We start from the raw sequence: 72,089 nt of genomic DNA, 5'->3' as shown, positions 1-72,089 counted from the left end.
GAGGTTTCAAGGGAGGGTTTCGTTGAGCTCCGACTCGGCTCGATCTTCCTCTTCCTTCTGTGCCAATTGTCCGGCGGCTGCGTCGATCGCGGCGCCCACAATCTCCGCAGCCGTCCGGTAGATCAGTTGCTTGTCTTGTGCATCTCCAATCCCTGCGGCATTATGCCATGTTGCAAATCCAGTGGTCTCCTTGTTGGACGCCAACAACTTCCTCACAACTCCGATTTGCCGTGGTTGAGCTTCTCTTTCTTCGGAGTCACAGGCTTTTGGTGGAAGAAGACCCTTCTCTGAAGGCCTGGTTGGAAAGGAAGGTGGAGACAACTCCAGAAAAGTTAAAGGTTTCCATTCCTTTGGGGACAAAGTCCCTTCGTCCTCTGAGATGTGGGTTCTAGATGTCTCAAGGTGGGATGTCGCGATGTTGCTTCCTAATGGGAGAAGGAGATGGTCAATATGGGTCATGTCGGTATCTTGGCCATGTATGGTCTTGTTATGTTCTCCTTCTTCACCGTCCTCCACCGCAGTGGCTTTTCTGTCACTCTCCTCTTTTGTGGGTCTTCCTCTCTCCGTCTTCTCCTCGTTCTTCTTCCAGGATGCTGAGTGTCCTAATAACTCGTTGCTCAACCAACCCAAGTCGCGCGTCGCCATCAGCATGCCCTGCCCGCCCGGGTTCTCCGCCAGGTCGCCCAAGCCTTGCTCCTCGTCCTCGTCGTCCATCCAGTAACCGCATCCTCCTCCTTCCAAGTCTTCGTCTTCCGGGGCCGTTTCTTGCACCTCGTCTCCGTTCCCGCCGAGGAGGTTGTAGACCTGCTTCTGGAGGCTCTCCCACTCCGAAATGTTCTTCAGGACCGGGTTCTCCTCCCAGAGGCTTCCTTCTAAAGAGAGGCTCTTCCTCTCCTCAGCGATGGGTTCCACCGCATCTTCGTCAGCCATTCTGTGGATCTCCAGACCATGCCAGGAGACCCGTTGGCTCCCTTTGCTCTCCAAGAGAGCACGATCTGGAACTGCTTTCGGTGGCTTCAGCTCCATGTCACTCAACAGTTCTGTGTCCTTCTTGCTATCAGAAGAGGCTTCTGGTTTGACAGGGAGGGGAGGCTCTCCATCTTCTGTCACCTTCTCAATCCTTGGCAGATCAGATCTTTGGACTCGGGAAGTAATCGCAGCCCTGAACGTCCTCCATGGCTTGGTTATCCACGAAGCTTCTGCCTTATTCGTTGTGTCAGTCATCTCCATATTGTTGTAGATAACTTCCACTGGATTTTGAGTTTCGTTTCTGGGTTTCCACCTCAAAGGAGACTCTCCTTGTGGGTCCGCGGTTCTGCTAAGTGCAGCGACGGGCCCACATCGTATATTTCCTCCGTAGATTGGAGATGCTCCCAAACCTTGGGTTGGCTTCTTGGATGTGTCCTTCAAGCACAAGAGTTTCCGGAGTAAAGAGGAGGCTGGTTTCGCTCCTGGAGATCCTTCGATTGGGTCCCGTCCCAGAACGCCTTCTTGTTGGGTTGGCTTCCGGACGGCTGGGATGGGACTCTCATGGGCAGCTTCCATGCACAGACGGCTCTTGGAAGCCACCTCTTCCTGGGCGGTCTTGGTGGTCCTGTTCTTCCTCCACCAAAACGGGCACTTCCCTTTGAAGAACCGGCTTTCTCTGGCCGGTTCTAGCTTATACGCCGAGACCTCGATCCCTGAGGAAGACCTCAAACTTTGATCTTTATCACAGTGGATGGTGGAGTCGCCTTTCATTCGCTGCTCTCGCATGTTCTCACTGTTTCCTTCCACGGAGATCTGGTCACTTTGAATCTCGTATCCACATCTTTTCAGAGACAGCTTCTTTTCAAATACTTGGGCTTCTAGTCCTCAAGTTTCCATGCAACGTCACTCATCCACGATTCCGTCTTTCAAGAGTTACGTGGTTTCTTTGACCACCCAGAAGAAGTCACCTTGCTTTTCCTTCACCAAAAAGTTCATCTGGTTTTCAGTGAACGGAAGAAGCAAAACGTTCCCCAAGTTTACGTGAATGGACGAACTCTTCCTCTATAGTTTCCCAAATAGTAACCGACCGTCTCTGTGATTACTTATTTACAACAATGAGAGTGTTGTTTTGTTTTTCTCAGTTGGGTCTAGAAATTTGAAGTAGATCCATAACGGTTCTTTGCAACGTATCCTGCAAATACACACAAAAAGAAAACGCAGGTCAAATTGGTCAACAAATGCAAATCCCACCTAGCAAACCCCAAAAGATAAAGTCATATTTATATATTGTTTGCATATTGGTATATTTTAAATTGTATGCTAATGCTTTTATGTTAAGTCGCTTTGAGTCTTCTGTGGGTGAGATTATTATTATTATTATTATTATTATTATTATCTTTATTTATACCCCGCTAACATCTCCCGAAGGACTCGATGCAGCTTACAAAGGCCAAGGCCACCAACAAAACAACAGCATACAAATACAACAGTAAAACTCATAAAGCAAATAATAAACATCAAGCAAAACAACAATAAAGCGGGGTAATATTAATAATAATAATAATAATAATAATAATAATAATAATCTATATAAATAAAAATGTAATGTTCGTTTGTGGGATTAACAGAACTCAAAAACCACTGGACAAATTGACACCAAATTTGGACACAAGACACCTAACAACCCAATGTATGTCCTTCACTCAAAAAACTGATTCTGTCATTTGGGAGTTGTAGTTGCTAGGATTCAGCTACAAAGAGCATCCTGAACCCCACCAACGATGGAACTGAACCAAACTTGGCACACAGTTCTCCCATGACCAACAGAAAATACTGGTAGGGTTTGGTGGGCAGTGTCCTTTGGTTTTGGAGTTGTAGTTCATCTACATCCAGAGATCACTGTGGACTCAAACAATGATGAATCTGAACCAAACTCTACACAAATACTCAATATGCCCAAATATGAACACTGGTGGAGTTTGGGGAAAATAAAACCTTGACATTTGGGAGTTGTAGTTGCTGGGATTTATAGTTCACCTACAATCACAGAGCATTCTGAACCCCACCAACGAAAGAATTGGGCCAAACCTCCCACACAGAACCCCCATCTGGGCCACAGCAACACATGACAGGGGACGGCTAGTAGTAGTAGTAGTAATAATAATAATAATAATAATAATAATAATAATAATAGAAAATGAACACGTCAAGCTACTCTGGGACCTCCGAATTCAGACTGACAGACTTTTGGAACACAATACTCCTGACCTCACAATTCTGTTAAAAAACAAAGTATGGATTGTCGATGTCGCAATCCCAGGTGACAGCAGGATGGAAGAGAAACAACTGGAAAAGCTGACATGATATGAGGATTTAAAGATCGAACTGCAAAGTCTCTAGCACAAGCCAGTCAAAGGGGTCCCACTGGTGATCGGCACACTGGGTGCAGACCTTGGTTTGCACTTAAAAACAATCAGCGCTAACAAAATTACCATCTATCAGCTGCAAAAGGCAACCCTACTAGGATCCGCACACATTATTCACTGATACATCACACAGTCCTAGACACTTGGGAAGTGTCCGATGTGTGATCCAATACAACAACCAGCAGAGTGATCTTATCTGCTGTGGACTCATCTTGTTATGTTTGAAATAATAATAATAATAATAATAATAATAATAATAATAATAATAAATCATTGCTAAGTAACTTGGTTCTGAAAACTCACAAATCCCATTTGGACATGCAAGCTTCCACTTTGTAAGGTCAATAAGCTCAGCAACTTGTTGGTCCCCTCAAAAAAAAAAAAAAACCCAGACGGTTTAGTTAGTCCTGGGCGTTCTGTTTGCCAAGTTTGGTCCAGGTCCACCATTGGTGGAGGGGCGGTATTTCAATATGGTAAATAAATAAATAAATAAATAAATAAAGTGCCAAGTTTGGCCCGGATCCATCAATGTTTGGATTCACAGTGCTCTCTGGATGTAGGTGAACTACAAGAGTTCCTCAAAAGCGCCCCCCGGGGAAGTGCGCCCTAAGCAAAAGCATAATTGGTGTAACGCTTGAGCCGCCCTTGACTACAACTCCCCAAAATCAAGAATTTTCCCCAAAAACCTCCAGTATGTTTTTTGCTGATCATGGGGGCTCTGTGTGCCATGTTGGTCCAATTATATATTTGGTGGAGTTTCAAGTGCTCATTGACTGAAGGTGAACTATAAATCCCAGTACTTACAACTCCAAAATGTCCAGGCCAACTATCCCTCAAAATCCACCAGGATTCAAATTTGGGCACATCAGGTATGCATGCCGAGTTTGGTCCAGATCCATCATTGTTTGGGTCCATAGTGCTCTCTGGATGTAGGTGAACTACGACTCCCAAACTGAAGGTCAATGCCCAGCAAAACCTTTCAGTATTTTCTGTTGGTCATGGGAGCTCTGTGTGCCAAGTGTGATCCAATTCCATCTTTGGTGGAGCTCAGAGTGCTCATTGATTGCAGGTGAACTATAAATCCCAGTACCTATAACTCCAAAATGTCCAGGGAATTCTCTTCAAAACCCACCAGTATTGAAATTGGGTCATATCAGGTATGCATGCCAAGTTTGGTCCAGATCCATCATTGTTTGGGTTCATGGATGTAGGTGAACTATTCAGATTTCAAAGCCCGAATATTGTGTGGCCACAGGATGGATCTACCAGAAAGAAATGAATATTGAAAAAGCTTGAATATTTCCATTCTACAATTGTTATATATCTGTACTTAACAGGGCATTCTTAAAGAAGAGAACCACCTGCACAGCTGGCTGGGAGTCAGCTGCATTAAGATCACCACTGACCAAAAGATCATGAGTTCAAAGCCAGCCTGGGTCGGAGTGAGCTTCTGACCAATTTGTGTAGCTTGCTGTCGACCTTTGTAACCCAAAAGACAGTTGCATCTGTAAAGTAGGAAATTTAGGTACCACTTGTGGTGAAGTGTGAATTTTAACCTGCAGTTATGTATAGTTGGTAGTGCAGCCATTTTAAAACAGTCAGTCTGTAGTCTGTGAACTACAGGAATGGCTGGTTCTGTAGTAGTGAGAACCAGGAAGGTAGTCTGTAGTTCAAAAACTACAGGGAAAGGCTGATTCTACTGTAGTGATAATCAGGAAAGTTTTGGCTTTTAGCCTAGGTAGTTGACTTATTTATATTAGTAGTTAGTGTATGAGTAGAAAGGGTGAGAGAAACCCAGTGAGAATCTTTATTGCAACAGAAATATCACAAAGAAAGAATAAGCTTGTATCTGACGTAATCTATTAAGGAAAGAAACACAGTTTGAAGAAAAATAACTTTGAAACCTGTTTAGTAGAAGGAAGAGTCCTTTCCAGAGTTGTTTTAAAGAATGTTATAAATCTAACCTCTGAAGATATGTGCCTCTAAGAGTCAAGAACCATTGAAACTATCAAGCTTCAGCTACATTTCAATAAACTTGTTACAGTTTCGGTAGGTAGTCTGTAATTTAAAAACTACAAGGAAAGGCTGATTCTAATGTAGTGAGAATCAGGAAGGTTTTGGCTTCCAGCCTAGGTAGTTTAGATAAGTCAAGCTGACTTATTTATATTAGTAGTTAGTGTATGAGTAGAAAGGGTGAGAGAAAGCCAGTGAGAATCTTTATTGCAACAGAAATATCACAAAGAAAGAATAAGCTTGTATCTGAAGTAATCTATTAAGGAAAGAAACACGGTTTGAAGAAAAGTAAGATTGCCAATATCCGCTGGATAATGGAGAAAGGCAGGGAGTTTCAGAAAAACATCTACTTCTGCTTCATTGACTATTCTAAAGCCTTTGACTGTGTGGATCATAATAAATTGTGGCAAGTTCTTAGTGGGATGGGCATCCCAAGCCACCTTGTCTCTCTCCTGAGGAATCTGTACAAGGACCAAGTAGCAACAGTCAGAACTGACCACGGAACAACAGACTGGTTCAAGATTGGGAAAGGCGTACGGCAAGGCTGCATCCTCTCACCCAACCTTTTTAACTTGTATGCAGAACACATCATGCGATGTGCGGGGCTTGATGAATGCAAAGCTGGGGTGAAAATTGCTGGAAGAAACATTAACAACCTCAGATATGCAGATGACACCACCCTGATGGCCGAAAGCGAGGAGGAGCTGAGGAGCCTTCTAATCAAGGTGAAAGAAGAAAGCGCAAAAGCCGGGTTGCAGCTAAACGTCAAAAAAACCAAGATTATGGCAACAAGAATGATTGACAACTGGAAAATAGAGGGAGAAACCGTGGAGGCCGTGACAGACTTTGTATTTCTAGGGGCAAAGATTACTGCAGATGCAGACTGTAGCCAGGAAATCAGAAGACGCTTACTTCTTGGGAGAAGAGCAATGTCCAGTCTCGATAAAATAGTAAAGAGTAGAGACATCAGACTGACAACAAAGATCCGCCTAGTCAAAGCCATGGTCTTCCCTGTAGTCACCTACGGATGTGAGAGCTGGACCTTAGGGAAGGCTGAGCGAAGGAAGATCAATGCTTTTGAGCTGTGGTGTTGGAGGAAAGTGCTGAGAGTGCCTTGGACTGCAAGAAGATCCAACCAGTCCATCCTCCAGGAAATAAAGCCCGACTGCTCACTGGAGGGAAAGATACTAGAGACAAAGTTGAAGTACTTTGGCCACATCATGAGGAGACAGGAAAGCCTAGAGAAGACAATTATGCTGGGGAAAGTGGAAGGCAAAAGGAAGAGGGGCTGACCAAGGGCAAGATGGATGGATGGCATCCTTGAAGTGACTGGACTGACCTTGAGGGAGCTGGGGGTGGTAACGGCTGACAGGGAGCTCTGGCGTGGGCTGGTCCATGAGGTCACGAAGAGTCGGAGACGACTGAACGAATGAACAACAACAACAAGTTTGAAACCTGTTTAGTAGAAGGAAGAGTCCTTTCCAGAGTTGTTTTAAAGAATGTTATAAATCTAACCTCTGAAGATACGTGCCTCTAAGAGTCAAGAAACATTGAAACTATCAAGCTTCAGCTACATTTCAATAAACTTGTTACAGTTTCTGTTATAAATCCTTTCCAAGTTAAGTCACACTACACCTTGAAGGAAGACCAACGCAATATTAATAGCTATCAATTTAATAACCCCTTACAAAGTCGTGGTCCTTTACAAAACCATTACAAACTGGTGGCTTCTTCACAAATTGGTGAAATCTTTACAAATTGGTAGAATCTTGGTTACACTGCTTATGCGGGGAAGCAACTTTAACTAATTTACGAGGCCATAAAAATCTCCAGCAAGCATGCAAAGAATGAGGAAGCACTTAATCAGTGCCACAAATGGTCGGTGAAGGAACAGCTCCCCCGGTGGCCAAAATAGCCTCAAGAAAAGCTGGAATGTTAAATAGCCTCTGTGTGTCTGTCTATATATGTTGTGTGTCTATGGCATTGAATGTTTGCCATGTATGTGTACATTGTAATCTGCTCTGAGTCCATTGAGGGGTGAGAAGGGCGGAATATAAATACTGTAAACAAACAAACAAACAAACAAATAAACAAATAAACAAACTATAACTCCTATACTGTACATCCCTCCAAAGACCCTCCAGCATTTTTTGCTGGTCATGGGGCTTTTGCATGCCAAGTGAATTCCAGGTCCATTGTTGGAGTTCATAGTACTCTTAGATTGCAGGTGAACTATACATCCCAGTACCTATAACTCCTATAAATCATGGTGGATTCTCCCCAAGCATCTCTAGTATGCCATAGACAAGAATAGGAAAAGGTTATGGGAGAGGCAGTGAGCGGGGGTCATGCAAATTCCACACCAATGGAGAGAGTCAGGAACACTGGGATGTCTGTGGTGGAGGATACACATACATTCTAGGATGAAATGGTTTGCTGTGTGCCATAGAAAAGAATAGGAAAGGTTTATGGGAGAGTCAGTGGGCGGGGGTCATGCAAATTCCGCACCAATGGAGAGAGTCAGGAACACTGAGGTGTCTGTGGTGGAGGAAACACATACATTCTAGGATGAAATGGCTTGCTGTGTGCCATAGATAAGAATAGGAAAGGGTTATGGGAGAGGCAGTGGGCGGGGGGTCATGCAAATTCCACACCAATGGAGAGAGTTAGGAACACTGGGATGTCTGTGGTGGAGGAAACACATACAATCTAGGTTGAAATGGCTTGCTGTGTGCCATAGAAAAGAATAGGAAAGGTTTATGGGAGAGTCAGTGAGCGGGGGTCATGCAAATTCCACACCAATGGAGAGAGTCGGGAACATAAGGCTAGTATTGGATCTAATAGAACATTATGAACAGAATCATCAAAAAGAATTTGCCATACTAGCCTTGGACACAGAGAAGGCTTTTGATAACCTAAATTGGGATTTCTTTAAGATATTAATACAAGAATTGGACATGGGACATGGGAACACTGGGAAGTCTGTGGTGGAGGAAACACATACACACATACATATTTTCATTTTTATTATGTGTCTAGATAGATGGAAAAGGGGAGCGAGCACGCATTTTCTGTTTCCGACTTCATTCCAAAGCTCTTCTTATCGACTCTTTGTGGGTCAATTAAAGCTTACGATTAAATCTGCCTTTTTCTTGGCGGATGGGTCTCTGCGCTCAGGAATGTGATTCATTCGTTTTGTAATAATCTTCCCCCTTGGAATCGCTCTTTTTCCTGCGGGAGGAAGTTAAATATAACTCTGCCAGCCGTCGGCGGTTTTGCCGGGCATGTCCGTCCTCCGCCTTCTTGTCACTCACTCCGAAATTGGCCACGATTCCTGCCTTTGATTCAAGCTAAACCGATTAAAAGGTCGCAGCCCTCACGCCAACAGGCGCTTTAAAGGGGTTTATTATAATCTGGATTATCTGAACGGAGAATAATTGGCTCCCAAAATGATAAATTAATCTCACGGCCAAAAAATGTGGAGTTGGAAGCAAGAGGCACACATTTAGGAAATGGTTTATTTTATATGACCTTTCATGTGGACAAAGAGGAAGAAGACGGAAGGAGAAAAAGGATAAAGAAGGAAGGAGGAGAACAAAGAAGAAGAGCAAGAGAAACTGAAAGAAAGGAGTAGGAGAAAGAGAAGAAGAAGAAGGAAGAAGAGCAAGAGAAAATGAAGAAAAGAAGGAGAAGGAGAAGAGCAAGATAAATGAAGCAAAGAAGAAAGAGGAGGAAAAGGAATGAAGGAAGAAGGAAAAGAAAAAAAGGCAAAGGAGGAAGAAGAAGAAAGAAAGAAAGAAAGAAAGAAAGAGGAAGAGATGGAAGAAAAAGAATGAAGAAGAAAGAAGAGGAAGAGAAGAAGGGGAAGAAGAAAGGAGAAGAATAATAAAAAGGAAGAAGGGCAAGAGAAAATGAAGGAAAGGAGTAGAAAGGAGGAGGACGAGGAAAAGGAATGAAGGAAGAAGGAAAAGAAAAAGAGGCAGAGGAGGAGGAAAAAGAAAGGAAGGAAGGAAGAAGAGAAGAAGGAAAAGAAGGAAGGAGGAGAATGAGGAGGAAGAGAAAGAAGAGCAAGAGAAAATGAAGACAGATGGAGAAGCAGAAGAAGAAGGGTGAAGGGCAAGAGAAAATGAAGGAAAGAAGAAAGGAGGAGGAGGGGGGAAAGAATGAAGAGGAAAAAGGAGATGGAGGAGGAAAAAGAAAAAAAGAAAGAGGAAGAGATGGAATAAAAAGAATAAGAAGAAATAAGAGGAAGAGAATGAGGAAAGGGAATAATGAACAAAGGAAAAGAAAGTGGAAGGAAGAAGAAGAAAGAACAAAAGAAAAAGAGCGAAGGAGAAAGAGAAGAAGAAAAAGAAAGAAGAGAAGAAAGAAAAGGAGGAGGAGGAACAGGCAGAAGATGAGGCAAAGGAGGAAGAAGAAAGTAAGAGTGGAAGAAGAGGAAGAGGAAAAGGAATGAAGGAAGAAGAATAAGAAAGATGGGGCGGAGGAGGAAGAAAGTAAGAGAGGAAGAAGAGGAGGAAGTAAAGGAATGAAGGAAGAACAAGAAAGATGAGGCGGAGGCGGAAGATGAAAGAAGCAGAGGAAGAAAATGAGGAAAAATGAAGAACAAAGGAAAAGAAAGAGGAGAAGAAAAGATGGAAGAGAAACAATGAAGGAGAAAAAAGAAGGTAGAGAAAATGAAGGAAAGAAGGAAGGAAGAAGTAGAAATAAATGAAAGAAGGCGAAGAAAAATGAAGTGGAGAAGAAAGGAGAAGAAAGGAGAAGAGGAAGAAAAGGAAGGAAACATGAAGGAAAGAAGAGCAGGAAGAGAATGACAAAGAAGAATTAGGAAGGAAGTGGAAAAAGGAAAAGAAAGTGGAGGAGGAAGAAAAGAGTAAAAAAGGATGATAATAATAATAATAATAATAACAACAATAGTAGTAGTAGTAGTAGAAGAGGAATAGTAGTAGAAATGCCTCTCCTATCATGATTTTCTATAGCAAAGAGCAGGCTGTCTCCTTCCTCAATGGCACATCCCTTGCAGATCTCTAAACATGGCTCTCTTGTCTCTTTCTCTCTTCCAAGCTCAGCATCCCCGCCTCCCGCAGCCATTCCTTCCAGGCCATCCTGCCTTCCTTCTTACCTAATGTCCCCGGAGGGAGCTCCATCCCTGGTCCTCCTCCTCCTCCTTCTCCTCTTTCATCCACTGGAGAGCCTGGGAGACTTTCCCTGGAGAAGGAGATGATGAAGAAGAAGAAGATGCTGATGATGATGATGGAGCCGCCCCTCCCATCCCTGCCTGGGAGTTGCCATGGCAACCCTGCTGCTGGAGGGGCAGGGATGCAGTTGTGCAGAAAGGAAGGAGGAGTGCGGACAGGAAAGGGCGAGGATGCTGGAGGAAAGAGGGGAAGGAGGGAAGGAAGGGAAGGAAGGGAATCGTAGCATCATAGAGTTGGGAGAGAACCCCAAGGGCCATCTAGTCCAACTCCTATTCTACCATTCAGGAAAAGCACAAAAGGAAGGGAAGGAAGGAAAGAAAGAAGAGGAGAAGGAGGAAGATGGAGGCAGGAAGGAAGAGGAAGAAGGAGGGAAGGAAGGAAAGAAGAAGAAAGGAAAAAAGGATGAAAGGAAAGAAGAAAGGATGGATGGATGGATGGATGGATGGATGGATGGATGGATGGAAGGGAGGGAGGGAGGGAGAGAGGAAGATGGAGGCAGGAAAGAAGGAAGGAAAAAGGAAGGAAGGAAGGAAAGAAGGAAGAATGAAAGGGAAGATGGAAGAAAGGAAGGGAGGGAGGGAGGAAGCAAGAGGAGAGGGGAGGGAGGGAGGAAGGAAGACAGAGGCAGGAAAGAAGGAAGAGAAATATGGAAGAAAGGAAGGAAAGAAGGAAGAATGAAAGGGAAGATGGAAGAAAGGAAGGGAGGGAGGGAGGAAACAAGAGGAGAGGAGAGGGAGGGAGGAAGACAGAGGCAGGAAAGAAGGTAGAGAAATATGGAAGAAAGGAAGGAAAGAAGGAAGAATGAAAGGGAAGATGGAAGGAAGGAATGAACGAAGGAAGGAAGGGTGAAAGGAAGACAAAAAGAAGGTAGGATGAAAGGATGGATGAAAGAAAGGATGAAAGGAAAGAAAGAGAGGGAGGGAAGGAAGAGAAGGAAAAAAGGAGAAAGAGGGAGGGAAGAAAGAAGGAAAGAGGAAGGAAGAATGAAAGGAGGGAAGACAAGAATGAAGGGAAGGAAAAAGAAAGAAAAAAGGATGGATGGATGGAAGGATGAAAGGAAGAAGGAAGAAAGGAAGGTAAAAGTAGGATGGAAGAAAGATGGCAGGAAGATGAAAGAAAGGAGGGAAGGAGAAAAAGAAGGAGGGAAAGAAGGAAAAAGAATGAAGGAAAAAGGAAGAAAGAAAAAGAAGAAAGGAAGGATGAAAGAAAGGAAGAAGGGAAGGAAAGGAAAGATGAAAGGAAGCGAGAAAGAAGGTAGGATGAAAGGATGGATGGATGAAAGGAAGATGAAAGGAAAGAACGGTGAAAGAAAAGAAGAAGGGAAAAAGAAAGGAGGAAGGAAGGAGGAAAGGATGAAAGGAAGGGAAGAAGGAAGGAAGAAAAGAAAAAGAAAGAGAAATGAGGGAGGGAGGAAAGGAAGGAAAAAAGAAAGACAAAGAAGGAAGGAAGAAAAAGAAAGAAATGAGGGAGGGAGGAAAGGATGAAAGAGGGATGAAAGGAAGAAAAAAAGGAAGGAAGGAAGGAAGGAAGGAAGGAAGGAAGGAAGGAAGGAAGGAAGGAAGGAGAAATGAGGGAGGGGGAAAAGATGAAAGAGAGGGATGAAAGGAAGGAACAAAGAAAGAAGGAGGGAAAAAAGAAGGAAGGAAAGAAAAGAAAGAGAAATGAGGGAGGGAGGAAAGGGAGAAATGAAGAAAGAAAGAAAGAAAGAAAAAAAGAAAGAAAGAAAGGGATGAAAGGAAGGAGAGAAGAAAGAAGGAAGGAAGAAAACAAAGAAGGTAGGAAGGAAAAAAGAAAAAGAAATGAGGGAGGGAAGGAAGGAAGAAAGAGAAGGATGAAAGGAAGGAGAAAAGTAAGAAGGAAGGAAGAAAACAAAGAAGAAAGGAAACAAAGAAAAAGAAAGAGAAATGAGGGAGGGGAAAAGGAAGAAAGAGAGGGATGAAAGGAAGGAACAAAGAAAGAAGAAAGGAAAAAAGGAAGGAAGGAAAGAAAAAGAAAGAGAAATGAGGGAGGGAGGGAAGACAGAAAGAGAAGGATGGAAGAAAGGAAAAAAGAAAGAAGGAAAGAAGGAAACAAAGAAGGAAGGAAGGAAAAAAGAAAAAGAAATGAGGGAGGGAAGGAAGAAAGAGAAGGATGGAAGAAAGGAAAAAAGAAAGAAGGAAGAAAGGAAACAAAGAAGAAAGGAAACAAAGAAAAAGAAAGAGAAATGAGGGAGGGGAAAAGGAAGAAAGAGAGGGATGAAAGGAAGGAACAAAGAAAGAAGAAAGGAAAAAAGGAAGGAAGGAAAGAAAGAGAAATGAGGGAGGGAGGGAAGACAGAAAGAGAAGGATGGAAGAAAGGAAAAAAGAAAGAAGGAAAGAAGGAAACAAAGAAGGAAGGAAGGAAAAAAGAAAAAGAAATGAGGGAGGGAAGGAAGACAGAAAGAGAAGGATGGAAGAAAGGAAAAAAGAAAGAAGGAAAGAAGGAAACAAAGAAGGAAGGAAGGAAAAAAGAAAAAGAAATGAGGGAGGGAAGGAAGGAAGAAAGAAAGAGAAGGATGGAAGAAAGGAAAAAAGAAAGAAGGAAGAAAGGAAACAAAGAAGAAAGGAAAGAAAGAAAAAGAAAGAGAAATGAGGGAGGGGGAAAGGAAGAAAGAGAGGGATGAAAGGAAGGAACAAAGAAAGAAGAAAGGAAAAAAGGAAGGAAGGAAAGAAAAAGAAAGAGAAATGAGGGAGGAAAGAAAGAAAGAAAGAAAGAAAGAAAGAAAGGGATGAAAGGAAGGAGAGAAGAAAGAAGGAGAGAAGAAAGGAAGGAACAAAGAAGGAAGGAAAGAAAAAAAGAGAAATGAGGGAGGGAGAAAAGGAAGAAAGAAAGAGAGGGATGAAAGGAAGGAAAAGGAAAGAAGGAAGGAAAGAAAAAGAAAGAGAAAAGAGGGAGGGGGAAAGGAAGATAGCGAGGGATGAAAGGAAGGATAAAAGAAGGAAGAAAACAAAGAAGGAAGGAAGGAAAAGAGAAAGAGAAACGAGGGAGGGAAGGAGGGAAGAAAGAGATGGATGAAAGGAAGGAAGGAAGGAAGGAAGGAGGAAAGCAAAGAGGAAGGAAACGCAAGCCCCTCTTTACCGCTTTTTGGAAACTGCACGCATCTTTCCGGATTTCCTTCCTTCCTTCCTCAAGAAGCACGTCATCGAGCGACGGAGGGATTGAATTAAGCCTGGATTTGGGGTCACAAAGGAGCACCCCTTTGCTCCCATATTGGAACATACAGTGGCCCAATGAGTAGGAAGCAATTTGGGATGGAGATTGTAGTTTCCAAGGGTCTCGTAGGTGTGAAATGGGGATAATATTGCGTCAATGGCCAAAGGAAGGAACCAACATCATGTTCTCATCTTCTGTTTATTAGAAATCTTAGATGCCAAATATATACATAACAGTGATGATAATGCAAGCACGGGCCAACTTGGGCCCTCCAGGTGTTTTGGACTACAACTCCCACAATTCCTAACAGCCTACCGGCTGTTAGGAATTGTAGGAGTTGTAGTCCAAAACACCTGGAGGGCCCAAGTTGGCCCGTGCTTAAATGGGTGGCGGTCCGGTGTATTTCAGCATGAGGTGGAACGACTTCGCAAAGCTGTTCTCTTGCAGACAGGTGGTTTTGGAGAAAGGGAACGAAGAAGGGCCGGCAAAGAAGAAGAGAAGCAACACGAACGACAACAAGAAGAAGAACAACAACAACATCTTTGCTTTGTTCCAAATGGGAATGGTTTTTGGAGACTGGATGATGGAGAAGTCCACACAAGGACCTGGGTTGTACCTGGAACGAGAGCATAGAAACAAATGAAAGATAGACCTTGGCATTTGGGAGTTGTAGTTGCTGGGATTTATAGTTCGCCTACAATCAAAGAGCATTCTGAACCCCACCAATGATGAAATTGAACCAAACTTGGCACAAAGAACTCCAATGACGAACGGAAAATACTGGAAGGGTTTGGTGGGCATTGACCTTGAGTTTGGGAGTTGTAGTTCACCTACATCCAGACAGCACTGTGGACTCAAACAATGATAGATCTGGACCAAACTTGGCACGAATACCCCATATGCCCCAAAGTGAATATTAGTGGAGTTTGGGGAAAATAGACCTTGACATTTGGGAGTTGTAGTTGCTGGGATTTATAGTGGACCTACTATCAAAGAGCATTGTGAACCCCACCAAGGATGAAATTGAACCAAACTTGGTACACAGAACTCCAATGACGAACGGAAAATACTGGAAGGGTTTGGTGGGCATTGATCTTGAATTTGGGAGTTGTAGTTCACCTACATCCAGAGAGCACTGTGGACTCAAACAAGGATGGATCTGGACCAAACTTGGCACAAATACTCAGTATGCCCAAACGTGAACACTGGTGGAGTTTGGGGGAAATAGAATCTTGACATTTGGGAGTTGTAGTTGCTGGGATTTATAGTTCACCTACAATCAAAGAGAATTGTGAACCCCACCAATGATGAAATTGAACCAGACTTGGCACACAGAACTCCCATGACCAACGGAAAATGCTGGAAGGGTTTGGTGGGCATTGACCTTGAGTTTAGGAGTTGTAGTTCACCTCCATCCAGAGATCACTGTGGACTCAAACAAGGATGGATCTGGACCAAACTTGGCACGAATACTCAATATGACCAAATGTGAACACCAGTAGAGTTTGGGGAAAGTAGACCTTGACATTTGGGAGTTGTAGTTGCTGGGATTTATAGTTCACCTACAATCAAAGAGCATTCTGAACTCCACCAGTGATGGAATTGGGCCAAACTTCCCACACAATGGCAAGGGAAAAAACTACGAAAACTACATGACAAATTCGAATTCGGTTCTTCATAAATCAGAAATGACTTGAAAGCACCGAACAAGAATAGCTGCGAGTCAGAACATGGTAATAATGGGCTTTTTCGGAGGACTAAAACTCCCCAAACCTTCTTAACTTGTTATAAAGAGAATGCAAGCGGCACAAATACATTAACAGCTCTGACAAGATGCAATAAAAGGCAATTTAGCCGGTTTATTTTTAGCCTGGTCTCTTTTGTATATCTATCCATTCATTCTCAATCCCTTTCTTAAATCTCGGATTTCTTGAAAATCCATCAGAAAATTAGCATTTAATCCCAGTGTAGCATTGCATTTTTCCTCTGGGATGAGTCGTATTTAGTACAGATGGAGAAGTTACCTCGCATGTTGCCTTGGCCAGCAAAAGGTGCATCTACACTATAGAATTAATCCACATTGTTACCACTTGTTCTATGGCTCAGTGCGGTGGGATTCTGCACTCTTTGGCGGAGGTAGCTCAAGACCTTGCAAAACTGCAACTCCCAGTATTCTGTAGCATGAATGTGGAGCCAAACTGCATTAATTCTATAGTGTAGATGCACCCATAAACCTTGCAAAACTAGAATTCCCAGGATTCTGTAGCATTAAAGGGGTGCCAATGATGCATTCACAGGCCTTGTAAAACTACAACTCCCAGGATTCCATAGTATTAAAGTGGTGCCAATGATGCATTCACAGATTTTGCAAAACCACAACTCCTGGGATTCCATAGTATTAAAGTGGTGCCAACGATGCATTCACAGATCTTGTAAAACTACAACTCCTGGGATTCCATAGTATTAAAGTGGTGCCAACATTGCATTCACAGATCTTGCAGAACTATAATTCCAAGGATTCCATAGCAATAATGTGGTGCCTACGATGCATCCACTGACCTTGCAAAACTACAACTCATAGGATTCCATAACATTAAAGTGGTACCAACAATGCAGCCACAGACCTTGCAAAACTACAACTCACAGGATTCCATAGCATTAAAGCATTGCCAATGATGCATTCAGAGATATTTCAAAGCTGCAACTCCTGGGATTCCATAGCATTAAAGTGGTGCCAAACTGCATCAATTCTACAGTGTAGATGCATTCACAGACCTTGCAAAACTACAATTCCCAAGATCCCATGGCGCTAAAGTGGTGACAAAGCTTCATTCCCAGACCTTGCAAAGCTACAACTCCTAGGATTCCATAGCATTAAAATGGTGCCAATGATGCATCCACAGACCCTGCAAAACTACAATTCCCGAGATTCCATAGCATTAAAGTGGTGCCTACGATGCAGCCACAGACCTTACAAAACTGCAGCTCCCAGGATTCAATAGTATTAAAGTGGTGCTAACGATGCACAGACCTTGCAAAACTACAACTCCCGGGATTCCATAGTATTAAAATGGTGCCAACGATGCATCCACAGGCCTTGCAAAACTATAATTCCAAGGATTTCATAGCATTAAAGTGGTGCCAATAATGCATTCACAGATCTTGTAAAACTACAATTCCAAGGATTCCATAGCATTAAAGTGGCGCCAATGATGCATTCACAGACCTTGCAAAACTACAACTCCCGCGATTCCATAGCATTAAAGTGATGCCAACGATGCATCCACTGTCCTTGCAAAACTACAACTCCCAGGATTCCATAGCATTTTATTTGAACCAACGATGCAGCCACAGACCTTGCAAAACTACAAATCCCAGGATTCAATAGTATTAAAGTGGTGCCAACGATGCACAGACCTTGCAAAACTACAACTCCCAGGATTCCATAGCATTTCAGTGGTGCCAACGATGCAGCTACAGACCTTGCAAAACTACAACTCCTGGATTCCATAGCATTAAAATGGTGCCAACGATGCATTCACAGACCTTGCAAAACTACAACTCCTAGGATTCCATAGCATTTCAGTGGTACCAATGATGCAGCTACAGACCTTGCAAAACTCCAACTCCCAGGATCCCATAGCATTAAAATGGTGTCAACGATGCATTCACAGACCTTGCAAAACTATAACTACCTGGAAAGTATGAAAGTGATGCCAAACTGCATTAAATGTACAGTGTGCAAACTTGGGCCCTCCAGGTGTTTTGGACTACAACTCCCACCATTCCCACCAATGGTGGGAGTTGCAGTCCAAAAAACCTGGAGGGCCAAAGTGGTCTAGAAGCACCTGGAAATATCAGCGTTTTTGCAACACAAAAGATATGGATCAGAGGCCCATGTTTGCACCAAACGTCTGAACCAATTGTAGTTCTCTTCCTTCCTTCCTTCCTTCCTTCCTGCTCGCTCTGGGCATCTCCTGACCCTCGGCCGCCCTCTCCTTCTGTCTCCTCCATCATCCTCTGGCCTTTTACGCTTCGCCGGTTTGCTGAGCAGGAGATGCCGCCCTGGAAACGAAAACCCTTCCTCCAAACAAACAGCCTGATCCGTCAATGCAAACCTTGCATTTGCATCCTTTCCCATGTTCGTGCCTTTCGACCAGTCTTTGCAAACGCTTGACTAGTCTAGCATTGCAAAAGACGGAAGAGAAAATGATCTACAAAAGGTTTTGGTGCACAATTTTGGATGGCCATCTGCTGGGAAGGGATTGATGGTGTCTTGCATGGTGGAAAAGGGTTGGAGCCCCCTTTATGAAGGTTTTGATGCAGAGGTTTGGATGGCCATCTGCCAGGAAGGGTTTGGTGGTGTTTCGCATGGTGGAAAAGGGTTGGACTCCCCTTTATGAAGGTTTTGATGCACAATTTTGGATGGCCATCTGTCGGGAAGGGTTTGGTGGTGTCTCGCATGGTGGAAAAGGGTTGGACTCCCATTTATGAAGGTTTTGGGGCACAATTTTGGATGGCCATCTTCCAGGAAGGGTTTGGTGGTGTCTCGCATGGCGAAAAAGGGTTGGACTCCCATTTATGAAGGTTTTGATGCACAATTTTGGAAGGCCATCTGCCGGGAATGTTTTTATGGTGTTTCGCATGGCGGAAAAGGGTTGGAGCCCCCTTTATGAAGGTTTTGATGCACAATTTTGGATGGCCATCTGTCAGGAAGGGTTTGGTGGTGTCTCGCATGGTGGAAAAGGGTTGGACTCCCATTTATGAAGGTTTTTATGCACAATTTTGGATGGCCATCTGCCGGGAATGTTTTTATGGTGTCTCGCATGGCGGAAAAGGGTTGGAGCCCCCTTTATGAAGGTTTTGGTGCACAATTTTGGATGGCCATCTGTCGGGAAGGGTTTGGTGGTGTCTCGCATGGTGGAAAAGGGTTGGACTCCCCTTTATGAAGGTTTTGATGCAGAGGTTTGGATGGCCATATGTCAGGAAGGGTTTGGTGGTGTCTCACATGGCGGAAAAGGGTTGGACTCCCCTTTATGAAGGTTTTGGGGCACAAATTTGGATGGCCATCTGTCGTGAAGGCTTTGGTGGTGTCTGGACTGGATAGCCTTTGGGGGTCCCTTCCAACCTCAGGATTCTATGCTTCAACAAAGCACAAATTTGGATGGCCATCTGTCAGGAAAGATTGGAATGTGCCTGGCAGAAGGGGTTAGACTAGATGTCCTTTGGAGATCCTAATCCTAACGGAATATAGATTTCCTGAAATTATTATTATTATGAATATGATTGAGTCTCTTTCTCAGGAGGCTTTCAAGAAGAGGTTGGATGGCCATCCGTCAGGAAGGGTTTGAATGGCAGAAAATATACCTGGGAAAGTGGAGTCTCTTTCTCAGAGGGTTTTTTAAAGCAGAGCCTGGATGGCCATCTGTGAGGTGGGATTGTATTGTATCTTCCTACACTGAAAGAAAGGGGTTGGACTAGAAAGCCTTTGGGGATCTCTTCCAACTCTAGTGAAATATAGACTACTTGGAGAGGTGTTTCCTTCTCCAGAAGTTTTTAAGCAGAGCCTGGATGGCCATCTGTGAGGTGGGATTGTATTGTATCTTCCTACACGGAATGAAAGGGGTTGGACTAGATAGCCTTTGGGGATCCCTTCCAACTCTCACTAGACTACTTAGAGATGTTTTTCCTTCTCCAGAAGTTTTTAAGCAGAGGCTGGATGGCCATCTGTCGGGAGGGCTTTGATTGTGTCTTCCTGCATAGAATAATGGGGTTGGACTAGATGACCTTTGCTGAAAAAAGACCACCTTACTGGGATCTGTACGCATTATTCGCCGACACATCACACAGCCCTAGACACTTGGGAAGTGTGTGACGTGTGATCCAATAGAACAGCCAGCAGAGTCTCACTTCCACATTGTTGGATCATCAAGTGTCTAGATGTCATCGGGGTTTGTGAAACTATTAGAACAAGCCAGCAGAGTGACCTTGTTTGTTGTGTACTCATCTTGTTGTGTATCAGTGGTGCCTTATCCATTTCAAGGGCGAAATATTGAAGGCAAAGGCTCTTACCCCTTTCCTACGGCGATGGCGATTTCCGCAGGCCAGGCACCGGGCGATTTCTCCCTGGAGATCTGGGAACAGATGCACAAAAGGAGCGGAAATTAGACATTAGTCTCTTCCCATCTCCATCCGAAATGCTGCTTCACGGCACAGCGAGGGAGACAGCCAGGCACTGAGGACACCACGGCCTGAGTCCCCGCTTTGCATGTTGTGAAATGGATGGGTGGGGAAAAGAGGATCCAAATCATCATCATCATCATCATCATCCCCTCCACAAATGCTGACATCAAAAGCATTTCAATCCACTTTAAAATCTGCAACGATGCAAACATCAAAACAAAAATTAAATATCAATTATATTTTTAAATCACATTTAAAATCCATAAAATTATTATTATTATTATTATTATTACATATTATTATTATTATAGATATACATTATTATTATTATTACAAATAAAAACTTTTATTGATACATATTATTATTGTTGTTACTACTACTATGGATACAAATTATTATTATTGATACAAATTACTACTACTAATGGATACATATTATTATTATTATTATTATGGATACATATTATCATTACTACTATTACTATGGATACACATTATTATTATTATTGATACACATTACTACTACTAATGGAGACATATTATTATTATTAATGCATATTATCATTACTACTACTACTACTATGGATACACATTATTATTATTATTGTTACAGATGCAAATTATTATTATTATTACTACTACTACTACTATGGATACACGTTACTATTATTATTATTGAAACAAATAACTGCTACTACTAATGGATACATATTATTATTATGGATACATATTATCATTACTACTATTACTACTATGGATACACATTATTATTATTATTATTATTATTGTTACAGATACTTATTATTATTATTATTATTATTATTATTACTACTACTACTACTATGGATACACATTATTATTATTATTGATACAATTACTACTACTAATGGATACATATTATTATTATTATTATGGATGCATATTATCATTACTACTATTACTACTATGGATACACATTATTATTATTATTGTTACAGATACTTATTATTATTATTATTATTATTACTATGGACACACATTGTTATTATTATTGATACAAATTACTACTACTAATGGATACATATTATTATTATTATGGATACATATTATCATTACTACTAGTAGTATGGATACACATTATTACTGTTGTTGTTACAGAAACAAATTATTATTATTACTACTACTACAATGGATAAACATTATTATTATTATTATTATTATTATTATTACTGATACAAATTACTACTATTGCTAATGGATACACATTATTATTATTATTATTAATGCATATTATCATTACTACTACTATGGATACACATTATTATTATTATTGTTAAAGATACAAATTATTATTATTATTTCTACTATTATGGATACACATTATTATTATTATTATTATTATTATTATTATTGATACAAATTACTACTACTACTACTATGGATACATATTATTATGTATGACAACGAGATCCAACAGCTAATTAACAAGAAAAGGAAAGCCTTCCAAACATGGCAGAGAGACATCAACTGTGCTGTTAAGAAAAAGATCTACGCCAGCACAAAAGTTGAGATCCAAAGAAGGACAAGAGAACTCAAGAACATCTGGTGGACAAAGAAGGCTGAAGAAATCCAACACCTGGCAGATACCCATGATGCTCAGGGATTTTTCAAAGCCACAAAGGTCATCTATGAACCAAGAAACCATGGCATACAGCCTCTCTGCTCATCGGATGTAACCAAACTTCTGAAGGACAAAAAATCAATTGCACTACGTTGGAAAGAACACTACCAAAGCCTCCTGAATTGCAGCTCCAATGTGGCCGAAGAGGTCCTCTCACAAATCCCACAACAACAAACCAGGGATGAGCTTGCAGCACTGCCTAGTTTGAAAGAAGTCAGCAATGCCATCAGCCAACAAAAAAATAACGAAGCCAGCGGACCTGATGGGATCCCTGCTGAAATTTTTAAAGAGGGAGGACCTGAGCTGACACAACAACTCCACCAGCTCATAGAAAAAGTGTGGGTGACCGAGAAAATCCCAGCAGACTTCAAGGATGCCACCATCATCACCCTCTTCAAAAAAAGGGGAAAGAACAGACTGCGGAAACTATCGAGGTATCCCCCTCCTAACCTCCGCTGGGAAAATCCTCGCAAGAATCCTTGCAAACTGCCTTCTACATAGGTAATTTTCAACGGTAAGCAAACAGTATTTTGGCGCCCCCCCCCCCCCAAACAATCATTGATATATATTTTCTGTTTGTCGTGTGAGTTCTGTGTGCCATGTTTGGTTCAATTCCATCATTGGTGGAGTTCAGAATGCTTTTTGATTGTAGGTGAACTATACATCCCAGTAACTACACTTGCCGCACTTGCTCCCTTGCTTGGCCCGCTTTGGGAGGCGTGCCTGAAGACCCCGGCGTGTGCACCAAAAGTCACCTCTTCTCCTGACTTTCTCCTCAGCCATTGGGACCAAGAGAGAGAGAGAGAGAGGTGGAGATGCCCACCTTTCCTGAAGGTAGGCGCAAAAACAAAGGAGGGAGCGGAGGTGGGAGATACCTCCAGCCGGAGGGGCTCTCTCTCTCTCTCTCTCTTGGTACCAATGGCTGAAGAGAAAGTCAGGAGAAGAGGCGACTTTTGGTGCGCACGCTGGGGTCTTCAGACACGCCTCTGGACCTGAAGCGGACCAGGTGCAGCGGCTCCGCCACTTGGCCCACCCGCGGATTAGGGAGAGGAGAGGAGGCGGGGGGAGCGCCGGGGGATCGGGAAAGGGAGCCAGTCATGGGGAAGGGATTGAACGTGGAGAACGATTGAGTGCCGGCTCTGCTCGCGCACCCGGTGGCCGGGTGGAGTAGGAACGAGAGGAGCTAGGCGAGGCTCAAGGGCCCGGCCCCTTTGGGAAGAGGATCGCCCGGCAGTGAGGCAAGAGAGCGGAGGCTCCCCCCGGACTGGTAGAGCTGTTGTGAGCTGAGGGGGCGCTCCTCAAGTGGTGGTCGAGGGGCATTTACAGAGGTGCCTCTGCGCCCCTGGCAAAAAAAGTGTTCTGCGACCGCTTACTTTGCGTAATGGACGAGCCGTCCCTGGGCGCTCCTCAAGGGGTGGTCGAGGTGCATTTACAGAGGCGCCTCTGTGCCCCTGGCAAAAAAAAGTGTTCTGCGACCGCTTACTTTGCATAATGGACGAGCCACCCCTGCTTCTGCCCCTCTCAGAAGACACCCTCCCAGAATCCCAGAACGGCTTCCGCCCCTCCAGAGGAACCGTGGACATGATCTTCACTGCACGACAGCTCCAAGAAAAAGGCAGGGAACCAAATCAACCTCTGTACATAGCATTCATTGACCTTGCAAAGGCATTCGACACAGTGAATCGCAGTGCTCTCTGGACCATCCTCCAAAAACTGGACACAGGATTATTATTCCAGGTGAGATTTGGCCAAAAGAGAAGCGAGTGGGACTATGACTTCCCTCAATCCAGACACTATACTCTTACTGATGCAGTCTAGAATCACATTGGCCTTTTTAGTTGCTGCATCACACTCTTAACTCACGTTCAGCTTGGGCTCTACTAAAACCCTTGGGTCTCTTTCATGCGTGCTGCTTTCAAGCCAGGTGTCAGCCATCCTATAGTCAGGTTGCATCCTGGGGTCTTACCTGGCCGTTGCTCGCCAAACCAGGTGAGGAGGTGATGACGGATTTGGCTTTCTTTTTTGCCTGCTGTTGCTTTTCTTGGTGTTCAGTTGCTGAGGATTGCATTGGAAGATTCCCTTTGGCAGATAGAGGAGCGGACGGGCACGTTGCAGCATCCTACAGAAGGATCCAAAAGGTTATTACTGCAAAGGTGAGGCTACTATAATTATATTTTTTTATACTTCTAGTAGCCCTTCTGGAGTGGATCTGCATCAACAGTCTTAGGCAGAGCGTGCAAAACTACAACTCCCAGGGCTCCATAGCACTGAGCCGTGGTAGTTCAAGTAGTGTCAAACTGCATTAAGTCTATTAAGTCTGTGTAGATGCATCCAAAGTCTATGGAAACATACTCATTACTTTCTCTAAGGTGCAACAAGATCCCTTTGCATCCTTGGTGTATTCATTTGTATTATCCCAGAACTAGTTAAGATAACAATATAGTATTCACAAGATGATGATGATTATTATTATTATTGGTATTGGTATTGTTCTTCTTATTCTTATCATTGTTATGTTAGCGTTAGCAGCTTTAAGTCTCATTTGGCAGAGAAAAAGTGGGGTATACATACAAATAATAATAATAATAATAATAATAATAATAATAATAATATAACAATATAATAACAATATATTGTGTTAATCTATTATAATAATCCAATATAATAATAGTCATATAACAATATAGTAATAATATATTATTTTAATCTAATATAATAATCTAATATAACAATCTATATTAATAGTCATGTAACAATATAATAAGAATATATTATGTTAATTATGTTAATATTATGTTAATCTATTATAATAATCTAATAAAATAATCTATAATAATAGTCATATAACAATATAGTAATAATATATGATGGCAGTCTATTATAATAATCTAATCTAATAATATATAATAATAATAACAGTAATATAATAATATAGTAATAATATATTATGGTAATCTATTATAATAATCTAATAATCTCTAATGGTAGTAATATAACAATATAGTAATAATATATTGTGATAATATATTCTAATAATCTAATCTAATGATCAATAATAATAATAATAATATAATATAATAATAATATATTATTCTAATCTATTATAATAATCCGATATAATAATCTCTAATAATAGTAATATAACAATATGGTAATAATATATTGTGATAATCTAATATAATAATCTATAATAGTCAATTATAATAACTGAATACAATAATATATAATAATAGACATATAACAATATAGTAATAATATATTATGTTAATCTATTATAATAATCTAATAAAATAATCTATAATAATAGTCATATAACAATATAGTAATAATATATGATGGTAGTCTTTTATAATAATCTATAATAATAATAATAACTGTAATATAATAATATAGTGATAATATATTATGGTAATCTATTATAATAATCTAATAATCTCTATTAATAGTAATATAACAATTTAATAATAATATATTGTGATAATATATTATAATAATCTAATCTAATGATCAATAATAATAATAGTAATATAATAATAATCTAATATATTATGGTAATCTATTATAATAATCCGATATAATAATCTATAATAATAGTAATATAACAATATGGTAATATTGTGATAATCTAATATAATAATCTGATATACTAATCTATAATAATAGTCACATAACAATATAATAAGAATATATGATGGTAGTCTATTATAGTAATCTAATATAACAATCTATATTAATAGTCATGTAACAATATAATAATAATATATTATGTTAATCTAATAATCTAATCTAATAAATAATAATAATTGTAATATAATAATATAGTAATAATATATTATGGTAATCCATTATAATAATCTAATCTAATAATCTATAATAATAGTAATATAACAATATAGTAATAATATATTGTGATAATCTAATCTAATAATCTGATATACTAATCTATAATAATAGTAATATAGCAATATAGTAATAATATATGATAGTAGTCTATTATAATAATCTAATATAACTATATTAATAGCCATATAACAATATAATAATATATTATGTTAATCTATTGTAATAATCTAACAAAATAATCTATAATAGTAGTTATATAACAATATAGTAATAATATATGATGGTAGTCTATTATAATAATCTAATCTAATAATCTATAATAATAGTAATATAACAATATAATATATATTGTGATAATATATTCTAATAATCTCATCTAATAATCAATAATAATAATATAATATAATAATATAATAATTATATATTGTGATAATATATTTTAATAATCTAATCTAATAATCAATAATAATAATAATTGTAATATAATAATATAATAATAATATATTATGATAATCTATAATAATAATAATAATAATAATGAAATCCAGCATATAGATCTTGTTTGCTGTGACATACTGTGCTTTTGTATCAATAATAATAATAATAATTATTATTATTATTATTATTATTATTATTATTATTATTTCCCCCTGGACACTGATTCAACAGAGAGCAATTGAAGGAAAGGGAAATGTTTGCACCAAAAACAAAACAGACTTAATCATTAACTAGTGCGATACTGCTAAAGCACGTCAACATTACTCTTGAATAATAATAAAAATAATGGAAGCTCAGTCGAAACTCCTAAAATATCAATTTCTGAATCCTTGGAAGGAGGGAACAAAATCCAAGATAGTGCAGAAAGAATTTGCATGCAAACCCATGAATATTCAGATAAAATAGGAAATAGTAGGGACTTCTTCCCTTTGGGAGAAGCCCCTAAAAAGCTCACTTGTTGCTGCATCTCCGCCTGCAATTCTTGGCAATTCTGTCCCAGCCAAGACTTGATGCGTTCGGGGTCAAATCCAACCGGTTCAATGAGATGGAAGCCTTTTTCTTTCTCCAAGGTCCATTTTGGGGGTTGCTGGCACCCCTCAAACGCTTCCCAAGAAAGTGACTTCCCTACCAAAGGAAAATAAAAGTTAAATTCCACATTAAACTACTACTTGAATCCCCAGGATAGTCGGCCTTAGGTGCATCTACACTGTGGAAATTAATGCACTTATGGCAGTTACGGACTTACCTAAATGGCAGGTTTTTGGTCTCTGTTTTGCAACGGAACAATCCAACTTTTCCCACTCTTCTCCAAATACGTTTTGTTCCTGCGAAGTCGCCGCGTTAATTAAAAAAGGAATAAATAAACAAGAGAGAAATTGAAATGTGAATGGGATAGGGCCATGATGGCGAACCTATGACACGTGTGTCAGCACTGACACGCGTAGCTATTTTCGATGACACACAGCCACATGCGGCCGCATACAGAGAAGATGGGGCCACATCCCAAGAAGGACATTTCATCCTCGGCTCCTACACCAGCATTTTTCTATAATGCCGAGATATAAGGCATTATAGAAAAAGCAGGTAACTTAAATAATTACTTTTTGGTTTATTAAATACAGTTATATATTGCAATAATATATTTTTGTTATTAAACTATAAATATCATGAAATTATGGGTTTTTCTCGAAGTGACACCCCACTCGAGTTATGCTCGGTTTTTTGGCGAGTATTGACACACCAAACTCAAAAGGTTGCCCATCATTGGGATAGGGTAATAATTACGAAACTAGAGAAATCAAAGTTAAAAATGTACCCCCTCTGTATTTAGAAATTAGTTTACACTAAGGGTCCATCTTGTCTGAAACATTTGTTGTTAGCACCTAAGAAAAATGTGCAATCAACAACTTTCACAAGACAGTTCAGGCAGAAGGCTAAAAAGCTGACGAAGTGCCTATTTGGGTCTTGTACTTTCCATTGTCAAGAAGTCATATGATTTACAAGAAGTCAGTTAGTCAATGTGCTAAATAAGGAATTAGAGAAGTTAGTTAGTCAATGTGATAAAAAAAGGAATTAAGCCTAGGTGATAGTTTGTAATTGGATAACTTTTGCTGCAGTGCCAAAGAGCCTTGTCTATATAATGTGAGCTTGAGAGACACTGGGCGCAGCAGCCTCTTGAAAGTACCAAGACCTGCATGTTTGGTATGGCTGGCCCGTCTCATCATGATCATGACAAAATAAACCTTGCTTTTGTACTTCTCCTGAGATTGGGTGTTTGTCTTTCTGCCTCCTGTGACCGGACCCAATGCAGGGACCCTGAATTGGGGATCCCTAACAAAAGAGGGTTTTAATCTTGCTAAAACAACAACAACAACTTAGAAAACTGAACATTTTGAAGCTCAACATTTGAAGGCGGCCACAGACAGACAGATAGATTGGGATAAACAGAGGCAGAATACATACATATGCACACACGTATGTACATAGGGATGACTAGAGAGAGAGAGGGAGAGGGGGAGAGAGAGATAGGGAGAGAGGGGAGAATAGATAAATAGATAGGTAGGGATGGATAGAAAGAGAGATAAAGATAGATAAATAGGTAGAGGGGGGAGAGAGAAGGATAGATGGATGGACAGAGAGAAAGAGATAAGGATAGATAGATAGAGAGAGGAGGGATAGATAGATAGATTGATAGAGTGTGTAAATAGATAGAAAGATACAGATAGAGAGAGGGAGAGATAGATGGATAGATAGATGGATGGATAGACAGATTGGGATAAATAGAGGTAGATACATACATACGTACACCAATATGTACATAGGGATGGCTAGAAAGAGAGAGAGGGAAAGAGAGAGATAGGGATAGATAGGGAGAGAGGGGAGAATAGATAGATAGAGGGGATAGATAGATAGATAGATAGATAGATAGATAGATAGATAGATAGATATGGACAGACAGAGAGATAAGGATAGATAAATAGGTAGAGGGGGGGGGAGAGAAGAATAGATGGATGGATAGAGAGAAAGAGATAAGGATAGATAGACTGATAGATAGGGAGAGGCGGGATAGATAGATAGATAGATAGATAGAGGGGATAGATAGATAGATAGATAGATAGATAGATAGATAGATAGATAGATAGATAGATAGATAGATATAGAGAGAGGGAGAGATGGATGGATGGATGGATAGACAGATAGATTGGGATAAATAGATACATACACACATATGTACATAGGGATGGCTAGATAGAGAGAGATAGAGGGAGAGAGAGATAGGAATAGATAGGGAGAGAGAGGAGAATAGATAGATAGATAGAGAGAGAGATGGGGATAGATAGATTGATAGAGAGATAGATAGATAGATGATAGATAGATAGATAGATAGATAGAGAGGGAGAGATGGATGGATGGATAGACAGATAGATTGGGATAAATAGAGGTAGATACATACATAAATACATGCACACATATGTACATAGGGATGGCTAGATAGAGAGAGATAGAGGGAGAGAGATAGATAGGGATAGATAGGGAGAGAGGGGAGAATAGATGGATGGATAGATAGATAGATCATCCAAAAAGGACTGGTAGGAACATAAACCTGGAAAAGTTGTCCAGGTGGTGAATCTCATGAAATGTTAGGATTCACACTGATAAACAATGAGAACATAACTGTATCTAAGAAAAAAGAGAGTTTGGATCACACATTTGGTGAATAGTATTGGAGACAAGAATTTAAAGCTAGATCAGTTCAGGGAGCATCCAGACGGATTGAAAAGTCCCAGGTTTTGTTCCAATTTGAAAAATAAACCATCCTAGGGAGACGTTCTCCAAAGTCTCTGATTGTATTGAAGATGTGCTGTAAAAAGAAAACCCCACGGGGGGGGGGGGGGGGGGAATCATGGGGTCACCTGAGGTCGAGAGGCCACTTGAAGGTAAACAACACTGCAGTATCCTCAGCAATAACAGCAACATCCACCTGGGACTATTGTTCTCTAATCTCCACGGAGGGCCAGCCCAACCCATGACCTACCGCAAAGTCTTCCCGGCTGTCACTCCTCAACGGCAACGAGCCGGACACCCAGCGAGATGCTCGGCTCCTCCGGCGAGGCTCTTCCCAAAGGCCCACACCTGCAAGGCGGGAAGCACAGGTGAGAACAAATCATAAACGTAAGGAAGGAAGGGGCCTCTGGGGAGCTCTCGTTGGCTGTGGATCACGTGGTGGGATTTTATCTGGTTTAATCTGGAGCAGGGGGTCCTCAAGCGACAGCACACGGGCCACATATGGCACACCAAGGTCATTTGCCCAGCCCACATATTAAACTTCAGACTCAATGCTGCTGCACCCCATTGGCACCCTTTTCTTGCCCCTTAACTCTCCCTTTCTTTCTTTTCTTCATCTCCGAAACAGAGGGACCCCATTCTTGCACCTTCTCTTCCCTTTCCAATCCTTAACTCTCCTTTCCTTGCCTTTTCTCTCCTCTCTCTTCATCTCTCTCCAAAATAGAGGGACCCTCGCACCCCATTCTTGCTCCTTAACTCTCCTTTTGTTTCCTTTCATTTTTCCTTTCCCGCTTTTCTCTTTCTTTTCCTTTCCTCTCTCTATCTCTCTCTCTGAAATGGGGAGACCCTCTGCAACTCCTTCTTGCTCCTTTCCTTTCCTTTCCTTTCCTTTCCTTTCATTTCCTCTCTTTATTTTCTCCCAAAACAGAGGGATCTTCTGCATCCCCTTCTTGCGCCTTTCGTTTCCTTTTCATTCCTCTCTCTCTCTGCAAAACAGAGGGACCCTCTGCACCCCATTCTTGCTCCTTCCCTTTCCTTTTCTTTCTCTATTTTCTCTCAACACAAAGGGATCCTTTGCACTCCCTTCTTGCTCCTTCCCTTCCCTTTCTTTTTCCTTTCCTTTATTTTCTCCCAGAACAGAGGGATCCCCTGCAACTCCTTATTGCTCCTTTCCTTTCTTTTCATTTCCTCTCTCTATTCCAGTCCCCTCCTCCTGGGGACGACCCTACTAAAGTTCCTATCGGCTTCACTTCCATGCCAAGCTGGGTTTATCGTAAGATTAATGATGTAGCCTTGCCATCAAGAGGCTTCTTTGTACCAGAAAGGACTTATCTTAAGATGGATGGAAGTTCTTGCTATCAGTAGACACTCTGGCACTATGGGGTACAGGATGGTCCTCTAATAGCAACTCTTTAGATAAAGGTGCTTAATGGAAGATTAAAGGTATTGAAGTTAAAAATATGCTATTAAAGACAATGTAAAAGTGGAATTTTGTGACGCACATTGTGATGCTTGTATGATGTATGCATATTATTTTAAAGGGTATATAAACCAAGACATTTCCTTTGTTCACCACCCTGTTTCCTGGAATGCCAGCAGGGTCCACATCCAGTTGGCACCAACCGAGAATAAACCGTACTTTTGCAGACCTCGGGAACTTTCTTTTGTCTCTTTTCCTCAAACTATCTCCCTGCCATTTCTTCAGTGCAATTTGCTGGCCAACTTGCTTCTTGTCATCCATTCAACTGACTTCAGACACAGTTGTTTCTGCTTCAGTAGCGGCTCTTATTTTTATTTACATTTCATTCATTGCAATAAGACTTAACTTGTTAGCACAGTCAGATGCGAGGGAGAAGAGCCAAGAGAAAGAACAAAATGGTGTATGCTCTATTTATATCCCACTGTTATCAGCTCATTGATTCAGTGTCCAGCCTCCTAATCTATTGCAACATCCACAAATTAACTCTTTCACAGCTAGCAGCATGGACATTTTAAACTTGCACAATATATTGACATAACGCTGATAAAATCTTGATCAGAAAACTCTGTGAGAAGGTTGCCTTCAGGGCTCCCTAAGTCTGAAACAACTTGAAGGTAAGCAACAGCAACAGCAACAACAACAACAACAACAAACTATAGTCTCAGACCCTCAACACTCTGAGAGGCCTGGTGTTCTGGGGACTTTCAATGGCATCACAACTGCACAACAACAAACTATAGTCTCAGACCTTCAACAGTCTGAGAGACCTGGTGTTCTGGGGACTTTCAATGGCATCACAACTGAACAACAACAACAAACTATAGTCTCAGACCCACAACAGTCTGAGAGGTCTGGCGATCTGGGGACTTTCAATGGCATCACAATTGCACAACAACAACAACAAACTATACTCTCAGACCCCCAACACTCTGAGAGACCTGGTGTTCTGGGGACTTTCAATGGCATCACAATTGAACAACAACAACAAACTATAGTCTCAGACCCACAACACTCTGAGAGGCCTGGTGTTCTGGGGACTTTCAATGGCATCACAATTGCACAACAACAACAAACTATAGTCTCAGACCCTCAACCGTCTGAGAGGCCTGGTGTTCTGGGGACTTTCAATGGCATCACAATTGCACAACAACAACAAACTATAGTCTCAGACCCTCAACCGTCTGAGAGGCCTGGTGTTCTGGGGACTTTCAATGGCATCACAATTGCACAACAACAACAAACTATAGTCTCAGACCCTCAACCGTCTGAGAGGCCTGGTGTTCTGGGGACTTTCAATGGCATCACAATTACACAACAACAACAACAAACTATAGTCTCAGACCCTCAACCGTCTGAGAGACCTGGCAATCTGGGGACTTTCAATGGCATCACAATAACATTCAGATCAAGAGCTTTTCTATTACGCATCAGCAGTCACGCAATGGCATTTTGCACAAACTTGGCTTCCGAGTCTCCTTCAAGGGCAATCCCACACCAAGCGCATTATAGCGTAGGCTTCCCTCGGTTTTCAATGATTCACTAAATCGACAGATCTAAATTACAGCCATGCACTCTGCTTTCGCCTCCTTGGTTTGTTCAATCGACCATGCGCCGCGTCATGTTTTTAATCTCAGTTGACTTGGTGCCATCTAGTCTATTGCTGCTATATTTTGATCATTGTGCCATGTGTTTTGGTGAGATGTATTTGATACTGATGTGTTTGACTATTATAATTATTATCATCGGAAATGCAACATGCATGCATGGGCCAACTCCTGGAGGGCCAAAGTTGGCCCACACCTGTTATAATAGGACATCATGCTGCAGAATATCTTGCTCTAGATTTGCAATGAACATCTCATCTAGTCTCAACCAATGCAACACAGTTTGTGTCAAATGTCGTACTATGTTGTTGTTGTTGTTGTTGTTGTTCTTATCAGACTTTGGCCCCAAAATGAGAGCTTCCCCCTTTGGGCGCATGGAGGTTGCAATGAACGTCTCATCTAGTCTCAACCAATGCAACATAGTTTGTGTCAAATGTCGTACTATGTTGTTGTTGTTGTTGTTGTTGTTGTTGTTGTTATCAAACTTTGGCCCCAAAATGAGAGCTTCCCCCTTTGGGTGCATGGAGGTTGCAATTAATGTCTCATCTAGTCTCAACCAATGCAACATAGTTTGTGTCAAATGTCGTATTATGTTGTTGTTGTTGTTGTTGTTGTTGTTGTTGTCAAACTTTGGCCCCAAAATGAGAGATTCCCTCTTTGGGCGCATGGAGTTTGCAATCAGCGTCTCATCTAGTCTCAACCAATGCAACATAGTTTGTGTCAAATGTCGTATTATGTTGTTGTTGTTTTTGTTGTTTTTGTTGTTGTTGTTGTTGTTGTTGTTGTTATCAAACTTTGGCCCCAAAATGAGAACTTCCCCCTTTGGGAGCATGGTGTTTGCAATGAACGTCTCATCTAGTCTCAACCAATGCAACACAGTTTGTGTCAAATGTCGTTTTATGTTGTTGTTGTTGTTGTTGTTGTCAAACTTTGGACCCAAAATGAGAACTTCCCCCTTTGGGCACATGGAGTTTGCAATGAACGTCTCATCTAGTCTCAACCAATGCAACATAGTTTGTGTCAAATGACGTATTATTTTGTATTATGTTGTATTATGTTGTTGTTGTTGTTATCAAACTTTGGCCCCAAAATGAGAACTTCCCCCAATGAACATCTCATCTAGTCTCAACCAATGCAACATAGTTTGTGTCAAATGTCGTATTTTGTTGTTGTTGTTGTTGTTGTTGTTATCAAACTTTGGCTCCAAAATGAGAGCTTCCCCCTTTGGGCACCTGCTCTTTGCACTTACCTGTTGTGGCTGTGCGAGTGGCACCACCTGTGTGTAGAACTTTAAAGTGCAAAGGTTTAAACTGTATAACATGCCCATACTTGCTTAGTTTGTAAATGTATAGTTGGATTGATTGGTTATTTATAGCTGTCAATCAATGTTGTTTGCACCAATTATATTGCTTCCTCAGCTCAATTGCTTGGCTCCACCTCTTCCTGGAGGAGGGCAGAGCTTTTCCTTTTCCATTCTACCATCAAACTTTCTATCAGATAGATGTGAGAAAGAGACTTGGCTCTAAAGCCCTTGATTAAGTTACCTCTCATCACCAATTCTAAGGTTTTTACCCTTGGGACTCATGCTTCATGTCCAGATTGCCCTGGACAACGTTGATGAGACCCAAGCGCCTTTGGCATCAAAAGGAAGACTTTGTGCCTTCAACATAGGCCATTAGAATTGGGGTTGTGATTATTCCGATATTCACAGCCATTGAGAAAAGAGGGAACAGGAAAAGCTTCTCAGCTGCGAAATCTCCTTGGACCCAAGACAACCAGAGACTGTAATGTATATTTTCCTTTACCCACTTTGAAACTTCCACCTTATTGCCCTAAAGAGATAACTCTTTGTGAACAATAAAACCTATTTTGAGTTATCTACAGTGTTTTGGTCCTTGGGAGTTCCAGTTCTTTAAAGGAAGGCAAGAAGCAATCCCCTGGGGGAAAGATATCACGTCTATGTCTCTTTCACTAAGAGTTATAGCCCCCAGGCGCAACGGCATACCTGTAGTGGCACTGAAGTAGGAAGAGTCCTCTTCGTCATGCGAGGTGGAACCTCCGACATCCACAGAAGGGTCCCACTCCAAATCCATCATCCCCCCTTCGTGTGCAGAGGCCCTTTTGCAAGGCAGGAGGGCTTTCTTTGGGGTGGATTGGCAGTGGAGGCCCATAGGTTGCCCGGCATCCTCTCTGTCCAATTGCAAGGAGCCTTCGGAGAAGTCGCTGTCACGGTCCGACAGCCATTCGTCCTCAAAGACCTGGGAACATATCAGGCAAAAACCTGTTAGTGAAGTCGAACATGATCTCCCCGCCCCCCATAAAATATAGTAACTTATAGTTTTGCTAAGGACAAGAACACCAGACTGGATAATAAGGGTTAAGCCTTGGTCAATTTGCCAAGACACTAACAACAACAACAAGGACCCTTCCCATGTTAGATGATGTGTACATTTAATCAAGGTTTTATGCCCTATGTTTCATATACAGCAGAAGGTAGCACATTTATTACTGAGAAACCACCTCCCTTTACACTTATGTGCTCTCTTGAACTTCTGTAGGACTGGTGGGAGGGATAAGTGGGTATATTTTCTGCACCATGATTTCTATATTTCTCCCTGTATATCTGACCTTTACCTGACCTTTCTGCCCTATCCCCTTTTTAAAAATGTATTAAAATGTAAGAAGCCACTCTCTGTGACCCTGGAAAGAAGGAAATCCTCAGTTGAAAAGAACCTTATCAAACGACACTATTTGCATGGGCAATAACAATGGCTCATGACCTCTGGGGCTCGGAGTTGGCCCCCCAGCAGAGGCGGTCACTTGGCATTGATGATCATATCTCAATAGGACAAAAGGGGTCTTCGGAAAGCCACACTTTGTCCTAATCTGTTACTCATTTAAATCTTCCTCCACCGAAACTTCAGCCAGATTTCCTCATTGTTCCCATATCTCAGCACCAAGAAAATCCGGATTTGGCAGGCTTGCCAGACATCAACGGTTATTGCCACTAATCAAGGACAATAGGAGGGTCGGCTTGCAGGCCCCTGAGACTCGCTGGCCGCTTGGACATTTCATATCTCCATAACCCACTCAAGAATGCATTGTTTCCCCCTCGTCCCGCCTCCCTCTTTCCTGATTGGTCGGGAAGCCCAGGTGGCAGAAGCTCAGCGATTGGCCCAGGCACTCAGGAGGCGGCCAAGCCTCCTCCCAGCTGTAGAGCGCCAGCCAATCATCGTCAAGCCAGCAGAGGGGCGGGGAGCAGGAAATTCAAACCAGACAGCTCTGTTTTATGTATAAAAAGGCATTTATTTGTGTACACTGTATGCTTTGCTTGGCGAATTATTTTCATCCTTTCCAGCTGGATCGCAATAAAATCAACTCGGTGGCGCTTCCTTCAACTTTGGTGAGATTCTTTTGGGAACTTAGGGAAATCTTTTAAATTGCGGCTTCTCTTTGCTCACCATTGTAGCGAGCCCTCTTTGGTGGGTCCACAGGGTCTCTCCTTCAGGGCAAGACCCTTTTAAATGCCTCCTCGACTTCATTAGCAATATGCATGCATGCATGCAATGGCAACTTATGCTTTCCAAAGTCCCATTTCGGATGGGATGCAGATGGCTATTTGCTACTGAGCTTGACAAAGTAGACTATCAATATACATAACCATAAAAACAACAACAATAACAACAACTACCAACTCTAAATCCATGCATGCAATGGCAACTTGTGCTTCCCAAAGTCCCATTTCGGATGGTATGCAGATGGCTATTTTCTACTGGGCTTGACAAAGTGGACTATAAATAAACATAATCATAAAAACAACAACAACAACAAGTAGCAACTCTAGACAAGCTAGAGAAAGGCAAGCAAAATGATCATAGCTTTGCAAGCCAAGTTTACTTGTAGAAAAGAAAGCTGAGATGTGATACGATAGCCATGCTTCATTATCACTATGGAACATGATGTTTGGAAGGGACTCTAGGGTTTTATAATTCAATGGAGGCTGGATGGTCATCTGTCAAGATGGCTTTGACTGGATGGTCTTTGGGGATGTCTACCAAATCTAGGATTCTATAATTCAACAGAGGCTGGATGGCCATCTGTCGGGAGGGATCAGATTGTGCCTCCCTGCATGGCAAAAGGGGGTTGGACTAGATGGCCCTTGGGGGTCCCTTCGAAATCCAGGATTCTATGATTGTTATTGCATCACCTTGACGTACCAGCCTCATGCTGACCAGTCTCCGTCGGAAGCGGAAGACCCTGCGGAAGACCTCCTGGCAGAAGCAGCTCAGGTCCTGCAGCTCCTCTTCCAAGATCTCAGCGTCTTCAGGGTGGCTCTTCTGGATCAGGCGCTCCCCGTGCACCAGAAAGTGGTCCACGCGCTCGGCATTGGCCTGCACATCTTCCTGGAAGGCCTACAAGAGGAGTCCTCAAGCTTTGAAAGCTGCAGAGCCCTTTGGGAAGCATAGGTTTCTCATGCAGTCCCAATAAATGTCCATATATTATATACATCTATATAAATAAAAGTGTAATGTTCGTTTGGGGGATAAACATAACTCAAAAACCACTGGACCAATTGACACGAAATTTGGACACAAGACACCTTACAGTCCAACGAGTGTCCATTTACCCCTAAACACACACACACAGAAAACCCTAGTGGAATAGACTTAAAAACCCAAAAAATACACCATATATACAGATACACATACACTCATATACATATACACATACACACATTCTTACACACACATACATATACATACACACATATATACATATACACATGCACACACATATACATATACAAATACATACATACATATACACAATATGCATGTACACATATAAACACACAAATACACAATATATACACACACACACACACACATATATATATATATACATACATGTATACACCCATATATACACGCAAACACACATATACACACAAAACCCCAGTGGAATAGACTTAAAAACCCAAAAAATGCATCATATATACAGATACACATACACTCAGATACATATACACATGCACACATTCTTACACACACACACACACACATACATATACATACACACATATATACATATACACATGCACACACAAGTATACATATACCTAACAGTCCAACGAGTGTCCATCACCCCTAAACACACACACACACAAAACCCCAGTGGAATAGACTTAAAAAACCCCAAAATACGCCATATACACAGATACACATACATTCATGTACATATACACATGCACACATTCTTACGCACACATACATATACATATATACATATACACATGCACACACATATACATATAAAAATACATACACACATATACACAATATGCATGTACACATATAAACACACAAATACACAATATACACACATATATATATATATACATACATGTATACACCCATATATACACACAAACACACATATACACACAAAACCCCAGTGGAATAGACTTAAAAACCCAAAAAATACACCATATATACAGATATACACATACACTCATATACATATACACATGCACACATTCTTACACACACATATATACATATACACATCCACACACAAATATACATATACAAATACATACACACATATATACACACAAATATGCATATAGACAAGCACATGTATACACAATATGCATGTACACATATAAACACACAAATACACAATATACACATACACACATATATATATACATGTATACACCCATATATACACACAATCACACATATACACACAAAACCCCAGTGGAATAGACTTACAAACCCAAAAAATATGCCATATATACATATACACATGCACACATTCTTACACACACATATATACATATACACATGCACACAGAAATATACATATATACATACATATACACATGTACACACATATACATATACAAATACATACACATATACACACAAATATGCATATAGACAGGCACACATATACACAATATGCATAAACACAAAAATACGCAATATATACACACACATATATATACACACACATGTATACACCCATATATACACGTAAACACACATATGCACACAAAAATATACACACACACAAACACATATACACAGACAGGGCCACAGCAACGCGTGGCAGGGGACAGCTAGTGCATGTGTGTGTATATATGCATACACATACACTGTTAGGGGTGTAGTGTCCAAATTTGGTGTCAATTTGTCCAGTGGTTTTTGAGTTATGTTAATCCCACAAACGAACATTACATTTTGATTTATATAAATAGCATCCCTACTTCTGCGGATTTTCACTTTCCGCGCGTGGTCCTGGATCATGTGAGGGAACACTGTCTTGTGTCCAAATTTGGCGTCGATTCATCCAGTGGTTTTTGAGTTATGTTAATCCCACAAATTAACATTCAATTCCAAGCCTATTCTGCCAGGCAGGGAAGGCACAATCAAAGCGTCCCCAACAGATGGCCATCTAACCAAGGTATTGGCAAAATAGGGTTCTCCAGGTGTTTTGGACTCCAACTCCCACCATTCCTAACAGCCTCAGGCCCTTTCCTTTCCCCCCTCAGCCGCTTAAGCCCGAGGCTGTTAGGAATTGTGGGAGTTGGAGTCCAAAACACCTGGAGAGCCCAAGTTGGCCCATGCCTGGGATAGAAGTTGAATGCGTGAGCAAATAAAAAGCTCTGGGTTTGCACATTGTGATCGGCAGAAAGGATCTGGCAACACCTATGCATAGCTTCCAGGTGTGGGCAAACAAGCCGCTCAATAAGCAGGATCCGTGTGTGGTCCACCCAAAACCCAATTTTCCGACAGATAGCATCTCCTTTTTTTGGAAAAAGCCAAAGGCGAAAAGGCGGAGGAGGATAACAACAAGCTTTCTCGGAAGCGACGGATCTCCTAGCATTTTGCAAAGTCCACCAACGCAACTACAGGCCCACTTCGAGGAGAATTTATGATGGTTTATAGAATCCTAGAGTTGGAAGAGACCTCATGGGCCATCCAGTCCAACCCCATTCTGCCAAGAAGCAGGAAAATCGAATTCAAAGCACCCCCGACAGATGGCCATCCAGCCTCTGCTTAAAAGCATCCAAAAGAAGGAGCCTCCAGCACACTCCGATGAAGAGAGTTCCACTGCTGAACAGCTCTCACAGTCAGATTATTTGATCTCAAACAATACTGAAGTCGAACATGACGACCCACCCCCCCCCCCGCCCCATAAGAGATAGTAACTTATAGTTTTGCTAAGGACAAGGACATCAGGCTGGATAATAGGGGTCAAGTCTTGGTCAATTTGCAAAGACACTAACAACAGCAGCAACAACGTGGACCCTTCCCCATGTCAGATAGTGTGTACATTTAATCAAGGTTTTATGCCCTATGTTTCATATATAGCAGAAGGTAACACATTTATTACTGAGAAACCCCCTCCCTTTACACTTATGTACTCTCTTGAACTTCTATGGGACTTTTTCCCTTCTGAAGGGCTCTTAGAAACCTTTTGGAAACTTTACCTTTTCAAGCCCCCTATGTCCTATTCCCTTTTATAAGAAATGTATAAAAAAATAAGAAGCCACTCTCAGTGACCCTGGAAGGAGGAAATCTCCTGTTTGAAAAGAACCTTGTCAAAGGATATATTTGCATGGATAATACAATGGCCTTTGACCCTGAGGCTCGGAATTTGACCCCCCAGACGGAGATGCCCACTTGGCATAAATGCTCATATCTCAACAGGACAAAGGGCCTTCAGAAAGCCACACTTTGTCCTGATCTGTTTACTCACTCAAACTTCCTTCAACCGAAACTTCAACCAAGATTGCCCCATTGTCTCCATATCCCAGCTCAAGGAAAATCCGGATCCTGGTAGGCTTGCCAGACATCAACGTTGATTGTCACCCTTCAAGACAATAAGTTGGCTGGCTTGAAGGCCCCTGAGGACTCGCCGGTTATTTGGACACCATATATTTCCATAATCCACTCAAGACTTCATTGTTTCCCTCTCGTCCCGCCTCCCTCTCTCCTGATTGGCGAGCGGGCCAAGGCGGCAGAAGCTCACCCAATGACTGAGGCGCTCAGGAGGCGGCCTAGCCTCCTCCCAGCTGTAGAGCGCCAGCCAATCATCACCGAGCCGGCAGAGGGGTGTGGAGCAGGAAATTCAAAACTGACAGCTCTGTTTTATGTATAAAAAGGCTTTATTTTGTATTCACTGTATGCTTGCCTGATGAAATATCATGGCTTTGCATCCTTTCCAGCTGGATCGCAATAAAATATCTTGGTGGCTTCTGCTTGCTGAAATTTCTTTTGCAATATTGGCTTCTCTTTTCTCACTAGGCAACCCACAATGGCTTGGGCCTAATCCACAGCCATTCTAAATTGCTCAACAACAAAACCAGGTTGAGGAATCTTTGAGTCCAGTGCAAATATGGGATCTGTAGTTGCAGGAGTTGTACATGTTTTACCTGCAGCTGAATCATTTTTTCCAAGGATGTGCCACCCGAAAAATGCTCCACGTCGGTGAGGCGGAGGTCCAGCTCCATCAGCCACAGCCGGAGGGTCTCGCGCTCCGATTCGAACTCTTCCCGTTGCTTCACAACATGCTGAAAGAGGAGAATGAGAGAAGCAGAAAGACCTCAGGTTACAGGCCACAGTTTGCTTTTGCTTTAGGCTCCTTCTACACTGACATATAATCCAGATTATCAAAGCAGATAATCCACATGATTGGATTGAACGAGTCTACACCGCCGTGTACTATTATTATTAAAAATAGCATTCAAGCCACAGAGTAAGTGAATCTAATGTGTGCAAGCCTCCTCACCTTCAGCCTCTTGGAGACGACTGCGGACCAAACCTTCAAAGCATCCCAACGCCGGTTGACATCTTGAACCCGGGACTTGATTTCAGGGCAAACGCCGCCTCTCCGCACCAGCCGACAGTATTGTCGGTTCAATGCTTCCAAAGGCAACAGCTTGTCAGAGACCTGTCTTTGCAGCGCCTTGGAGGAGAGGAAATTCATTACCATAGTTTTTCACTCATGTCAATGATGCCGAATCCGCCCCAGACCCCTGCTTTCCAGCTGATCCAACCAGCTGCAGGGGGTTCCACAGTTCCTGAATGCCCCATTGGGCCAACTCTGATGAGCAGCCTCAACCAGGGACTCTTTGCAACATTTGCTTCTCTCCCCAGCTCAAACATTGTAACAAAACCCCTAATAAAGACTAATTTAATTGTAACCTTCACCTCTTCATAGTGATACATTGTGTCTATTTCCTGACTCATAAGTATCTAATGCATTAATTTATCCTTTTCTGGGCCTGATGGCTTCCAGGAGTCCCAGGGAGGCCGAATCTGCATTTCTTTAAACCGCGGATACGGAAACCCCTCGGGCCCCCGTATCCGCGAGTTAACCAAACGACTCCATTTTGGTGCCATATTTTTCCTAGCTAAATTCTAACTCTATCTGCTATCTCACTTTTTGCATTTGGGCTCCTGCGCTCTGGGAATAACCTTTTTATTTTTGAGAATATATCTTAAAAGAAAAACAGCAGATTGTCAAACTGAGCCCTTTGCTGCTGTGCTGCTCCCGCCGTCACTTCTTTGTCCTTCTGGAGCCCCAGGACCCAGGGAGTTGATGTGGTCATCCCATGAGACCTTTGGGGAGTGGATCTGCCACCTGGTTCCAGCCCTTGGAGGGAGTTATAGTTCTCCAAGGACCAAAGGACAAGCTTCAGCCCCAGTGATGCAGAGCTCCATATCTTGGCTCAGTGGAATCGCTATGCCTCTCCCTTATGATTTTTGAACCTTTTTACCCCATATCAAGGACTTTTCTCCCCTTTATGGACATACTTTGGTCTATGGACTTTCCTGTAATGAACTATGGACATATATTGAGCCATGATCAAGGCTCTTATCATAGAATCATAGAATCATAGAATCATAGAGTTGGAAGAGACCTCATGGGCCATCCAGTCCAACCCCATTCTGCCAAGAAGCAGGAATATTGCATTCAAATCACTCCTGAAAGATGGCCATGCAGCCTCAGTTTAAAAGTTTCCAAAGAAGGAGCCTCCACCACACTCCGGGGCAGAGAGTTCCACTGCTAAACGGCTCTCACATCAATTTATCTATGGGACACTGGGGGGAGGGATAAGTGGGTATGTTTTCTATATCATGATTTCTATATTTCTATATTTCTCCCTGTGTATTATTTGGTTTTTTGGGCTGTATGGCCATGTTCTAGAAGCATTCTCTCCTGACGTTTTGCCTGCATCTATGGCAAGCATCCTCAGATGTTGTAAGATCTGTTGGAAACTAGGAAAAAGGGGTTTATATATCCATGGAATAGTGTCTAAGGTGGGAGAAAGAACTCTTGTCTGTTGGAGGTAGGTGTGAATGTTTCAGTTGGCTACCTTGATTAGCATTTGATGGCTTGGGAGTTTTTAGGTGTGGCTTGGTACTGCCTGGGAGAATCTTTTGTTGAGAGGTGATTAGGTGTTCCTGATTGTTTCTTGTCTGGAGTTCCCCTGTGTTGGAGTTTAGTTCAATAGAAAGGAAGAAACCTTGAAACCATGAAAATGAACAAAATCTGGCTACCAGTATTAAAAAAACCCTCTAAAATTATAATAGTAAATAAAGAACTAAGAGCGTCGGATAAGATGGAATGTCAGATAAGTGAAGGTCGGATAAGTGAGACTCTACTGTATATAATATAGGTAAATGATTTCCCCCTGACATGAAGTCCAGTTGTGTCCGACTCTGGGGGTTGGTGCTCATATCCATTTCGAAGCCGAAGAGCCGGCGTTATCCATCGACACCTCCAAGGTCATGTGGCCAGCATGACTGCATGGAACGCCATTACCTTTCCGCTGGAGCGGTACCTATTGATCTACTCACATTTGCATGTTTTCGAACTGCTAGGTTGGCAGAAGCTGGGGCTAACAGAGGGAGCTCATACCGCTCCCCGGTTTATACACTATTATAGAATGAATTATATTGGACTATCCTTGGTATTAATAGGAAGATATACAGTTTTGCTATCACAAGTAGAAGCCAAAAATCATTGCCGATGGACTGCATGCCACCCGAAAGCTGAGAAATCACCCAAACGGTTGCAACTATGCCTGTTCTCGCTGCTTATTGTTACTGTTATGGTTATTTTTAAAGTTAATTGTATTGTTTCAATTTGTTTCTGTAAACCGCTCCAAGCCAAACTGGGAGTAGCGGTATACAAGTCAAATAAATAATAATAAATAATAATAACTTTCTTGGATAGCACAGAAAGGTTCCTTTTGCATTGCAAGTAGGGTTCCTCAAGAGCGCCCCCCGGGGAGGTGCGCCCTAAGCAAAAGCGTAATTGGCGTATCGCTTGAGCCGCTTCTGATTGCAACTCCTAACCATATCCTCCTATGTCGAGGGGTTCTGCATACTATAATCCCCTCCACAAAAAAAAAGTAACTTTCCTCATTGTTTTCTTGGCAACTTGGAAGAGGGACAGCAAACTGTCTTTATTAAGTCGTGATGTAAGCCTTGGAGCAATTCAACCGTCTTTGGCTGGGAGTCAAGAGCAATTTCAACGTCTCCGAGCAAAGCCTATCCCATCTTGCCATGATTTGTTTTCCTCCCTCCAAAAGGTGAGCAGGGTTTGCAAGGTGGAAAATTCACCCCAAAAATATGTGTCAATGGAAGGAGAACAAAGCCGTATTCTCTTTCTTCTTCCTCAATGCCTCGCTTGTTCGCTCCCTGTGATTCTTGGCCCCGGAGATAAAACGACCGCGATCCCAGGCTATCAAATGCTTCTCCTTTTTTTTTCTACCAGGAAAGTTTAGTAAAAGGCGGCTCCAAATCACAATCAATGACCTAGCTTTGGGAAGAAGGTGGTTTCTTCTTACCTCGAACCTTTGGAGCTCTTTCTTGGAACGGGCGAAAGAGACCTGGGAAGACGCCGGGGACGAAGCCACCGCTTCGGCTAAGCGCAGCCAGTCCCGGAATTGGAAAACCATGTCTTGGAGGGTCTTCTGGAGCTGCCATGCTTGGTCCTGCCTGGTTTGGGAACGAAGGATTCGTCAAAGGACAAAACAACCATAACCAAAGATAACTACTCTATTTACTGGAATCTTAGAAAAGAGAAAATGTGGTCTATATCTTCATATAATAAAGAAGCACATATTAGTGTGCGGTCATTTGGGAGTTGTAGTTCCAGGGATTTATAGTTCACCTACAATCAAAGAGCATTCTGAACTCCACCAATGATGGAATTGAACCAAACTTGGCACACAGAACTCCCATGACCAACAGAAAATACTACCATGTTTGGTGGACATTGACCTTGAGTTTGGGAGTTGTAGTTCAGCTACATCCAGAGAGCACTCTGGACTCAAACAATGATGGATCTGGACCAAACTTGGCACAAATATTTCATATGCCCAAATATGAACACAGATGGAGTTTGGGGAAATAGACCTTGGCATTTGGAAGTTGTAGTTACTGGGATTTATAGTTCACCTACAATCAAAGACCATTCTGAATGAACCCCACGAATGACATAATTGGGGCAAACTTCCCACACATATCCCCCATGACCAACAGAAAATACTTAAGGCCATCGAGTCCAACTCTCTTCACCAGGTCAAGAAAACATAATCAAAGCCCTCCTGACAGAGAGCCATCCAGCCATAGATATAGATAGATATATATGATTCACACACAGAGAGATAAAGTATTATATATTTGAAAGGGACTCCTAAAGATGGATAATTCTATGTTGCATGTTCCAGAGTAGGCGAACCAGACAATCTCTACGTCAACACGGACAAAGAAACATCAAGAAATACTGTTTACCCAGAAGCATAAAGACATTACATATATTAGAAACCAACACTTTCTAATTACTTTATTTTCCATATCACCAGACTGGACCACAGCAACGCGTGGCAGGGGACTGCTAGTATAGAATAAAATACATATAAGCCAATTCGCCAACAGTAATATCATGTCCAAACTCAGTCCACGTGTGGTCAAAAACTTTGTTCAATTGTCGGGCTTGGTCATTATTCTGGGAAGGCCTCGTTCCATAGCTTTCACTGGCTTCCTGAAGGTCAAGAGGGAAGGGGCGGATCTAATCTCATTCGGGAGGGAGTTCCATAGCTGGGGGAGCCACCACAGAGAAGGCCTTGTCTCTCGTTCCCACCAGACACAATTGCGAAAGTGGTGGGACCGAGAGCAGGGTCCCACCAGAAGATCTTAACAGCCTTGATGGTTCATAGGGAAGAATACATTCGGACAGGTAAACTGTGCCCGAACCGTAAAGGGTTTTATAGATTAAAACCAGCACTTTGAATTGTGCTCGGAAGCTAATTGGCAGCCAGTGGAGCTGATGCCACAAAGGAGTTGTGCGCTCCCCGTACCCTGCTCCTGTCAGTAGCCTGGCTGCCGAGCGTTGGACTAATTGCAGCTTCCGGGCAGTCTTCAGAGCCAACCCCACGTAGAGAGCGTTGCAGTAGTCTATACGGGATGTAACCAGAGCGTGGACCACCATGGCCAAGTCAGACTTCCCAAGGTATGGTATATAGAGCCATATAAATATATACTACGCAAAGAAACACACATTAGCGTGTGTCTTACAATTGGTGGCGTTTTAGAATAAATATGGCACATATCCCCATAGAAACTTTTTTTTTTGGTACTCATTACGCACAGAGCATTTTATATATATAGATAATACACAAACAAGCTCACATTAGTATGCGTCATATATAGATATAGATACGGTTCTCAAATTAGTGTGCCTCTTACAATAAATACAGTGCATTGGGTTGTTGGGCTTGGCCTCATGTAGGCCACTCCGAGTCCCCTTGGGGAGATGGTGGTGGGGTATAAATAAATAAATAATAATATTTATTTATTATTATATAAGTATATAAAACACACAGCACACTGCTGTAGTAGAGCCTGTGAGTAACATTACAAACAGTAGTATGGGTGCCAGAAGGGGAAAAAGGGTTACTAGGGAGCAGGAATCTGATGATGAGCAGCAGAGGAAGAGGATCCGGGACATACTTACAGCACCTACTGATGAGGAGCTGTTTGAGGGATTTTTTGGGGATAATGGGTCAATGAGCGAAGGAGAAGAAGGAGACACCATGGATTGGACTAAGAAAAGAGAAGTGCAAGCTATTTGTGAGGAGCCAACAACTAGTGATACCTTTATGGGGTTCTTTGGGGGTGAAGACTGGCAATCAGGGGATCCAACTGAGTCTTGGGAGGGACCAAAGTCTTGATAGGAGATGGAGGAATTGGAGGGAAGGACAAGGGAATTCACGTGAGGAGCTGGGAGCAGCTGCGGGGGATAATGATGGGGCGGTGGTCAGTTCATCTTCTGATTTATTTATTTGTCATGTCAGGAGCGACCGCTCCTGTTGTGAGAGAATTGGCCGTCTGCAAGGACGTTGCCCAGGGGACGCCCGGATGATTTGATGTTTTATCATCCTTGTGGGAAGCTTCTCTCATGTCCCACATGAGGAGCTGGAGCTGATAGAGGGAGCTCATCCGTCTCTCCCGGATTCGAACCTGTGACCTGTCGGTCTTCAGTCTGGCCGGCACAGGGCTTTAACCCACTGCGCCACCAGGGGCTCCTTCTTCTGATCATCTTCTGATGATGATTTGTAAATAAAAGTGGGTTCAGGGGTGAGGGGTCCTTGCAGAAGGCAAGGTGTTGATGTGCGTTTGTGTGTTGGGTGCTGTGTATTGGAAAAGATTCTTGTAGACTTGTTGCTGCCTGTTTAGTGTTCGGTGTTGGTTTAGGATCTGCAGTTTAGACCTCCTGTTCGTTCGCATGTTATTGACCCGGATTGGCTTCTCATGAATGTGGACTTCGCCCTTCCTGGACCTGGACCGGTTTGACTAAAGACACTGCTTCTGCGGACACTCGAGCAGCACTGTTTCGGATTTCTCCCACTCGACCCTGGATTTTGCTTGACGACGCTTCTCTTTCTGCGTCTTAGAATAAATATGGTAGATTGCTCCATATAAATATATAATACCCAAAAAAGCACAGATTAGTGTGCCACTAATCATCAATGGTGTCTTAGAATAAATGCGGTATATAGATCCATATAAATATATAATACCCAAACAAGCACATATTAGTGCACCACATACAATTGGTGGTGTCTTAGAATAGAGGAAATATGGTATAAATATGTATTATAGACTTATCTCCATATAAGTATATAATACACAAAGCACACATTAGTGTGCCTCTTATGATCGATGGCGTCTTATAATAAATACGGTATATATCTCCATATAAGTATACAATACACAAAGAAGCACATATTAATGTCCCTCTTAGAATCAATGGTGTCTTAGAGGAAATATGGTATATATCTCCATATAAATATGAAGCTTCTCCCACCTGATGCGCCTCTCCACAGATGCTGTGCACAGGTCCTGAGCATCTAATGTGGACATCCCATGCTCCAATGGGAGAGCCCCCTTCTGCAAGACCACTTTCTGCATCCTTGGAGACGTCAATGGGATCCCAGATCTGCTACCTGCCCGGTTCTGGATGCGTGCAACTTCTCCGAGGGATCACCGAGCATCCGAAGGACATGATGCTCTTTGGAGGAATGCGTTCAAGACCTGGGAGAACTGAAAGCAAAGCAGGGCAAAGGGCCACTTGTTATCGAGAGTGATACGTACAAGAAAGAACTCTAACCCCCCTCGAGACAAACAAACCGCAGCTCCCTTTTTTCCATGCTTAGCCAGCCAAGTTCACAGCCGCTTATCTGCTTCTCAGATAAACAAACACTTCAAGGTTTATTGCCTAGGGATACCAACGAAACCTGCTGAGCATTTTCCACATTCACCTGCTTGGCAGGAAATGGGAGAGACCTTTGGGAAGACAAAAGGAGTGGCACACCCGAGGTCTGCCAAAAACAGAGGAAAAACAGTCCAGGGTTCGTGCGCCTTTAATTAAAACAGTCCAGAACTCAATTAAGCTTTAATAAAAGTACTCCGTGGCTCCTACATCTTTAATTAAAACAGTCCAAAACTCAATTAACCTTTAATAAAAGTACTCCATGGCTTCTACACCTTTAATTAAAACAGTCCAGGGCTCCAGCATATTTAATTATAACAGTCCTGGGGGTTATATATAAATCATAAAGCCATTCCAGGACTCATGCACCTTTAATTAAAACAGTCCAGGGCTCCTTCACCTTTAATTATAACAGTCCTAGGAGTCATATATAATTCATAAAGCCATTCCAGGACTTGTGCACCTTTAATTAAAATAGTCAAGGACTCAATGCACCTTTAATAAAAGTACTTCGTGGCTCCTACAACTTTAATTAAAACAGTCCAGAACTCAGTTAACCTTTAATAAAAGTACTCCGTGGCTCCTACAACTTTAATTAAAACAGTCCAGAACTCAGTTAACCTTTAATAAAAGTACTCCGTGGCTCCTACATCTTTAATTAAAACAGTCCAGAACTCAGTTAACCTTTAATAAAAAATACTCCGTGGCTTCTACACCTTTAATTAAAACAGTCCAGGGCTCCTGCATGTTTAATTATAACAGTCGTGGGGGTCATATATCATTCATAAAACCATTCCAGGACTCATGCACCTTTAATTAAAACAGTCCAGGACTCAATGCACCTTTAATTAAAACAGTCCAGGACTCAATGCACCTTTAATAAAAGTACTCCGTGGCTCCTAAAACTTTAATTAAAACAGTCCAGAACTCAGTTAACCTTTAATAAAAGTACTCCATGGCTCCTACATCTTTCATTAAAACAGTCCAGAACTCAATGAACCTTTAATAAAAGTACTCCGTGACTCCTACGTCTTTAATTAAAACAGTCCAAGGCTCCTTCACCTTTAATTATAACAGTCCTGGGAGTCACATATAATTCATAAAGCCATTCCAGGACTCATGCACCTTTAATTAAAACAGTCCAGGACTCAATTAACCTTTAATAAAAGTACTCCATGGCTCCTACATCTATAATTAAAACAGTCCAGAACTCAATTAACCTTTAATAAAAGTACGCTGTGGCTTCTACATCTTTAATTAAAACAGTCCAGGGTTCCTGCATGTTTAATTATAACAGTCCTGGGGGTCATATATCATTCATAAAGCCATTCCAGGACTCATGCACCTTTAATTAAAACAGTCCAGGACTCAATGCACCTTTAATAAAAAATACTCTGTGACTCCTATGTCTTTAATTAAAACAGTCCCGGGCTCCAGCACCTTTATTTATAACAATTCTGGAGTCATATATAAATCACTCCAGGGTTCCTACATCTTTAATTAAAACGGTTCAGGACTCCTGCACCTTTAATTATAACAGTTCTGGAGTCATATATAATTAATAAAGCCATCCTGGGACTCATGCACCTTCCATAAAAAAAGTCCAGCCATAAAAAAAGTCCACCTTTAATATAACTACTCCGGGCTCCTTTACCTTTAATTAAAACTGTCCAGGGCTCCTATGTCTTGCATTGCATCCAAGACTGTTTTAATTAAAGGTGCATGAGTCCTGGGATGGCTTTATTCATTATTTATGACCCCCAGAATTGTTATAATTAAAGGTACAGGAGCCTTGCCACATTTTAATTAAAGGTGCAGGAGCCCTGGAATGGTTTTACTAAAGGTGCATTGTATCCTAGACTGTTTTAATTAAAGGTGCATGAGTCCTGGGATGGCTTTATTCATTATTTATGACCCCCCAGAACTGTTATAATTAAAGGTGCAGAAGTCCTGGAATGGTTTTATTAAAGGTGCATTGCATCCTAGACTGTTTTAATTAAAGGTGCATGAGTCCTGGGATGTCTTTATTAATTATTTAAGACCCCCAGAACGGTTATAATTAAAGGTACAGGAGCCTTGCCACATTTTAATTAAAGGTGCAGGAGCCCTGGAATGGTTTTATTAAAGGTGCATTGCATCCTAGACTGTTTTAATTAAAGGTGCATGAGTCCTGGGATGGCTTTATTAATTATTTATGACCCCCCAGAACTGTTATAATTAAAGGTGCAGGAGTCCTGGGATGGTTTTATTAAAGGTGCATTGCATCCTAGACTGTTTTAATTAAAGGTGCATGAGTCCTGGGATGTCTTTATTAATTATTTATGACCCCCAGAACTGTTAAAGGTGCAGGAGCCCTGCAACATTTTAATTAAAGGTGCAGGAGCCCTGGAATGGTTTTATTAAAGGTGCATTGCATCCTAGACTGTTTTAATTAAAGGTGCATGAGTCCTGGGATGTCTTTATTAATTATTTATGATCCCCAGAACTGTTATAATTAAAGGTGCAGGAGCCCTGCAACATTTTAATTAAAGATGCAGGAGCCCGGGAATGGTTTTACTAAAGATGCATTGCATCCTAGACTATTTTAATTAAAGGTGCATGAGTCCTGGGATGGCTTTATTAATTATTTATGACCCCCAGAACTGTTATAATTAAAGGTGCAGGAGCCCTGCAACACTTTAATTAAAGGCGCAGGAGCCCTGGAAAAGCAAGACGACAAATGAAATGCAAAGAAATCCCCGTTCCAAATTGAGGGACAAAGGAAAGACAACTGGATTTGTTTTCCCTGCCATGTAACCAATGCCACACACAACAAGCAAAGAAGAGATTGAATGGCTCTTGCTTTCATTCAAAGGGAAAAGGCCCAAAAGGATATATTGTGACAAGAGAAGGGATTTGGGGAGATTATCCAAAAAAGACAAGGGAAAAAAATGCCTTTGGAACACAAAAGCCTTTTATTGCAAAAGAAAGCAGGAAAAAAATAACCAGGGCATTGCCACCTTTTTGTGCAATTGTCACTCGATCCCTTAATTTCTAGCTTTGCAAAAACTCTAAAAATAATTTGGAACTGCAAATCCCTCTATTTGCTGCGTTTGCATCCCTTGGATCCTTTTCTCCCGATGACTCCCAAAACTGCATTTCTAAAAGCTCAGCGGATATTTTAAATGTATTTAATTCTACACCGAAGAAGCAGAAATCGTATTTAGGTCAATGCCCTTATTTTGCCAGCATGTGATTCCCGGGCTCGAAAGCTTCCCATCTCTATGCGATAAGAGACCTAGCACCATGTAACTACGTCACCAAGGCAAAAAAGTTGGAAAGGAGGGGTCTCTGAGCATGTGCAAAGTGCTTTCATCCTCCCTTGGTTTGCCCTCCTCATACAGTTGCAGCTGCAGATAGATCTGAGCAGAGCCTCTGAGCATGTGCAGAGTGCTTTTTGCCTCCCTTGGTTTGCTCTCATACAGTTGCAGCTGCAGATAGATCTGAGCAGAGCCTCTGAGCATGTGCAGAGTGCTTTTTGCCTCCCTTGGTTTGCTCTCATACAGTTGCAGCTGCAGATAGATCTGAGCAGAGCCTCTGAGCATGTGCAGAGTGCTTTTTGCCTCCCTTGGTTTGCTCTCATACAGTTGCAGCTGCAGATAGATCTGAGCAGAGCCTCTGAGCATGTGCAGAGTGCTTTTTGCCTCCCTTGGTTTGCTCTCATACAGTTGCAGCTGCAGATAGATCTGAGCAGAGCCTCTGAGCATGTGCAGAGTGCTTTTTGCCTCCCTTGGTTTGCTCTCATACAGTTGCAGCTGCAGATAGATCTGAGCAGAGCCTCTGAGCATGTGCAGAGTGCTTTTTGCCTCCCTTGGTTTGCTCTCATACAGTTGCAGCTGCAGATAGATCTGAGCAGAGCCTCTGAGCATGTGCAGAGTGCTTTTTGCCTCCCTTGGTTTGCTCTCATACAGTTGCAGCTGCAGATAGATCTGAGCAGAGCCTCTGAGCATGTGCAGAGTGCTTTTTGCCTCCCTTGGTTTGCTCTCATACAGTTGCAGCTGCAGATAGATCTGAGCAGAGCCTCTGAGCATGTGCAGAGTGCTTTTTGCCTCCCTTGGTTTGCTCTCATACAGTTGCAGCTGCAGATAGATCTGAGCAGAGCCTCTGAGCATGTGCAGAGTGCTTTTTGCCTCCCTTGGTTTGCCCTCCTCATACAGTTGCAGGTGCAGATAGATCTGAGCAGGGCCTCTGAGTATGCACAGAGTGTTTTTTGCCTTCCTTGGCTTGCCCCCTTCATACAGTTGAAGTTGCAGATAGTTCTGAGCATGTGCAAAGTGCTTTTTGCCTCCCTTGGTTTGCCCTCCTCATACAGTTGAAGCTGCAGATACATCTGAGCAGGGCCTCTGAGCATGTGCAGAGTGCCTTTCATCTTATTCCCACTAAACTACTTTTGCCTTCTCCATAAAAAAAGCACTCTGCATATGCTCAGAGGACCTAAGAGGCAAGGGTCCCAAATTGGAGCTAAAAATGGGTCTCAGCAGGGATTCTGAGCATGCACAGAGTGCTTTGCATCTCCTTCCCAGGAAACCATTTGGGTTTCAGAGTCAGAATATCAACTCAAAGCCTCTAGATGGGTTTGAGCAGGGCCTCTGAGCATGTGCAGAGTGCATTTCATCTCATTTCCATGAAAATAGTTTTGCCTTCCCCATAAAAGCGCTCTGCACATGCTCAGAGGCCCTAAGAGGCAGAAGTTCCAAATTGGAGCTGCAAATGCGTCTGAGCAGGGCTTCTGAGCATGCACAGAGTGCTTTGCATCTCCTTCCCAGGAAACCATTTGGGTTTCAGAGTCAGAATATCAACTCAAAGCCTCTAGATAGGTTTGAGCAGTGCCTCTGAGCATGTGCAGAGTGCATTTCATCTCATTTCCATGAAAATAGTTTTGCCTTCCCCATAAAAGCGCTCTGCACATGCTTAGATGTCCTAAGAGGCAGAAGTTCCAAATTGGAGCTGCAAATGGGTCCGAGCAGGGCTTCTGAGCAGAGTGCTCTTCATCTCATTCTGACAAAACCAGTTAGATTTCAGAGTCAAAATATCAACTCAAAGCCTCTAGATAGGTTTGAGCAGGTCCTCTGAGCATGCACAGAGTGCTTTTCATCTCTCGATGGGTTTGAGCAGGTCCTCTGAGCATGTGCAGAGTGCTTTTCATCTCTAGATGGGTTTGAGCAGGACCTCTGAGCATGTGCAGAGTGCTTTTCATCTCATTTCCCATGCAACCAGAGCTTGCCGTCCCCATAAGCCAGGAATTTAAGGCTGCTAAAGTGAAGCCTGCAGATAGATCTGCAAAGTACCTCTGAGCATGCGCTGAGTGCTTTTCATCCCATTCCCATGAAACCAGCTTTGCCTTCCCTATAAAAAAAGCATTTTGCACATGCTCAGAGGGCCTAAGAGGCAGGAATTCCAAACTGGAGCTGCAGATGAGTTTGAGCAGGATTTCCGAGCATGTGCAGAGTGCTTTTTCATCTCGTTTCCCATGCAACCAGAGCTTGCCGTCCCTATAAACCTGAATTTAAAGCTACAAAACCGAATTCTGCAGATGGATCTGTGCAGCGCCTCTGAACATGTGCAGAGTGATTTAATTCAGGCGCATAGATGCACCACGATAGACTTGAGAGTTGGGAAATACAGTTGGGTTCATCTGGATTCACAAAGGTTGTACTTTGCTGTTTACAAATCCACGTGGCACCAACCACAAAGCACAGAAGTCTATGTTGATATTGGCAAGGAGCGAATGCAGACAGAGGGTTGGGAATCTCTCCTGGCACTGAATTTAGGAATGTGCAACGATGGCCTTTCCCCGTCTGCCTGGAAATGATGCAAAAGTCACTTCCATGATTGCAAAAAGCATCAGAATATGAGCCCGATGGCAAAAAATAAAGTAAATAAAATTGCAATTTTTTTGCAAGACATCTCTCTTGCCCTAAGTTTCCTCCTTCTAATCTTTATAGCATAGTTTTGAATCTTAGGCGAGGGTTCAAAGATGTTGGAACTGAATTACTTCTAAATTACTACTAATTACCGCTCCCTTCCAACTCCAGTGCAATTTATTATTATTATTATTATTATTATTATTATTATTATTATTGCCCTGCTTTATCTCTCCAGAAGGAGAGATATGCATACAAATATGCAAAACAGGATTCAATATAAACAGTATTACAAAATTCACAATTTAAAAACAAAACATATTCAAAGTCTGTTTGCTTTCCCTGCAGCAACCGTTCGGAGAGGAACGCCGCGCTGTTTGCTCAAGCTGCCCTGGAAATGTTTGCAATGTTTGGAAAATACACAAAGGAGGAACGATAAAATGCAAAGTGACGTTCTAAAGAAAGGAAAACTGTCTGGAGTTGGATCTACACTGTCCAATGGATGCGATTTCACGGCACTTTAGTGGCTTTCAATGCTATGAGTCCCTGGGCGTTGCAGTTTTGCAAGGTCTCGAGCCTTGTAAACTACACAATAAGAAGTGTAGGACTTAAGAAGTGTCAAGGGGAAAATGTCCACGCTTTGTTTATACAGGAAAGATTTGTGTGAAACGAATATAATATAATAAAATGATAATTATATTATATTATATTATATTATATTTAATAATATTATATATAATAATATATTTAATATATTATATCTAGAATATATAATATATATATATATATATATATATATATATATATATATATATATATATATATATATAATAGTATATCTAGAATATATATTATAATACGTACATAACTGTGGATGGATGAATGCAAAGCTGGGGTGAAAATTGCTGGAAGAAACATTAACAACCTCAGATATGCAGATGACACCACTCTGATGGCCGAAAGCGAGGAGGAGCTGAGGAGCCTTCTAATCAAGGTGGAAGAAGAAAGCGCAAAAGCCGGGTTGCAGCTAAACGTCAAAAAAACCAAGATGATGGGAACAAGAATGATTGACAACTGGAAAATAGAGGGAGAAACCGTGGAGGCCGTGACAGACTTTGTATTTCTAGGTGCAAAGATGACTGCAGATGCAGACTGTAGCCAGGAAATCAGAAGACGCTTACTTCTTGGGAGGAGAGCAATGTCCAATCTCGATAAAATAGTGAAGAGTAGAGACATCAGACTGGCAACCAAGATCCATTGCCTAGTCCAAGCCATGGTATTCCCTGTAGTCACCTACGGATGTGAGAGCTGGACCTTAGGGAAGGCTGAGCGAAGGAAGATCGATGCTTTTGAGCTGTGGTGTTGGAGGAAAGTGCTGAGAGTGCCTTGGACTGCGAGAAGATCCAACCAGTCCATCCTCCAGGAAATAAAGCCAGACTAAAGCTCACTGGAGGGAAAGATACTAGAGACAAAGTGGAAGTCCTTTGGCCACATCATGAGGAGACAGCAAAGCCTAGAGAAGACAATTATGCTGGGGAAAGTGGAAGGCAAAAGGAAGAGGGGCCGACCAAGGGCAAGATGGATGGATGGCATCCTTGAAGTGACTGGACTGACCTTGAGGGAGCTGGGGGTGGTAACAGCCGACAGGGAGCTCTGGCGTGGGCTGGTCCATGAGGTCACGAAGAGTCGGAGACGACTGAACGAATGAACAACAACAAACATAACTGTACGACATAAGAATGTCAAGGAAAAAATGTCCAAGCTTTGTTTATAAAGGAAATTTTATATGAAATGAATATAATATAATTCTATTACAATATAATATATTAGATTTTTCCTTATTTCTTTCCCCTCCTCCTTTTTCCTTCCTTTCCCTTTTAATTCCTTCTTTACTTCTTACTTTCCCTCCTTCCTTATTCCCTTCCTTCTCCATTATTCCCTTCCTCCTCCTCCTCCTTCTTTCCTTCTTCCTTTCTTCCTTCCCTCCTCTCCTCCTTCCTTCCTTCTTCCCTTTCTTTTTCCTCCTTCCCTTCCTTCCTTCCTTCCTTCCTTCCTTCCTTCCTTCCTTTTCTTCCCTTCTTTTCTTTTTCCCTTCCTTCCTTTTCCCTTCCTTCCTTCCTTCCTTCCTTCCTTCTCTTTCCTTCCTTCTCTTTCCTTCCTTCTTTCTTTCCTTTCCCTCCTTCCTTCCTTTACCTTCCTTCCATCCTTCCTTCCTTTATCTTCCTTCCTTCCCTTCCTCCTTCCTTCCATTCTTCCCTTTCCTCTTTCCTTTCTTTCTTCTTCTCTCCCTTCCTTTCTTCCTTCCCTCCTTCTTTCCTTCCTCCTCCCTTCCTCGCTTCCTTTCCCTTCCTTCCTTCCTTCCTTCCTTCCTTCCTTCCTTCCTTCCTTTTCTTCCCTTTCCCTTCTTTTCCTTCTTTTTCTTCCTTTCCTTCTTTCCCTTTCTTCTTCTTTCCGTCTTCCTTTCTCCTCCTCCTTCCTTCCTCCTCCCCCTCTCCTTCCTCTCTTCCTCTCTCCTTCCTTCCTCCCCTTCCTCCTTCCTTCCTTCCTGTTTACTTTTTTTCCTTCCTTCCTTTTTTCCTTCCTTTTTTCCTTCCTTTTTTCCTTCCTTCCTTCCTTCCTTCCTTCCTTCCTTCCTTCCTTCCTTCCTTCCTTCCTTCCTTCCTTCCTTCCTGGGCATTGAGTCTAAAATCATGTCCAGTTTTCACATATTTTTAAAGGATAGAAATTAAGCTGAACACGGCCCAGCATCACGAATACAATGAAGGAAACATTAGCCTCTGAGCATTCACAGAGTGCATAATGTCACCTCTTACCTCCAGTTGTTTACCTTGCAAAGAAGGAGACGCTTTAGCAAGAAAATGCAGGGAAACCAAGTTAAAGTGGTAACAGAGTGCATTGTGGATCAGGCCTGGGCCAGGTTGGGCCCTCCAGGTGTTTTGGACTACAACTCCCACAATTCCTAACAGCCTATCGGCTGTTAGGAATTGTGGGAGTTGCAGTCCAAAACACCTGGAGGGCCCAACCTGGCCCAGGCCTGATATAGATGCCCCATAAATGATATAGATGTACTCACCTGGAAAGCTAGGCTGTATTGGGTCCTATGGTGCCGGGGAGACGAAATCCGCCCGGCAACCCGACACCCTTTCCAATGTAGAGCCTGACCTTTTGCTTTCCCCACCTGTCAATCATTAAACAGGTATCCCAAGGCCTTTCGGATGGATCCCTTGCATCATCAGGTGCTTCCCAAAAGAGACACAGACCTCCATCTGCTCCTTTACCTTAGAGAGGGATAGATATACCTGTTGCTTTTCCTTACCAGGAATCTCTGCCCAGGTGTGTGGAGCTGTAGAGAGAGATACCTGCACAAAGAGGAACAGGGAGGGGTCAGGTTGGCAGGTAACTCGATGCTCCAACCAACGGATGGAAACCAGGGGGAGAAAATAAACACGCCCAGCCCAGGTGAGAGCCAGGTGAGCCTCGTTTTGGGCTAGGCGAAAGGTAAAAGGCATTGAGCTAAGTCACACCTGCAAACCAGGTATACAGGATCCTGGAGGGAGTCTCTCCAACCAGGAATGCGCTCTTGGCCCTTTCCGGCCTCCCCAAACTTTCCTGATTGCGTCTACACCAATATTATATATCTTTAATATATGTATAATGTATGTATTATAATATGTATATAACTGTAGGACATAAGAAGTGGAAGGAAGGGAAGGATGAAGGAAAAAGAGAAGGAAGGGAGGACGAAAGGAAGGGAGAAAGGGAAGGATGGAAGGAGAGAGAGGAAAGGAGGGAGGAAAGAGGGAAGGAAGGACAGACTAGGGAAGGAAAGAAGAAGGATGAAAAGAGAGAGAGGGAGATAAAGGCTGGAAGGGGAGGAAGGAAGGGAAAGGAGCATGAGAAGAATGGAAGGAGAGAGGGAAGGAGGGAAGAAAGAGGGAAAGAAGGAAGGAAAGACAAGAGGAAAGGAAGGACAAAATGGGGGAAGAATGGAAGAGGGAGAGAGGGAAGGAGGGAGGGAAGGAAGGAAAGATGAAAGGAAAGGAAAGGAAAGGAAAGAAGGATGGAAGCGAGGAAGGGAAGGATTGAAGGAGAAAGAGGGAGAGAGTGAAGGAGGAAGGAAAGAGAGAAGGAAGGAAACATGGAAGGGAAGGAAAGAAGGATGGAAGGGAGGGAGGATTGAAGGAGAAAGAGGGAGAGAGGGAAGGAGGGAGGAAAGAGGGATGGAAGGAACGACAATAGGGAAGGAAAGAAGGATGAAAGGCTGGAAGGGAAGGGAAGGAAGGAAGAAGGAAGGAAGGACAAAAGGAACATGGGAAAATGGAAGGATGGAAGGATGGAAGGAGAGAGGGAAGAAGGGAAAAAAGAGAGAAGGAAGGAAAAACAAAAGGGAAGGAAGGACAAAATGGGGGAAGGAAAGAATGGAAGAAGAAAGAGGGAGAGAGAGAAGGAGAGAGGGAGGAAAGAGGAAAGGAAGGAAGGATGGAAGGGAAAGAGGGAGAGAGGAAAGGAAGGAGGAAAGAGGAAAGGAAGAGGAAAGGAAGGAAGAATGAAAGGAGAAAGAGGGAAAAAGGGAGGAAAGAGGGAAGGAAGGAAAGACAAAAGGGAAGGATGAAAAGTTGGAAGGGAAGGAAGGGAACGAGGAAGGAAAAAGAGAAGGAAGAACAAAAGGGAGGAAGGAAATAATGGAAGGAGAAAGATGGAGAGAGGGAAGGAGAGAGGAAAGGATGAAGGAAGGAAAGACAAAAGTGTAGGAAGGATGGATGGAAGGGAGGAAGGGAAAGATGGAAGTAGAAAGAGGGAGAGAGTGAAAGAGATAGGAAAGAGGCAAGTCAGGAAAGACGAAAGAGAAGGATGAAACGAGAAAGAGGGAGAGATGGAAGGAGGGAGGAAAGTAGGAAGGAAGGTAAGATGAAAGGGAAGGAACGAAGAATGAAAGGAGAAAGAGAGAGCGAAAGAAGGAGGAAAGAGGAAAATTAGGGAAGATGAGAGAGAAGGAAAGAAGGATGAAAGGGTAGAAGGGAAAGATAGAAGGAAGGGAAGGAGGAAGGGAAAAGGGAAGGAAGGATGAAAGGGAGGAAGGGAAGGGTGAAAGGGAGGAAAGTAAGGATGGAAGGAAGGAAGGGTAAAGGAAAGAGAGAAGGAAGGAAAGACAAAAGAGAAGGAAAGACAAAGAGCAAGGGAGGGAGGAAAGAGAGAAGGAGGGAAGGAGAAAAGGGAGAAAGGGAAGGATGGAAGGAGAAAGAGGGAAGGAAGGAGAAAAGAGGGAAGGAAGGAAAGACTAAAGGGTAGGAAGGGAGGAAGGGAAGGATGGAAAGAGAAAAAGAGAAAGAGGCAGGAAAGAGGGAAGTTAGGAAAGACGAGAGAGAAGGAAAGAAGGATGAAAGGGTGGAAGGGAAAGATGGAAAGAAGGGAAGGAGGAAGGGAAAAGGGAAGGAAGGAAGGATGAAAGGGAGGAAGGGAAGGATGGAAGGAAGGGTAAAGGAAAGAGAGAAGGAAGGAAAGACAAAGAGCGAGAGAAGGAGGAAAGAGAGAAGGAAGGAAGGACAAAAGGGAGGAAGGGAAGGATGGAAGGAGAAAAAGAGAAAGAGGAAGGAAAGAGGGAAGTTAGGAAAGGCGAGAGAGAAGGAAAGAAGGATGAAAGGGTGGAAGGGAAAGATGGAAGGAAGGGAAGGAGGAAGGGAAAAGGGAAGGAAGGAAGGATGAAAGGGAGGAAGGGAAGGATGGAAGTAAGGGTAAAGGAAAGAGAGAAGGAAGGAAAGACAAAGGAGAAGGAAAGACAAAGAGCGAGAGAGGGAGGAAAGAGAGAAGGAAGGAAGGACAAAAGGGAGGAAGGGAAGGATGGAAGGAGAAAGAGGGAAGGAAGGAGGAAAGAGGGAAGGAAGGAAAGACAAGATGGACGGAAGGGAAGGAAGGAAGGGATGGAGGAAGGAAAGACAGATGGAAGGAAGGACGAAAGGGTGGAAGCGAAGGATGAATAGAGAAAGAGGGAAGGAGGGAGGAAAGAGGGAAGGAAGGATGAAAGGGAGGAAGGGAAGGAAGGAAGGAAAGAGAAAAGGAAGAAAGGACAAAAGGAAGGAAGGGAAGGATGGAAGAAGAAAGAGTGGAAGAGGGAAGGAAGGAAAGACAAGACGGAAGGGAAGGAAGGGATGGAGGAAGGAAAGACAGAAGGAAGGAAGGATTAAAGGGAGGAAGGGAAGGATGGAAGGAGAAAGAGGGAAGGAGGAAGGAAAGAGGGAAGAAGGACGGACAAAAGTAGCCCTATGAATCATGTTTTCGTGACGAAGTGCCTTTTTCATTACAGTAAAAACTAATTAATATATACCTTGGACTTGCTATTTATGGACAAACCCAAATAAAACGCCTTGCTTCCCATTATTATGACATCTCACTATGCATGTACATTATCCAGGATCCCATAGCATGGAGCTGCAGCAATTAAAGCGGCGCTAAACTGCATTAATGCAACAGTGTAAACACACCATGCATGGCTCAATCCGTGGATGCCGAATCCGTGGATACAGAGGCCCGACTGTACTTTGCTATGCAAGAGAGTACTACACATCCCGGTGTTCTAGCCTTTTCCTGGGAATGAAACCCATGCCATTTCGTTTGTGATAGAAAGTGTTCTTTGTGACCAAGGCAATCACCAACGCCGCTTCCTCCTCCTCCTGCTTTCCTTTGTCTCCAGGGCTTGCTATTTTTGTCTTTTAACACAAACACACTCTGCTCCTCCTTTTCCCAACAGATTTGTGGCTGCTCTTGCATAAATCCTGCACATCTTTACAAGGGAAAAGGGGACTATAATAAAACCACAGCAGAAATCTGTGGATTCATGGGAGGGAATGAAAATGCGCTCTGCACATGCTCAGAGGCCTTGCTCAGGTCCATCTGTAGTCTTCAATTTGGAAGTCCTGCCTCTTTAAATCCAGGTTTATGGGCATAGAGATGAAATGCACTCTGCACATGCTCAGAGGCTTGGCTCAGACCCATCTGCAGACTTCAGTTGAAGACTTCTGCCTCTTTAAATCCAGACTTATGAGGAAGCAAATTGTATTTTCACAAAAGTGTGATGAAAATGCACTCTGCACATGCTCAGAGGCCTTGCTCAGACCCATTTGCAGGGTTTAATTTGGGAGTCCTGCCTCTTTAAATCCACTTATGAGGAAGCAAATTGTATTTTCACAAAAGTGTGATGAAAATGCACTCTGCACATGCCCAGAGACCCTGCTTGGACTCATTTTCAGACTTCAATTTGGAAGTCCTGCCTCTTTAAATCCAGGTTTATGGGTAATGAGATTAAAATGCATTCTGCACATGTTCAGAGACCATGCTCGGACCCATTTTCAACCTTCAGTTTGGAAGTCCTGCCTCTTTAAATCCAGACTTAAGGGAAATCAAATTGTATTTCTATGGAAGTGTGACGAAATGCACTCTGGGCATGCTCAGAGGCCCTGCTTGGACCCTTTTTCAGCCTTCAATTTGGAAGTCCTGCCTCTTTAAATCCAGGTTTATGGGTAAGGAGATGAAAATGCACTCTGCACATGCTCAGAGGCTTGGCTCAGACCCATCTGCAGGGTTCAATTTGGAAGTCCTGCCTCTTTAAATCCAGGTTTATGCGCATAGAGATGGAAATGCACTCTGAACATGCTCAGAGGCTTGGCTCAGACCCATCCGCAGGCTTCAATTTAAGAGTCCTCCCTCTTTAAATCCAGACTTATCGGAAATCAAATTGTATATCTATGGAAGTGTGGTGAAAATGTACTCTGCACATGCTTAGAGGCTTTTCTGGGACCCATTTTCAGCCTTCAGTTTGGAAGTCCTGTCCCTTTAAATCCAGGTTTATGGGTAAGGAGATGAAAATGTACTCTGCACATGCTTAGAGGCTTTTCTGGGACCCATTTTCAGCCTTCAATTTGGAAGTCCTGCCCCTTTAAATGCAGGTTTATGGGGATAGAGATGAAAATGCATCCTTCACATGCTCAGAGGCTTTGCTCAGACCCATCTGCAATCTTCAATTTAAGAGTCCTGCCTCTTTAAATCCAGACGTATTGGAAATCAAATTGTATTTCTATGGAAGTGTGATGAAAATGCACTCTGCACATGCTCAGAGGCCCTGCTGGGACCCATTTTCAGCCTTCAATTTGGAAGTCCTGCCTCTTTAAATCCAGGTTTATGGGTAAAGAGATGAAATTGCACTCTGCACATGCTCAGGGTTTGGCTCAGACCCATCTGCAGGCTTCAATTTAAGAATCCTGCCTCTTTAAATCCACTTATGAAGAAGCAAATTGCATTTTCATAAAAGTGTGATGAAAATGCACTCTGCACATGCTCAGAGGCCCTGCTGGGACCCATTTTCAGCCTTCAATTTGGAAGTCTTGCGTCTTTAAACCCAGGTTTATGGGTATGGAGATGAAAAAGGACTCTGCACATGCTCAGAGACCCTGCTGGGACCCATTTTCAGCCTTCAATAAGGAGGTCCTGTGTCTTTAAATACAGTTTTATGGGTAAGGAGATGAATTGCACTCTGCACATGCTCAGCAGCCTTCCTCAGACCCATCTGCAGACTTCAATTTAAGAGTCCTGCCTCTTTAAATCCAGACTTATGAGGAAGCAAATTGTATTTTCATAGAAGTGTGATGAAAATGCTCTCTGCACATGCCCAGAGACCCTGCTCGGACCGATTTTCAGCTTTCAATTTGGAAGTCCTGCCTCTTTAAATCCAGGTTTACGGGTAATGAGATGACAATGCATTCTGCACATGCTCAGAGGACTTGCTGGGACTCATTTTCAGCCTTCAATTTGGAAGTTCTGCCTCTTTCAATCCAGGTTTATGGGTAAGGAGATGAAAATGCACTCTGCACATGCTCAGAAGCTCTACTGGGACCCATTTTCAGCCTTCAATTTGGAATTCCTGCTTCTTTAAATCCAGACTTAGGGGAAATCAAATTGTATTTCCATGGAAGTGGGATGAAAATGCACTCTGCACATGCTCAGAGGCCTTGCTCAGACCCATCTGCAGGCTTCAGCTTGGAAGTTCTGCTTCTTAAATCCAATTTTAAAGATATTATTATTATTATTATTACTATTATTTGTCCATACCCCTGAAATGCACTCTGCACATGCTCAGAGGCCTTGCTCAGACCCATCTGCAGGCTTCAGCTTGGATGTTCTGCTTCCAATTTTAAGACATTATTATTGAATTATATATTGTGATGGATTTGTGATGGATTTCTTCTCCAAATACATATGAAAACCTGGGAAGCCAAGAAGCAAAATGGGGGTCAAACAAGGACATTGACCTAAACAAGATTGCTGCTCTCCTTCATAATTTTTCCCCTCTCATTCTCTCACTGAAATATTCATTGACCTTTCAGAAATATACTCAAAGCCTCCAAAGAAAATGAGCAGCAAAGGGATGTGAATGTGGCTGTAGGGTAAACTACAACTCCCATTATGGTGAGTCACTCCCCTCAAGCTCCTCCAGTAGGTTGTGTTAGTCATGGCGATTGTGTGTGCCAAGTTTGGTCCAAGTCCATCATTTGTGGAGGTCACCATTTCTGGTTGTGGGTGAACTACAACTCCCAGAAAGGATGGTCAGTTCCCCCCAAACTCCTCCAGTAATTTAATTTCAGCATATCAGGTATGTGTGCCAAGTTTGGTCCAGATCTATCCGTGTTTGGGTTCACAGTGCTCTCTGGATGTAGGTAGGTGAACTACAACTCCCACAAATCAAGGTGAATTTTCTCCAAAGACCTTCAATACTTTTTTTGCTGCTCATGGGAGTTCTGTGTACCAAGTTTGGTTCAATTCCATCTTTGGTGACGTTCAGAGTGAACTATAACTGCAGGTGAACTATAAATCCCAATTTCTAAACTCCATCTTTGGTGGAGTTCAGAGTGCTCACTTACTGCAGATGAACTATAAATCCCAATTTCTAAACTCCATCTTTGGTGGAGTTCAGATTGCTCGATTGCAGGTGAAATATAAATCCAAATTTTTAAACTCCATCTTTGGTGGAATTCAGATTGCTCACTGACTGCAGGTGAACTATAAATCCTAGTTCCTAAACTCCATCTTTGGTGGAGTTCAGATTGCTCATTGATTGCAGGTGAACTATAAATCCCAGTATCAACTCCCAAATGTCCAGACCAATTCCCCTCAAAATCCAAATGCAAATTTAGGCATATTGGGTATGCATACCAAGTTTGGTCCAGATCCATCATTGTTTGAGTCCACAGTGCTCTCTGGATGTAGGTGAACTACAACTCCCAAACTGAAGTTCAATGCCCACCAAAACCTTTCAGTATTTTCTGTTGGTCATGGGAGCTCTGTGTGTGCCAAGTTTGGTCCAATTCCATCTTGGAAAGAGTTCAGAGTGCTCACTGATTGCAGGTGAACTATAAATCCCAGTATCTACAACTCCCAAAATGCCCAAGCCATTTTCCCTTAAAACCCACCAGCATTCAAATTTGGGTAGATCAGGTATGCATGCCAAGTTTGGTCCAGATCCATCATTGTTTGAGTCCACAGTGCTCTCTGGATGTAGGTGAACTACAACTCCCAAACTGAAGTTCAATGCCCATCAAAACCTTTCAGTATTTTCTGTTGGTCATGGGAGCTCTGTGTGCCAAGTTTGGTCTAATCCCATCTTTGGTGGAGTCCAGAATGCTCATTGATTGCAGGTGAACTATAAATCCCAGGATCAACTCCAAAATGTCCAGGCCAATTCCCCTCAAAATCCACCAGCATTCAAATTTAGGCATATTGGGTATGCATGCCAAGTTTGGTCCAGATTCATCATTGTTTGAATCCACAGTGCTCTCTGGATGTAGGTGAACTACAACTCCCAAACTGAAATTCAATGCCCACCAAAATCTTTCAGTATTTTCTGTTGGTCATGGGAGCTCTGTGTGCCAACTTAGGTCCAATTCCATCTTTGGTGGCGCGTGTGTGTGTATATATATATGGAGATGTGTGTGTGTGTGTGTATGTATGTATGGTATATGTTTGGGGTTTTAAAGTCCGTTCTGCTAGGGTTTTTTGTTGTTGATGTTGTTGATGTTGGGTTGTGTTTTTTCCCTGTAATTTTAGGGGTGATGAACACTATTTGGTCTGTTAGGGGTGTCTTTTGTCCAAATTTCGTGTCAATTCGTCCAGTGGTTTCTGAGTTATGTTAATCCCACAAACGAACATTACATTTTTATTTATATAGATTTACAGCCCTGCAAAACAAAACAATCACTTCCTTCTTCCCAGGAGAATTGAGGTTTTCAGCACTTTGGGGACCCGGCGGATGGTGAGGGACACGCGTGTCCCCCGCTGCAGCGTGGATCCGGGTTCGTACCCGCAGGCGTTGGCCACGTGTCCCGTGACGGCGTCTTCCGTGATGGGACGGATGCCGTGAAGGTAGCGGACATACATGTCTTCCCTCAAAATCAAGAGGCTTCGGGGCTGAAGCAGCAAAGACAGGAAGCGGCGCTGCTCTTCCGTCTGCGGGACCGAAGCCTGGAAGATAAAGGCAAATCTTAGATTTCCGAGACAGAAAAATGTGTTTTGAAAAAGAAGGAGGAATTAATTCACTGGATTTAAGACATATGACAAAAAAAATTAATTAAACTGTAGGGACCCCCAAAGGGCATCTAGTCCACCTCCTTCAGTCAGGAAGAGTTACATGGAATTAGAGATGTACGTTGGTAAGAGAAACCGTGTAGCTATAGAATTGTTTTTTTCCCAAGTCTGTTTATGTACGTATAAGTATTGTTAACTGATACATTATTATGTTTGATTAAACAAAAGATCATTAGAGATAACTATGCATTTTTGGCAAAGAACATGACTTATTAATCTTAGTTTTTGGTGATTAGAAAGCGTTGGTTATGGAAAGCAAATTAGTGTCAATGTTAGAGAGGTATGGAAATAGATGTATGTCCCTCTGTGCGTACATAAACATATGTGTGTGTGTATATATATGTACGTGTGTATATATATATGTGTGTGTGTGTAATAAAATAATATATACACATATAATAGAATTATATATATATATATATATATATATATATATATATATATATATGAACACAGAAAGAGAGACATATATCATAAAATACACACACACACACACATATATATATCGTAGAATTATATACACACACACACACCATAGAATAATACATATACACACACACATATATCATAGAATAATGTATATACACATCATAGAATAATATACACACACATATATAATAGAATAATATATATATATATACACACACACACATATATATGTCATTGAATAATATATATATACACACATATATATCGCAGAATAATGTATATATACACATCATAGACTAATACACAGACATATATATCATAGAATAATATATATATACACACACACACACATATATATAATAGAATAATATATACACATATATATCACAGAATAATGTATATATACACATCATAGAATAATATACAGACATATATATCATAGAATGATATATATATACACACACACATATATATATCATAGAATAATATATATATACACATATATATCATAGAATAATGTATATATACACATCATAGAATAATATACAGACATATATATCGTAGAATGATATATATATATACACACACATATATATCATAGAATAATATATATATACACACACACCATAGAATAATATATATATACACACACATATATCATAGAATAATGTATACACACATCATAGAATAATATACAGACATATATATCATAGAATGATATATATATACACACACACACATATATATCATATAATATATATACACACATATATATCATAGAATAATGTATATATACACATCATAGAATAATATACAGACATATATATCGTAGAATGATATATATATATATACACACACATATATCATAGAATAATGTATACACACATCATAGAATAATATACAGACATATATATCATAGAATGATATATATATACACACACACATATATATCATATAATATATATACACACATATATATCATAGAATAATGTATATATACACATCATAGAATAATATACAGACATATATATCATAGAATGATATATATATATATACACACACATATATATCATAGAATATATATATACACACACACCATAGAATAATATATATATACACACACATATATCATAGAATAATGTATACACACATCATAGAATAATATACAGACATATATATCATAGAATAATATATATATATATATATACGCACACATATATAATAGAATAATACATATATACAAACACACATATATCATAGAATAATGTATATATCCACATCATAGAATAATATACAGACATATATATCATATAATATATATATACACACATATATATATCATAGAATAATATATATATATACACACACATATATATCATAGAATAATTTATATACACATTATAGAAAAATATACAAACATATATATCATAGAATTATATATATATATATACACACATATATCATAGAATAATATATATATACAAACACACATATATCATAGAATAATGTATATAATAATATACAGACATATATATAATATAATATAATATATACAAACACATATGTATCATAGTATAATATATATATACACAAACACCATAGAATAATATGCACACACACATATATATCATAGAATTATATCTATATATATACACACACATATATATCATATATATATATATATATATACACACACACACACACATAGTATTTATACACACACACACATATATACATACACAGTGACTCTCAATTAACCAGAACTCAAGCAACTGAAACTCTCTCAAGCAACCAACAACAAAAAAAACAAAGAAATAATACTATTATATATATATATATATACACACACACACACACACACATACATACATATACATATACACACACACATACACAATACAGCAAAAGCTGTGTTGCATTGAGTCAAATTTGCCTTTGTTTGCTTTTTATTACCGTGTTTCAATATTAATATCAAGTCAATACACGGGGCATACTATTAGTTACGCCTATTTTTTTTAATACTCACTCTCAAGCAATCAGAAACAACATTCATCCTGAATCTATCACTTTTATTTCCCTCTCTTGTTTTTGTTTATTGTACCATTACAAACTGCAAGGAATATGGATCTTAGCAATCAATCTGATCAGCAAAGGCTTGCAAGTTCCGTCCAGCCAGAATCAGCAAAAAGTGTCAATCGTGTGATTTTCTTTTCAAAGGATATCTGGAGCATTTGTGTTACCTCTCCGCCTTCCTCTTGCTGCCCTCTCCCGACCGGATGGTAGAAGTCGAGGGAAGTGTGGGAGCCCAGGCTGATGGTGGTGACTGCCGGGAAATAGAGGGGACCATCCTCATGAGGCTGGAAGAGAAGGGAAAGGCGCCGTCTGGAATACGTGGGATGGCCACACGCCATGACGGACACTGGTCTCCCATCCCAACACATCATAAAGGCACACGAAAGAGTCTAGGAAAGTCCTAGAGACAATTTTGGGACATGCATATGTATGTATATGTCTATATATCTATGTGTATATTATTATTATTATTATTATTATTATTATTATTATATTATTATTATTATTATTATTTATAATATTGAGACCATTTTGGGACATGCATATGTATGTATATGTCTATATATCTATGTGTATATTATTATTATTATATTATTTATAATATTGAGACCATTTTGGGACATGCATATGTATGTATATGTGTATATGTGTATATTATTATTATTATTATTTATAATATTGAGACCATTTTGGGATATGCATATGTATGTATATGTGTATATTATTATTATTATTATTATTATTATTATATTATATTATATTATTATTATTATTATTTATAATATTGAGACCATTTTGGGATATGCATATGTATGTATATGTGTATATTATTATTATTATTATTATTATTATTATTTATAATATTGAGACCATTTTGGGATATGCATATGTATGTATATGTGTATATTATTATTATTATATTATATTATATTATTATTATTATTTATAATATTGAGACCATTTTGGGATATGCATATGTATGTATATGTGTATATTATTATTATTATTATTATTTATAATATTGAGACCATTTTGGGATATGCATATGTATGTATATGTGTATATTATTATTATATTATTATTATTATTTATAATATTGAGACCATTTTGGGACATGCATATGTATGTATATGTGTATATATGTATATATTATTATTATTATTTATAATATTGAGACCATTTTGGGATATGCATATGTATGTATATGTCTATATATCTATGTGTATATTATTATTATTTATAATATTTATTTATACGCCACTTTATCTCTACTGAAGTAGACTCAAAGCAGCAGTATATGTATATGTGTCTCTGTGTATGTGTTCATATGTATATGGATTTGTATATGTATGTTTGTGCATGTATATGTCTATGTATATGTATATGTGTCTCTGTGTATGTGTTCATATGTATATGGATGTGTATATGTATGTTTGTGTATGTATATGTCTATGTTGTTGTTTATTCGTTCAGTTGCTTCTGACTCTTAGTCACCTCATGGACCAGCCCATGCCAGAGGGCTGGACCAGCTATGTATATGTGTATATGTATATATAAAGGTGTTTGTGTATATATGTGTATATGTATATGTGTATGTATATGTGAATGTGTATGTATGCATGTATGCGTACATGTATTCTTGTATATGTACATGTATACATAAATGTGTATGTGTGTATATGTGTATGTATGTGTGGATATCTATGTGTATATCCACATGTACATATATACCGCTTTGAGATGTACATGTATACATATATGTGTATGTGTATATATGTGTATGTATTTGTGGATATGTATGTACATACATACACATATATACTGCTTTGAGTCCCCCTAAGGGTAAGAAAAGCGGTATAGAAATACTGTAAATAAATAAATAATAAATATATGTGTATGTGCATATGTATATGTACATATGTGTATGTGTATATATGTGTGTATGTGTATATATGTGTGTGTGTGTGTTTATGTGTATATATGTGTTTGTCTGTATGTGTGTGTATATCTCTACATGCATGTGTATGTGTATATGTACATGTACGTGTGTGTGTGTGAATCTATATCTATATATATGCTACTTTATTTATTTATTTATGTGTATATATATATATATGTGTGTGTGTGTGTGTATGTGTATATATGTGTGTATGTGTATATATATGTGTGTGTGTGTTTATGTGTATATATGTGTTTGTCTGTATGTGTGTGTATATCTCTATGTGCATGTATATGTGTATATGTACATGTATGTGTGTGTGTGTGAATCTATCTATATCTATATCTATGCTACTTTATTTATTTATTTATTTATTTACGACATTTATATGCCTCCGTTCTCACCCCAAAGGGGACTCAGAGTGGCTTACAAAGGTATATATGACATACAATAAATTATATTATTAGCATAGTACAATATCAGCATTAAACATTGCTGTATTGCACCATACCACTATACCGTAATATTATTAGTAATAATACACGTAATATAAATATATAATTATACTATCATATTATTATTATTATTATATTGCATTACATTATAATATTATAAATATTATATTATATTATATTATTAGCATAGCACAATATCAGCATTAAACATTGCTATATTGCACCATACCACTATATCGTAATATTAGTAATAATACATGTAGTATAAATATATAATTATACTATCATATTGTTATTATTATTATATTGCATTACATTATAATATTATAAATATTATATTATATTATTAGCATAGCACAATATCAGCATTAAACATTGCTATATTGCACCATACCACTATATCGTAATATTATTAGTAATATTACATGTAATATAAATATATAATTATACTATCATATTGTTATTATTATTATATTGCATTACATTATAATATTATAAATATTATATATATATATATTATATTATATTGTATTGTATTGTATTGTATTGTATTGTATTGTATTGTATTATATTATATTATATTATATTATATTATATTATATTATATTATATTATATTATATTATATTATATTATTTGAATAGCACAGGAGACAAGGTGGAACTGTTATTAAAACAATAATGCAGGTGACGGGCCCACTTGCCATGATCCCTTCTCCAGGGCGGTATTCGTTCACCAGAACGTGATTGGCCGGTTTCCCCCCAAAAACCCCGAGGGCGGAGACTCTGTCGGTGTAGGTCTGCAGCCAGGGGGGCAGCGCCTCCGGGACCATCCCCTTCGGGTGCGGGAGCCCACCTGCAAGGAAACGGGACACAGTGATGAGAGGTGTAGTTTGTGGGGTGGACAGCATTCTTTGGCAGGGAAGGCTAAGGGCGTTGCAAGAATCATCAGGTATGGACCAACTTTGCGCCCCCCCCCCAGGTGTTTTGGTATGTAACTCCCACAATTCCTAACAGCCTACTGACTGCTAAGAATTGTCGGAGTTGTAGTCCAAAATACCTGGAGGGCCAAAGTTGGCCAAAGCCTGATCTACATGTATTCTCGGATACATACAAACCTTACCCCAGTTTTGCAATCTCCGTCCAGACAGCTGGGTCCATTTTGGTTTTGGGGCCCCATAAACCTGGAAGCAACAAATCATCATCATCATCATCATCATCATCATCATCACACAGTCCCAGATGCTTGGGAAGTGTTCGACTTGTGATTTTGTGATACAACATCCAGCATACTGATTTCATTTGCTGTGACATACTGTAGTAATCTATATAAATAAAAACCCCAGATGGCTTTACAGCCACTTATTACAAAGTTATGAAAGACGAATTGACCCCAAACTTACTAAAACTAATGAATGGGATTTTATATGAGCAAAATAAAATACCAGAATCATGGAAAGCAGCCCATATTACAATGATACACAAAGAAAACCAAGACCCACGAGACATTAAGAATTACAGGCCTATTTCACT

At 41.1% G+C, this 72,089-nt stretch overlaps 3 protein-coding genes across 3 annotated transcripts in view; all 3 read right to left on the bottom strand.

The window, feature by feature from the left end:
• Positions 1-10,998, bottom strand: part of LOC137094974 (uncharacterized) — a 12,054-nt gene extending 1,056 nt beyond the window's left edge. The window contains exons 1-2 of the mRNA XM_067461054.1: positions 10,531-10,998; positions 1-2,161 (exon numbers count right to left, since the gene is read on the bottom strand). The exon at positions 1-2,161 is cut by the window's left edge and continues 1,056 nt beyond it. Coding sequence (XP_067317155.1) covers positions 7-1,755 — 1,749 coding nt within the window. The 5' untranslated portion in view covers positions 1,756-2,161; positions 10,531-10,998 and the 3' untranslated portion in view covers positions 1-6. The remainder of the gene's footprint in view (positions 2,162-10,530) is intronic.
• A 3,103-nt stretch (positions 10,999-14,101) lies between these two features.
• LOC137094875 (nesprin-2-like) lies at positions 14,102-57,511 on the bottom strand. The gene is made up of 13 exons (XM_067460794.1): positions 57,108-57,511; positions 47,727-47,962; positions 44,203-44,353; positions 41,133-41,309; positions 40,777-40,914; positions 36,548-36,742; positions 34,336-34,588; positions 29,497-29,594; positions 26,686-26,785; positions 26,416-26,585; positions 23,587-23,739; positions 19,850-19,911; positions 14,102-14,393 (listed from the first exon to the last, which is right to left on the bottom strand). The coding sequence occupies exons 2-13, from the start codon at positions 47,828-47,830 to the stop codon at positions 14,156-14,158; spliced, it is 1,839 nt and encodes a 612-aa protein (XP_067316895.1). The 5' UTR covers positions 47,831-47,962; positions 57,108-57,511; the 3' UTR covers positions 14,102-14,155.
• Positions 57,512-65,218: 7,707 nt separating this feature from the next.
• Positions 65,219-72,089, bottom strand: part of LOC132781414 (alpha-ketoglutarate-dependent dioxygenase alkB homolog 6) — a 10,337-nt gene continuing 3,466 nt past the window's right edge. Inside the window, exons 3-6 of the mRNA XM_067473492.1 lie at positions 71,680-71,740; positions 71,261-71,412; positions 68,332-68,448; positions 65,219-65,539 (exon numbers count right to left, since the gene is read on the bottom strand). Of these exons, the coding sequence (XP_067329593.1) occupies positions 65,273-65,539; positions 68,332-68,448; positions 71,261-71,412; positions 71,680-71,740 (597 nt within the window). The 3' untranslated portion in view covers positions 65,219-65,272. The remainder of the gene's footprint in view (positions 65,540-68,331; positions 68,449-71,260; positions 71,413-71,679; positions 71,741-72,089) is intronic.

Source organism: Anolis sagrei, chromosome X, assembly GCF_037176765.1.
Source record: "Anolis sagrei isolate rAnoSag1 chromosome X, rAnoSag1.mat, whole genome shotgun sequence".
NCBI classification, from domain to species: domain Eukaryota; kingdom Metazoa; phylum Chordata; class Lepidosauria; order Squamata; family Dactyloidae; genus Anolis; species Anolis sagrei.
Note: the sequence above shows the minus strand (reverse complement) of the source record. Positions and strands in the feature narration are given on the sequence as shown.

Coding starts and splice junctions, on each gene's coding strand:
- LOC137094875 (XM_067460794.1), bottom strand. CDS start 47,830: ATGCAGAAAGTGGTCTTGCAGAAGGGGGCTCTCCCATTGGAGCATGGG. Junction 41,310..44,202: donor AAGAGCTCCAAAGGTTCGAG/GTAAGAAGAAAC, acceptor CTCTCCTCCAAG/GCGCTGCAAAGACAGGTCTC. Junction 19,912..23,586: donor GTTTGGCGAGCAACGGCCAG/GTAAGACCCCAG, acceptor ATCTGTTCCCAG/ATCTCCAGGGAGAAATCGCC.